The 53764-nt window shown below is 31.1% G+C and overlaps 3 protein-coding genes across 11 annotated transcripts; 2 read left to right on the top strand and 1 right to left on the bottom strand.

The window, feature by feature from the left end:
- The first annotated feature begins 12003 nt into the window (after positions 1-12003).
- On the top strand, positions 12004-25255 carry LOC114173131 (histone-lysine N-methyltransferase SUVR5). Of its 8 annotated transcripts, none has more exons than XM_028057363.1 (13): positions 12006-12279; positions 15249-15345; positions 15577-16103; positions 16367-16669; positions 16818-16928; positions 17565-17675; positions 19331-22126; positions 22332-22493; positions 22914-23030; positions 23109-23212; positions 23297-23434; positions 24037-24124; positions 24473-25255. In XM_028057363.1, exons 3-13 carry the CDS (start codon positions 15657-15659, stop codon positions 24578-24580), a joined length of 4485 nt encoding a protein of 1494 aa, XP_027913164.1. In that variant the 5' UTR covers positions 12006-12279; positions 15249-15345; positions 15577-15656; the 3' UTR covers positions 24581-25255. The 8 variants fall into 8 exon arrangements, with proteins under 8 accessions (XP_027913170.1, XP_027913164.1, XP_027913168.1 ...); XM_028057367.1 differs by having other exon boundaries at positions 15249-15350; XM_028057365.1 differs by lacking the exon at positions 12006-12279 and adding an exon at positions 12365-12577.
- A 4777-nt stretch (positions 25256-30032) lies between these two features.
- Positions 30033-34318, top strand: LOC114173602 (BTB/POZ domain-containing protein At3g50780-like). Its single transcript, XM_028058090.1, has 3 exons — positions 30033-30469; positions 30769-31592; positions 33135-34318. The coding sequence occupies exons 2-3, from the start codon at positions 30960-30962 to the stop codon at positions 34080-34082; spliced, it is 1581 nt and encodes a 526-aa protein (XP_027913891.1). The 5' UTR covers positions 30033-30469; positions 30769-30959; the 3' UTR covers positions 34083-34318.
- Positions 34319-39553: 5235 nt separating this feature from the next.
- On the bottom strand, positions 39554-46656 carry LOC114171016 (BEL1-like homeodomain protein 4). Of its 2 annotated transcripts, none has more exons than XM_028056326.1 (5): positions 46289-46655; positions 44776-46104; positions 43229-43614; positions 42384-42444; positions 39554-40545 (listed from the first exon to the last, which is right to left on the bottom strand). In XM_028056326.1, exons 2-5 carry the CDS (start codon positions 45919-45921, stop codon positions 39919-39921), a joined length of 2220 nt encoding a protein of 739 aa, XP_027912127.1. In that variant the 5' UTR covers positions 45922-46104; positions 46289-46655; the 3' UTR covers positions 39554-39918. The 2 variants fall into 2 exon arrangements, with proteins under 2 accessions (XP_027912127.1, XP_027912128.1); XM_028056327.1 differs by lacking the exon at positions 39554-40545 and adding an exon at positions 40562-40831 and having other exon boundaries at positions 46289-46656.
- Positions 46657-53764: the final 7108 nt, after the last annotated feature.

The raw sequence follows: 53764 nt of genomic DNA, 5'->3' as shown, positions 1-53764 counted from the left end.
CCAAATAGGTTTGGACAAACTAGAGAATGCCAATCATATATATGTATCCATCAAAGGCCATATTCTCCTTCCCTCCCTAACTTGCTAGAAAACAAAAATAACAATAAATGTTTTGTAATAATACTTTTTTTCCAGATAACACTTTCTTTTATAGGATCTGCATAAGACATCTAGTTCAAACATTCTAGCATTAATTGATCAACATCTTTAGTTCAATTGTAGTTTTTCCTGTCATATGTCAGCTCGTTTCTATAATCAACTTATAAAAAAACAATTAGATTAAGAAATAGACTTTAAGTCTAACTCGACTCAGCACAACTGATTTATAAAATAAGATTTACACTAATTTATATAATATAAACTCGTCTTATCTACAGTCACGTGTAATTATAATAGTGATCAAACCAATCTTTGACCAATTCTATGAGTAAAAATGACAATTAAAAATACACAATATTCGGTATCTGACTTCATGGGTGTGGATGAAGAAAGTGCTCAAAAACATGGAGTTGGTATGTGCAAATGAAATTTTGGGCATGAAATCACATGTGAAGGAAGAGCAATTTGGCAGAAAGGGATTTTTGCATATGGGGATTTTGACAAAAGGGACTGACATCATTGTGGTTCTACAGGCTTTATCTTTAGTCTAATCTTGGTGATGGAATAAGATAGCTTGTAACATGTATCATTCAGGAAGCGCCTCATTGTCTTCATGTTCTTTTTCCTTTTCCTCTTTACTTTTCTGAATTTCCATAACACTTCTCTCCAAAATTTCCGGCCATAACTGTTGTTCTTACATTGACACATGATGGTGAATTTATTAATCTGTGCACTCATCATTCTTCACATTAACATTATTAGGCTCGTGTAACACTAAAACATAGAGATACGACATGTTTCAGGTCTGTACCTCCAATCATATGCAAAAACAATTGCTTTTAAGTGATGAAAAAGGAGAAGCAAAAGTCATTCGATCATCTTCTCCAGTATTAATTTCAGTTACACCGGCTTCTATGTCAACGGATAGTATGCGTATAGTTCTTATTGGCTATCCGTTTGTCTACAAAAATTGTTTTATTATTCATTACTCTTAAAGAGAATATTTGTGAGTTTTTTATTTATGCGTCGGAAATATTTTTATATTTTATATTTTAAAATTTTAAAATGAAACTAGGAGACTGACCCGTGCGCACGGGTTGTATTTTTTTTATTTTGTATATTAAGTAGTAAAATATTATATAATAAAATATCATAAAAATTATGTTATATTGTTGTAAATGTTGTTATTAAAGTAATGAAGTAGTAAATAGTAAATCTAAATGATGTAATAATAATTTCAGTTTTAAGTATAATAAATAAAATTGATATTAAATATAGTGTAATTAATTAATTTTACGAAATAATTATAAAATTGATATTGTACATATTTGTCCCGTCCTCGTCTTCATACCCGTCAAAATACTACGTAATATAAAAAATTTATCTCTTTTACTCTATTATTATTATTATTATTATTATTATTATTATTTCATTTGAATAACTATTTTGTTTCGCTAAAATAATTTTCGTTATTTCCGAAGCATTGGTTATGTTCATATTTAAAAAGTTTTTTTAGATATCTAAAGTATTTTTCATTTTATCATATCCTTGATTATATAGTTGTTTTCCTTCGTGTGATTTCATTCAATGGTCTCTCAAAACACACATTTGATAATTTTTTAATATTTTTATTTTCATAATGTAAAATATTATTTTGATATATTTTATATAATTATCTTTTATATTTTAACTCATTATCATACTTTGATTTTGTCACTATAATTGTATAAATAAATTTTATTTACTATAATATAAAATTTTAATGTAATTGTCATGAATTTTCTTTTACCACCCCCAACATATATTCAAGTTCAAAAGATACAATATTTATCTTAAAAATTTATTATTATTAGTTTGATATTTATTCTTTACGTTATTCGGGTCAAGTGATTTATTATATCTTTTATTAGTATATAAAAAAGAGAATCATTAGAATTTTAAAAATAAAATTGAAGTAAAGATACATTTAACATATATTTTAATCTGAATATTTGTTTTCGTTTTATAGTTTTTTACAAATTAAATTTTATTAGCTACAATTCTCTAATGTTTGCAAATTTAACATAAGTTCTGGTTCTCGTGAAATTTTATTTTGTTTTCTAATTTAAAATATATACAATTATAACATAATTTCTTTATAAATATTTGATATTGGAGAAACAATCCTCCTCTTAGTATTGAATATTTGATAATATTATGTTTTCTTTGTCATAATTTTTTATTATTTTATAATAATTAATTAATATTAAAACAGTAAGAAAGTTGATATGGGGATGAGTACAAGTAAATACCCGTTATCGAGGATGGGGATGAGACAAAAGTTTGATACCCGTTGGGTTGGGTATGGGGATGATGATGAATTTGTTCCATGGGGATCAATATGGGATAGTGAAATTTGTCTCTCGCCTATGATCTGTGCGTATATATTTTTTATTGTAATTTTTTAAAAATAATAATATAATTGTTATTATATTTATTTAACCATTAGAAATACTAACAATAATATTATATAAATTATAAATTATAAAAATTTTAAAAGATTAAAATTCTATTTAACAAAAGTATTCAGTATAACAACGTTTTCTATAATTAAAAAAAAACACACTTATAATAATAACACAATAATGAATAGTAATAATAATAATAAAAATAATAATGATACTAATAATAATAATAATATTTATGCTATAAATGTTAATATTAATGCTAACACTAAGACTAATGTCAACTATAATAATCTACAATTATATATAAAGATATACATTAACAACAAAACAAATAAAAATGACAAGTAATTGAAATACGATCTCGTAGTAAATTAATTTAAAATGTGTGTGTAATTATAATAATAATAATAATAATAATAATAATAATAATAATATCATTATAATAATATATCGTAGTGATAAAATAATAATAATACAATAACTACATATGTAAAGAGATATACATTTGTTGTGTCATCTTTTGTTTATACAATTTTATCCTCTTAATTATTATTTGTAAAATTAAAATAATTATTCATAATAAAAATTATTTGTCCATTTTCTCATTTTAATAATTTTAGTAACTATATTTTTAATACAAATAATTACATAGATATAAAAATAAAATGAACAACAAAACAAAGAAAGAGTGCAAGCAATTGAGATATGATCCCGTAGTAAATAAATGTAAAATGTTTGTTTAACTATAATAATAAAAATAATAGTAATAATAATAATAACAATAATAATAATAATACTAAAATAATATCTTGTAGTGATAAAAATAATAATAATAATACTAATAATAATAATAATAATACAATTACATATATAAAGAGATAAACAACTTTGATCTCTTTTTTTGTTTTCTCAATTTTATCCTCTTAATTGTTATATTTTAAACTTAAATAATTATTTAAAATAAAAAAAATTATTTTTCAGTTTTATTATTTCACTAATTTTAGTAACTATTTTTTTGAATTGAAATAATTATTCAAATGTAAAGATGAATAAACAACAAAACAAATAAAAGGGTAAAGTAATTGAAACATGATTCATAGATAGTAAGTAAAAGTAAAATGTGTATGTAACCATAATAATAAAAACAATAATAATAATAATAACTATAACACCCCCGGATCCTTTTGGGCTTACTAGGCATCCCACCTACCACCCTCAAACAACCCATCACCTTTAGCACCAACTAGCAGGTGGGTTGTTCCTCCAATATCAATGAACCCTATTATTGAAATTGCTCAGGATACCCTTTTTTAGCTTCTAGAATCTATTTCCCTTTTTTAGCTTCTAGAATCTATTTCTTAGTTCAACTCTTACCTTACTAACTGAAATCAAAGAATTAGTAGATATGCTACGCCCAAAATGGGAATGGGCTAGGGTTATGAACTTAGAATCGAAAATCTGATGATCGAGTCGATTCCATGATTCTAAGTTCATTCTATACCGGACCCAACCGAAATGGGGTTATATACATTCTCATTATGAGAATGGTTCATTCGAGTGTATCTAAATAGATACTATGTTTACATATAGATCTCTGCGTCCATTCTATTTAGGATTAGGAATAGGCGTAATCGGACCTGTTTTTCACATATCTCTCATTATTTAGGACCCTATTCAATTCATCTCTTTGACACCAGACCTGAACTTTAACACCTCTGGCTCACCAGCAGATGCTACCAGTTATTTTTGATGTCCTTTGATGTCCTTTGATGAGCTTTAACTCTTCAAACAATTACATATATAAGAGATAAACATCTTTGATGTCCTTTTTATTTTATTAATTTTATCCTCTTAAGTATTAAATTTTAAATTTAAATAATTATTTATAATAAAAAATTATTTTTTCAGTTTTATTATTTTACTAATTTTAGTATCTATTTTTTTTAATTGAAATAATTGTTCAAATGAAAAGATAAATGAACAACAAAACAAATAAAAATGACAAGTAAACGAAACATGATTCCTACATAGTAAGTAAAAGTAAGATGTGTATCTAACAATAATAATAATAATAATAACTATTATAATAATTTTAGTTTTATTAATAATAATAATAATAGTAATATAATAATAGAAATAATTATAATTAATAATAATGATAATAATATTTATAGTTGATAGTAATAATGATTATCAATTATAGTTAATAATAATAACCCGTGACGGATCTTGACCAATAATTTTGGAGGAACCAAAATAATTTATAGTAAAAAATTTTGAACTCATCAATCATTTATTCGGAATAAAAATCTTCAGTTATTCCTTTTTGAATGTAAATAACCCTATTGTGTTCAAGAAATTCATCTTTCATCTCATTCCAAATTTTGTTTTGATAATCTTCGTTGTAGAAAATGAAACATTAAGAGTTAAATAAAATGAATTAGACAATCAATCAAGTAAAATATCTTTAATTTGTTTGTTTTTGTCAAAGATTGACATAATTCAATAATGGTGGATAAATCCTTCAAATTTGAATGGGTATGAACATCAACAATGACATGGAGTGAAATTTTAAACTAATCATATATTTATCAATATACCTATTTTTTTTAAGTTTAAGACAAAAAAATAATTTATCATAACCTAATAAAAATTGAGACGTAATTACTAACAAGAATATATAATAATAATAATAATATTATATATTACAAATAAGAGTAATAACTTTACCACTAATAATGTTAATAATACTAATAGTAATAATATATAATAGTAACATATAATAATAATAACAATTATTATTATTATAATAATATTAATATTTGTTATAATTTACTACTATCACTATAAATAATATTTATAATAATAATATTATTAATAATTAGAAATACTAATACTTATAAAAATATTATAAATAATAATATTATTTATAATTAATATTATAGCTGAAATCTTAAATAAATGAAAAAATAAAAACAAATTGACTTATGTAGGACTTGAACCCAGGTCCTTTTGTATCAGAGTTTTAAAATGACGAAAAAACTAAATTTTTTGACACTTGTCAATAAAAGAAAATGGGTAATGTAGTAATTTTGGTGGTATCTTATTTTCTTAATATATAATATAACTAAATTTTTTGACACTTGTCAATAAAAGAAAATGGGTAATGTAGTAATTTTGGTGGTATCTTCTTTTCTTAATATATAATATAATTAGAATAAATTATTTAAAATATAAACTTAGATAAAAAATTATTTTTTAAGTATAATTTAAATGAGACTATTCAATAAAATATTAATACAAATAAACATATTATTTAAAAAATAAATTCAAATAAATTGCTTCAAATATAAAATTTTAAAAATTAATATTTCATAAAATAACTTCAATTTTATATTTCTAAGTAAAAAATATATGAAATCAAATTTTAAGCTATTATATCATGATTAATATTTCTTTTATTAATAATTCTCTTTTGATGATTTAAAACTCAAATAAAATCAAGTAATAAATTTTAGCAGAGATAGAGAGAGTATCGAATCAGACACTTTGATGTCCATGCTCACTCCATTTGCAAGCAGGTAATTAAATATTGTATTCATTAACTATCCATGAATGATATTTGTTCACAAATTTTATCCCGAACAACCATTTTGGAATATATTTCTAGATTCATAATTATCTTCCAAATGACTATTCCAAAATACATTTTGAAATACTTTATGAAATGGTGATTCTAGAAGATATTTTTGTAATGATGACTTTGAAAAGTATTTTTGGATTGTTGGTTTTCTTTCGGATTCAGACTGTGTTTTTATGTGGACGATTACTGTGTAGAGGTGATAAGAAGCGATGAACCTGAAGAATATTTGTGTTCTTTTCATTAGATTTGAAAGCGAAACACAAGGATGATTTGAGGGATATGTGGTTTCATCCCATCCCTTTGACATACAGAGATTAGAGAGTGATTGAGCTGATTTTACAATATTGCCCTTGTTATTGATGATGTTGCGGAGTCGAGTCTTGCGTAGTGGATTCACATCTGTTTTTTTTTTGGAATCAAATCTATTTTTGTGGGTAACCAACCACATATGTTTCCGCATTGCTTCAATGGAACCTATTAACTTTTTGTTGGATCAGATTTCAACTCTTTCAAGCCTTCCTTTTAACCCGGTTGTATTTTTTATGGAATCTATTCCATTCCATTCACTTTTTTTAGTGCCATTCCAACTCTGTCAAGCCATGCATTCCAACTTTGTTTTCAATTAATAAATATTTATAATATTTTTGTTATGATAATAATATATGTAAAACTAATTTCAACTTATTTAAATATTATTTTATTATACTTTTTTAATAGCAAGGACAATTAGGTCATTCTACATTTTTATCTATTAAATTTATTTTTTTTAGCCATATCAATTAAATCTTTTACAAACTTTCACCAAAATTACTCTCAAATCCACTCCACTATCATCCCCAAATCCATAAAAAAGAACAACATAAATATCACCTTCTAATCAACTCAAATCAATCATCTCTCTCCCTCAAATCATCATCTATGTAAGAACACACCCTTAGTATCCACCCCCACATTCTCTTTTCTTCCCATGCTTCTTCTTCTCATCTTACCTCCCATATGCGATGGATTCTACCTCACGCTTATGGTGGATCGTGCCTTCGCTAGGGGACACAATGACAATGGATTGATAATGAAGTGTGCACCGTGGTTGGGGGGTTCTCCTTGCACCTCCAACCCCTTTTTTTGCACTCCCAAATATTTCTTAAAACACCATTTTACCCTTTGACTTTCGACGGTAACAAATTAATTAACCTTTTCTCTCATCTTCCCTATATTTAATATCTGATACCTACCACACCCCACACCTTCTATTTTTCATCTCGCTTACTTTCATGTTTCTATGTATTTTGAATGTCGATATCCGATATACTTGACCACTGCTTTCGAGATCCATGGTAAGAAATAAACTAATATAAAAAAAATCACTAAATGTAAACATCTGGTAGAAATGTTAACCAAATTAAGACTAGCAGCAATGACCAAATTGAATAACTTTTTAAAAAGTCATAACGAAATTGAATCAAATTAAAAGTCACAATCAAGTGGAGATAACAAAATTGGAAAACCAACTCGATACTTTTCAACCAAAATAAGAATCAAAAGAATAATTTAACTAAAAAAAATTTTGGTCAAAAGCTAACGTAATGAGACAAACTTATTATATAAAATGTTTGTTGTCAATTAACTACTAACTCATGGCTTCACTAAAAGAAATGGGAGATACTATCAGTCAAACAATTTTAAATGGAAGGATGAAATTTCACTTTAAAAAGAAATTGTGGTTTATAAAAATAAAAAGCGAAGATATTTTAGTTTTTATGTGCAACCTTTTAAACTTAAAATTCATGTTTCTTCCTTTTTTTTTGTTTTTATCGGCGAATAAGAGAAAAACAAATAGAATTTATAAGGATATGAAGATAATATGAGAAAAAATAAAATAAATGTTCAAAAAATGAGAAAATAGTTTAATGAAGAAAAAATGTCAAGTATATTTTTAGTGTACGAATTTTGATGTAAGATTGAAATTTGTTTTTATATGAAACTTTGACAAATTTTTGTCCATAAACTTTAAAAAAGGAATAGATATAATTATTTTAGTCTAATTACATTATTTTATTTACGTGTCAAACATTTCACATATATTAAAGCGTGAATGTGTGAAATAATATAAATAATTCAAATATTAACCTCGTGATTGACACGTCACAAAATAGTAACGTAATAGGATTAAGATTACTATATCCATTATTTTTAAAATTTGAGGACCAAAATTTATCAAAGTTTCATATAGGAAAGTTGAAGAACTAAAACATACTTAACCAAAAAATAAACAATATAAAAATATAAGTTGTCTTATTTGCTAATTTTAGGATTTATATGATTTAGTTTGCAAGAAGATTTTAGTTCTAAAGAGTATTTATTTCTATGAACGATTTATTGTAATTGTCAACTTAATGGTTGATTATTTGATTAAAAGTTTAATTAAATCTTACGTCCTTTCTAAATTGTATTATAAAATTGTATTTTTTAATTAAATTTCTATTATCTTTTGTTAAAAAATTTATATTTTTTAATTGAGTTTCTGTTGTTTAATTTTTTCATTAATTAAGTGATATAATTATTATTTCATTTTCTTATCATGATAAGGAGGTAAGGTTCTTGTGATTAATATAAAATTACACTAATAAAAGCCATTAATTGTTTTATAATAATTGCAATGTTATTTTATTAATTATAAGTCACACTTATTAACACTTGGAGGGATGAGAGTAAGATAAATAACGTATTACTCAATTAATAAAAAAAATTAAAAGATTAAAAATATAAAATTTTGAATATTAATATACATAAAAAATTTATTAAGAATTCAATTAAAAATATTTAAATTTGTAAAAAATTTAAAATTTAATTAATTAATTAATTAATATTAAGGAAACAACTAGATAATGTGGGAAGAGAATGAGTTAGAGAGGCAAGACATTAAATTAGGTTTTGGATTATTTATGACGGGCCTTTAACAATATCATTTATCCTGTGTAAAGCCGCAACATTTTTTTTTTCTCTCATTATTCAACTTTTTTTCTCACCTTTTTATTTATTTTTCTGTCTTGGCTTCTGCATTCTCTCCTTTATCCGTGTTTCTCTCAATTCCATTATTGACAACAGATCTTAAGCCTTCAGTTAGCACAGACAAAAACATTAAAACTGAAGAATTTGAGTTTCAGTGAGTTATTTTTATGACTTTCTGCTTATGATTGCATGCAATTTATATGCACGAGAAGAAAATTCAAATCAAAACCTAAGTTTGATCCTTTGAATTATATGATCAGGGTTTTGTTTAAGGACTTACTCATCTTGGTCAAGAGATATATTTCAGCAGACGGAACATTGAGGTAACAATCAATGAAATCTCTCCCTGTTTTTCATCTTCTGTTATTTATATAATAATGTTTTCTCATTCACTTAATAAATAAAATTTCATATAAATTGCATAACATATGTCCTTTTTATTTGCTGGTGTATAGAAAAAAAAGTCACTCACTGCATCGAAAAAAAAATACAAACATAGACGAACTTATTTATGAATATTTATCAAATTTAAATATTTACTAATATATTAACGTGCCTTTCAATCTAGTTTAGTTATTCGTTTTAGTTTCTTTAAAATGTGGATTTTATATTTATAAAAAGATTTGAAAATATAAATGATAACTTTTTAGATTAATAATTAATGTACACAATAAAAATAAAATAATGATATATATATATATATATATATATGTAATTTTTTAATTTTAAGAATATGTTTTCTAGTTTAATAGATATGCATCGCATGAATTTTGTACAGATAATTATTAATACCTCAGAACAACTGTATTATAAAAATTGTCAAATTGTGGAATGGTCATCGAATAATATTAAAGAACTTTTTTTTATAATAATGAAAATCATGAGCAGGGTTAAGACCACGACTCCTATACTTTTATATTATATATATATATATATATAATATAAATTAATATTATATGTATATTTATATATTACTTATAATTAATTTAAAATATTATTTTAATTTATTTTATATTAGATTATTTTATCATATGACAGTGAATAATATATATATATATATATATATATATATATATATATATATTTATTTATTTATTACCGTCATAGTCTGTTTTTTAGTAATGAAGTAAAAAAATTATTAATTAAGAAAGAACAATTTATGTATGAAACATCTAATTTGTCACTTTTAAATTTTTTTGTCAAAATTCTGTCACTGTATTTATCTTATATTATGACATTAAATTATTTTAATTACTAATTAATTATATATAAAGTTATAATTTTATTGTAAATAACTTTTATTTAATTTATAAGTAATTTTTTAATTAAAGAAATAGTCCATTTTAAAAGAATGATTAAATCGAAAAAATTATTAAATTTAAATATAATTTAAAAAATAATATTGTTAATTATTTTAATTTAAAAATATTATTTAAAAAAAATTATAAACAAATGTGACACCAATAAAAGAATTTTTCTTTATATATATTATTTATTTTTGCGTTTAAAATCTTATTTGAACAAAAAATTATTTACCATTACTCTTTAGATTTATTTCAATATTTTATTTTCTCTCAAATAAAAATGAATTTTAATAATAATTTTTAAAAATAGTTATTACCCTTTACAATATATGCAAGATTTTTATACGCTTTTTTTAATTCATTATTTCAAGTGTTAAAAAGTTAATTTAATTCGTCTTGATTTATAAAATATGCAGTAAATTTCAAAACATTTAAATTTATTGTGTATAGTTAATAAATTTTAACTCACTATATTATAAGCAGAAATAAAAGTGAAATATGATCAGAACAAATTAGTTGTTAATATATATATATATATATATATATATATATATATATATATATATATATATATATATAAATTCAAACAATGTTAAAATCACATTTTAGTATGTATTTTAATCCGTTACTTTAAAATGATTATGAAAAACAATAACTTAAAATGAAGAATTAATTATCTATAATTTTCTAGTAATATTGTATTATCATTATTTACGTTAAGTGTATTTTACTTTTTATATATATATATATATATATATATTTATATCATATTAATATATTAATTAATGTATACAAAATGATGTGGAAGTGGACCACTGATCCATCGTGAGTCGATGCCCTCAACTAATCAAAATAAATGTAACCGCAGACATACAATATACGACATCGTTTGGTTTGACATGGCCATAGTTATAGACAAAGTCAAAGTACATTCTATTTTTTATTTTTTATTTTTGCAAATTGCATTGTTTTGGCGTGACCTTTCTCTGTAACTGAAAACTCAGGCAATTACTATTCGCATCTCGATGCCCACCATGCTCAACCTTACCCTTCCGCATTCAAATCTTCTTTTTTATTTTTCAAATATTATTATTATTACTGTTATTATTTTTTAAACAGTTTTTAGGGTAAAGGATATATATGTAAATTAAAAAATACATTAATAAGTTGCTGAATCCGTACATAAATAAATGATAAAATCTAAAAACAGAAGTTTCTTTAGATCGTATACACACTCGCGTGAGCGTTGGATGCAGAAACATCGCTCGTAAAACCCAGCCCCTATTCCTATTCCAATTCCAATTCCCGTAGGACCCCATTTTTTGTAACCCCACTCGCAAATGTCTTTTTTCTCCAATTTTTGAATTTCTTCCCAATTGTGCCATTTGATTTGAACCCCAAAAGAAAAAAAAGAAATATTTTCCGTATTTAAAAAAAGAAAATAAAAAATGGTTTTGGTTGTGATTTAATTTGGGCACGGGAGCTGACCTGACCCTGACCCCATCTCTTCTCAAACCTAGAGCCGCACTTGGTATACAGAAATATATAATTATGAAATATGCATAGCAATAGCATCTATCTATCTATGAATCACTAAGCAGTAGCCCCAGTGAGTGTGGGAGACATCGATTAGGGAAAAAGAGGCACAACATTTTTCACATAAAAAAACGAAAGCCATTTTCACCCACCCATCCAACCACCATCACCTCTCTAATAGACCCAGCAAAATACTGACCCTGACCTTCGTGCGTAAACTTCCCCCACTCTTATTTTTAAGGTACATTACCACTACCCCTTTTCATACCTTCATTTTTATTTTCTCAATTTTGTCTTAGCCAATGTTATTTCTATTCTTTTTAATGTCACATATTTTGCAGTCAATTTGGTTATGGTGTCTGACCTAGCTCATCATCCCTTATATGCATATATTTTGTGTCTACCTTATATATTATATAGCAAAAAAAATTATAAAATTTCTCTATAGGTAACAGAAAAAGACGTACTAGTAATGGCAGGAGGCAAGATCTTACCCCTTTTCGTTCAACGTTTTAAGCAGCACCTCTAATTAGTCGAGGGTATAATTGATTGATGCCCGGTTTTTCTTTTACGATTCTGCACATCTTATTCGTTCTTCAGGCATGCAGTTACATTACATGCTCATCATCTTAATAGAGTATAGACTATGGATTTTTATTAGGGTTTATCATTATGTTACTAGCGTGCCCACAATAATAATGCGGGGATTTACGCCAATTTCACTATTGGGTCTTCGTCATTAAGGGTTTTGTGGGTGAATGTGATTTGATAGAGATCTTTACCTTAATCGGGTTTTGTGCCTGTTAAACCTGAGAAGTTTAAAAGCTTTGTTCGCACAATTTTTTTTTTGCTGGTGCGATTTACACCTTTGATCATTTCATTCCTACCCTAACCGGTGGAATAAAATTTTAAAAGTAAAATAAAATTTTGGGTGGGGGTTTAAGGGTTGATCTTGGAGAGATGAATTGACGTTGTCAGATATAAATGATGCTAGGCATAGCTCTCTGTTTTGATTATCGTAAATGGCATCACAAAATCCCTCTCTTTGCTTGGATTTGTTTTGGGAATCTTACTTTCCTCCAATTAATTTTGGGCTTGAAGATTAATTATTTCGTTCAGCCTGAAATTCCATTAAGGAAGAATTAATTTCTCTAATGCTAATAAAGTACGAATCTACCTGAATTCAACATATTAACTTGGAAACATGCAGTATTTTTGCAGTTCGAGTATTAATTCAAATTTCCTTAAGAAAAAAATTCGCTAAGGAGTTTGTTGTCTTTTCTAAATTCATTCATAAATAATACTAATTTTTAAATTATGCTCAACTTATTAAATCCTCTTATTTATTAGAGGAATTTTGTTATCGGGGGGCTTAATCAAGAAATTGTGGATTCTCTTCTGGTTTACATTGAACAGATTGAAGCAGGGGTTGGATATGCCGAATCAGAAAGTTGGGTTGCCAACCCCTACAACCCCGAGAGTCGGGGAGGATAGTGGACCATATTATGTTATTCACAGAGTTTATGCTGTTATTCTTATTATGATCCATTGCATTTAAGTTTTTTGGGTGATGATAAAACTTATTTTTGAATCATCCTGCATAAGGTTCTGTGTAACTGATTTGAACTTGTTCACCTTTTGTTTTATGAACTCCTTAATGCAATTACCCTATGCAGTCATAGAAAGAATCCATAATCTTCAATGTACGTACTAATTGATGAACTAATAAATTTTAAATGTACGTACTACTAGTTACATGAAACTCGGTCAAGAAATTTAAATAATCTTCAATGATATTTAATTGAATATTTGAATTAAGTGCTGACCAAATTGAGATGCATTTATTAAGCTCAATTTATAAGTTTTGAGCTTCATATTTTTAACATCAATGAAATTCTTAGAAAGTAATTATTAACAATTAAAAATGTTATGACTAGAGATGTTTTTCTTTTCTAGAGTTTAAGCATGTTTTAGTTAAAAATGTTATTTATGGTCGGGTATTTATTTAGTCATGGTTCACTATGCATGCTGTTGTCTCAGTCCTGTGTCTGAGAATAGTTGACAGTTATATTAGATGCACTATTTACTTTATCTATTGACTGATTTGTCTTGAGGTCATGCTCTGTTGTTACTGGTTATTCAGGAATACAATGAAGTGCCTTAATTTTCTTTGTAAGTTCAAATAATCATGATACTCTTCGCTAGAACATGAGCACTGGAGATTCAATTCCTTAATGCACTATTAGGACTACAAAAATTTGATTCTTCTTCAAACCTACGAATCATTTGAGATGGCCCCTGATTTTAGTACGAGGTAACAAGGTTGTCTGAACTCTGATAAAAAAACAAGGCTTATTTATTTATTTATTCCTGAATAGACATCAGCAACAGAAAGTAACATGTAGAAACATTCAGCAATGGGTTAAACTAATAATTGAAGATTAATATGGTTTTAAACTTGCATTATTGGCAAGGTCATTATGTCCCTGATTCTAGTATGGACTACAATGGAGTAGCAAGGCTATCATGGAGGTAAATGGCATTTTAATTAACCTCTAGAAATATGTCAACAGGTGAAACTAATAATTACGGATTTAATATAAATCTTGTTGAATTTAAAGGGAATGGGCGCTACTACCAAAATTCTAATTCCTAAGAAAACTAAATGCGTTCTTGCCAAGGTAATCATGGTTCTTGTCTCCCTGATTCTTCTGTGTTGTTGCAAGGTTATTTGAACTTCGATAGGAAATAAGGCATTTTGATTTATGCTCTCCTTAATAGACCTCAGAAACATATAGACCTCAGAAGCATATATTAACATCCAGATTCCAAACATATACCTGTCAATAGGTTAAATTAATAATTGAGTCTAAGAAATAAGCATTAACATTCTGGTCTGTAGTCAACATTTTCCTTGAAATGTTTATACTAACACGGATTCAATAATTTATTAATATAAAAATTTAAGAGGGAAACTTGATATGGTAATCATGTTTATATCTCATTATTTGTATTTAGAAATCATTGAAACTCGTAAAATGGATCTTCATAAACTCTTACTGTTTGTTAATTACTTTCTGTTTCTTGGAATTTTTGTCTAATCCATGAGTTTTAGTTTTGTTTCCATCTTGTCAAAGGACATATATGGTGTTTTTATAAATTCTACAACATATTGTCTGAACACATAAATTTTCTGTGATATCCTTCAAGGTGTGAGGGCGCTCCTTGGTGCAACTAGATTACTGTATTCTCAGAAGTAGAGTCTAGTTGTTGAAAGTAGTACCATTTTCTGTGCGTGCAGTGCTGGGTAAGGTTGTGTACTTCTATCAGTCTTAGATAACATAGTGGTGGGAGCTTTGTGAATTGAGCTACCATGTGCTTTTTTTTTTTTCTTTTTTTTTTTTTTTAAATTTGGCCTGCTTCTGCCATGAAGTTTCTATATAATTTATTCCTCTTATTTTGAACTTTTTTTGTAAATTACCATATGGTTAAAACTTCATTGTCTGACTTTTTCACTGAATCTTCTTTGCTTTAACAGAGTGGTAAGATACAGATACAGAATCATCAGGCATAGCATGCGCAATATCTTATACAAAACTCTTCTCTAGAAATAGTCTCATGGAAGTGCTTTGTTCTGGTGTTCAATATGCTGGGGAATCTGATTGCACTCAGCAGAGTTCAGGAACTGCTTTTGTATATCAGGAAGAACCTAATTGTGCCGAAAATGGTGAACAAGACAAATTGGTAGCTGCTAGACTGAATGAATCATCACATAAAATGCAAGGGCCTCAAATAGAAAGGCAAGGTGGTTTGTCAACTAATTCAGATTGCCAATGCATTGGAGCTTCATGTTGTGACTGTCAAGTGGATGATCAAAATGAATACTGTGGTTTCCATGATTTTGAAGAAGACATTATAAATGAACCTTGTTTAACATCTGACAACTCTATCTCTGTTGTTGATACAATTGAAAGTGAATCACCAAATAACAGTCGGGAAGGAGACTTGTCATGTTCTGAACCCAAGTGGCTTGAGGGGGATGGATCAGTGGCATTGTGGGTCAAGGTAAGCTTAATTCTTTTTCTGATGAATGATACAATTATTTCTATGTTTAAGAAACTATTAATTCACTACTCTAACTGATCTTGAATGCTGGATCATGAGACATTATTCATGAATATCTTAGGTCACATTGTGTTTTTGTCTGAAACCTTCTCAGGCGTGTTTCATAATTCTTTTAGAAAATTGTAGGATTTACACTGTTAAAAGATGGAAAATGAGAAATGCAAGCATTGCTGATTACTTTGTGACTTCTCCATCTTTTTTAGTGGAGGGGGAAGTGGCAGGCTGGTATCCGGTGTGCAAGGGCTGACTGGCCGTTATCAACGTTGAAAGCAAAACCAACACATGAAAGAAAGAAATATTTTGTTATATTCTTTCCACACACAAGGATTTATTCTTGGGCAGACATGCTACTCGTTAGATCAATTAATGAGTTTCCCCATCCCATTGCATATAAGACTCATCAGGTGGGACTGAAAATGGTTAAAGACTTAACTGTTGCACGGCGGTTTATTATGCGAAAGCTAGTTGTTGGCATGCTGAACATGGTCGACCAGTTTCCTTTTAATGTATGTGATAATGGTGACACGGTTTCCTCTTTTCCGCTTCTTTTCTTGCACTCTGTTTCTCTCTCTCTCTCTCTCTCTCTCATATGTATATATATCTATATATTTGTATGTATATATTTTAACTGGAGGTTTGTTTCAATGCATACAGGCTTTGACAGAAACTGCTCGTGATATGAAGGTCTGGAAGGAGTTTGCCATGGAGGCTTCTCGTTGTAATGATTATTCTGATTTTGGAAGAATGCTTCTAAAGCTGCATAGTGTAAATTCCAATTCTTGATGATAGTTTTGGAGTAGGCTTGAACTTTGTGACTGCTCATTGTTTGTTTTATTAAATGTATTACAGTTGTTAAGAATAGTTGTCTGTGTAGATGTTAACTAGATTCGGCAATCAATACTGTTTTCTGACCCTAGGCATTGTTTTGCTAAAACTGTAAGGATTTGTATAATTACTAGGAAACTTAAATTTCTAAAATTTGTTTTGTCATAATGTTTGAACTCCCTCTAGCTATCTTTCTCTGCTGGGTTTATACACTGAGTGTCAGAATAAACAAAAAATTGAGTGTAAGATTTCAACTAGCATGATCAAGTGATGATATGATTTGAAATAAGTTTGCCCATTATTATATATTTCAAGTCTATTAAAAAGTGAAAATTGGTAATATTTTGATCTTGAAGTTTATACACAAAAAATTTAGTGTTGAACATTAATTAATAGGGTTGCAATGCATTGAAGGATGATTTAGTGGTTAAGATTTGGAGATATGTTGGACATTGAAAGAATGAGAACCAAGCATTAATCATTCTTATGCATGTGAAGTTTGGGCATTCATATCTGCTTTATTAATTCTGTATTCGTGTGACTGATGAAGTTCAATGCATTTTTTTTTTCTTACAGAGCATACTACAGCACCATATAAATGTTGACTGGTTACGGTATTCTTATCCCTCTTGGACTGAAAGATGTCAGAGTGCAAATAGTGCTGACTCAGTGGAGCTACTGAAGGAGGTATTTTGTGATTCTTTCTGACTACCAATTCATATATTAGAATCCATAAAAGATGGATTATGTTCTTACTTGCATGATCACTGTTGCAACTAGCATACTTTTGCTCATAAAAGATGACACAGTAAAAAAGAATGAAATACTGCAATGCATATAATTTCCGAGTAGCTATAGGATGTCTCGGGACTTTGCTCACATTTTATCTTACTTTTTTTCTTTCGTTAAGTGTATCTGATTAAATGGCATTCAAGCTCAGCTGCTTGATCAGTCTATAACCCATATAATCAATGGAATAAGCAGAAGTTGATCTAAAATGTTGTTGACATCTTGAATTTATTAATATTTTGACCTCCTCTTGCTGCTATCATAAATCAAAGTGAATTTAGTGGAATTTAGACCTCTTACTATCATTGAATAATAGGATATGGTCGTGTTTAAGAGAGAAACATTTTTTTTTTATCAAATAAGGACCCACCATGATTGGTTATAGCTTCTAACTCGTAACAAATAAAGAAAATAAATTAGTCTCTTCATCCCAACGAACCCAATAGACTATGCCCTATAAAAGAAGTGATTAGATCATGACAAATACAATTTTGATAATGTTCTGCTCTTTTGGTTTCAACAAAACTCCATAAATATTGTTTGATTTTATCTCTTTGAATAGAAGCTGAAAAAGAATAAATATTTTATTCCAATTTTATCCTACCCTCTTGTTATCTACTAGAAGGAATCAGAGTGAACATTAATGAAGTGATAATGTTATGTTGGGTATTTCGATAGAGGTTAATTTTGTTAGATACAAATATATTTTCCTCCAGTTAGGATTATTTAAGAATTTTCTCATTAAGTATAACCTTGAATGACAGATATCATGAAATAGAGGTAGTATCATGTTAGCAAAAATATGTAAATAAGGCATAGGATTTGAAGGGAGTGAAGTAGTAGTTTGTTTCATTTAGTAGTAGAAAACCAAAAATTGACTTGTAATTTAGTGATATCTAATATGTACTGACCAAGTGATTGCATATTGTCTATGTTCCTGTATGAATTCATTAGTACCGGTAACATATGTGTGCCTAGTACAGGTAAGAACCGCTTAGGATTACCTCTGCATCACAGCTACTAGTCAAGCTATTTTCAGCACTTATTGCAAAGGCTTGTTTCTTATAGTTTCACTTTCTATTCTAGTTTATTAATAAGATCATTGAAAGAATCATAAAATGCTTTGTCAGAACTTAGTAGAGACAAATGCAAACATGGCCAAAAAAACAGAGGTTCGTAACCGATAAAAGAGATTGTTGGTCATCACTCGCAATTTTAGAAAGAAATAGAACAATTAATTGATTCTGTTAGCATTTTTTTTAATGTCTTTAATTACATTTCCTCAGTTTTTAAAATACTTAATGCTTTTTCAGGTTCCTTATTTTTGGAATAATACTGTCTACATGTATACCTTGTCAGTAACCAAAATATATCTAGATATATAACTACAGTAAAAATAGATCCATGTAGTTTTGTTACTGTAAAAATATATACCTTGTCAGTAACCAAATTTCGATGACAAGCAACAATTAATGCTCTTGCCCTGTTTAAAGAGTTGCCAAATCTTTTTTTCACAATATGTTTGGTTGATTTTATTCCTTATTCTTTTTCAGGAATTGTTTGATTCTATTTTGTGGAATGGGATCAATACTCTCTCTGATACACCAGTGCAATCGACATTAAGTTCTGAATGGAAAACCTGGAAGCATGATGTAATGAAATGGTTTACGACGCCACCTTCCTTATCGATCAGCAAAGACACACAGCAACAGAGTTCTGATGATTTGTTTCGAGCAAACCTTCAGGTTTGTAGAAAAAGGGCCAAACTTGAAGTTCGTCGTGCAGATACACATGCTTCACAAGTGGAAATCAAGGCTCAAACTGTTGCTCTTCAGGCTGACCCTGGCTTTTTCACGAATCAGGGCATATTGAGCACATTAGCAGCCGAGTCTTGCAAACAGGTAGGTGTTAGGGAGGTGTCTATGGCAGTTGATTCACCTGGTCATTTGGTCGATAAATGGAATGAAATTGTAGTTGAGAATACTGATCCCCATTTTTTGCATACCAAACATATGGAATCAACACCTACGAAGGAAATGACTATTGCGAAATCTGTAGAATCTGGTAGTAAGAATCGACAATGTATAGCTTATATTGAAGCAAAGGGTAGACAGTGTGTGAGATGGGCAAATGATGGTGATGTGTACTGTTGTGTACATTTATCTTCCCGATTTTTGGGCAGCTCAACGAAATCTGAAAAGCCTGTTCCACTTGATACTCCTATGTGTGAAGGCACTACTGTTCTGGGTACTAGATGTAAGCATCGTGCCCTACCTGGCTCTTTATTCTGTAAGAAACACCGGCCACATGCTGAAACAGAGCAGATCTCAAATATACCGCAGAATACATTAAAGAGAAAACATGAAGAAAATTATACTGGTTCAGAGGGCATTCTCTCCAGAGACTTGGTATTAGTCAATGTTGAAAGTCCACTGCAAATGGATCCATTGTCATCCATTGGTGGTGATTCCAAACATGGAGAAAACAACTCTAATGAGAAGCCCATGCATTCTGAACATGAACATAATGCAATGGAGTCACTGCAGTGTATAGGTTCCCCTCCCTATGATAAGATGAATCCTTGTAAGGAAGGTACTAAACGGTATTGCTTGTACTGCGAAAGTCACCTTCCTAGTTGGCTTAAGCGTGCAAGAAATGGGAAGAGTAGAATAGTATCGAAAGAAGTGTTCACAGAACTTTTGAGGGACTGCAACTCATGGGAGCAAAAGGTACATCTGCATAAAGCATGTGAACTTTTTTACAGGCTTCTTAAAAGCATTTTATCATTAAGAAACCCTGTTCCTAAGGATGTCCAGTTTCAGTGGGCTCTGACTGAAGCCTCTAAAGATTCTAGTGTAGGAGAGTTTTTTAAAAAGTTAGTTCACAGTGAAAAGGCCAGAATCAAATCATTATGGGGATTCAATGATGACATGGATATATCTTCTGTCATGGAAGAACCACCTCTCTTGCCATCCCCACACAATGATCACTATGATAAGGAAAATGCCATTAAGTGTAAGCTATGCTCTGCAGAATTTCCTGATGACCAAGAGCTTGGTAACCATTGGATGGACAGTCATAAAAAGGAGGCACAGTGGCTGTTTAGAGGCTATGCATGTGCCATTTGTCTGGATTCATTTACTAACAAGAAACTGTTGGAAACGCATGTTCAGGAGAGACACCATGTGCAATTTGTTGAACAATGCATGCTTCTCCAATGCATCCCTTGTGGGAGTCATTTTGGAAATACCGAACAATTATGGCAGCATGTTTTATCAGTTCATCCTATTGATTTTAAACCATCAAAAGCTCTTGAGCAGCAAACTTTATCAACTGGTGAAGATTCTCCAGTAAAACGTGATCAGGGTAATTCAGCCCCTTTGGAAAATAATTCTGAGAATACAAGCGGTTTTCGGAAATTTGTTTGCAGGTTTTGTGGGTTGAAATTTGATTTACTACCTGACCTAGGTCGACATCACCAAGCTGCTCATATGGGGCCTAATCTGGCCAGTAGTCGCCCTGCAAAGAGGGGAGTTCGATATTATGCTTACAGATTAAAATCAGGCAGACTTAGCCGCCCCAGATTTAAAAAAAGTTTGGCAGCAGCATCATACAGGCTTAGAAATAAGGCTAATGCTAATTTAAAGCGAAGCATTCAGGAAACAAATTCACATGGCACAGGGGGAATAACCATACAACCTCATGTTACTGAATCAACAAACATTGGTAGATTGGCGGAACATCAATGCTCAGCTGTTTCAAAGATTTTGTTTTCAGAGATTCAAAAGACAAAACCCCGTCCAAACCATCTTGATATTTTATCAATTGCTCGCTCTGCTTGCTGCAAAGTTAGTCTTGTAGCATCATTGGAGGAGAAATATGGAATTCTTCCTGAAAAGCTCTATTTGAAGGCAGCAAAACTTTGCAGTGAGCATAATATTTTGGTAAGTTGGCATCAGGAGGGTTTTATTTGTCCTAGTGGGTGTAATGTATCAAAGGCTCAAGTTTTGCTCTCTCCTATAGAGTCTCTTCCTAATAGTTCTGTAATGCCCAAAGCGGGTAATTTATCTGATCCTACAAGTGATGAGTGGGATGTGGATGAATTTCACTGCATCATCAATTCACGAACTTTAAAGTTAGGTTCACTGCAAAAAGCTGTGGTCTTGTGTGATGACATTAGCTTTGGGAAGGAATCAATTCCAGTGATTTGTGTAGTAGATCAAGAACTTGTGCATTCACTTCATATCAATGGCTGCAATGGACAAAATATAAACCCTTCTAGACCTTGGGAGAGCTTTACCTATGTTACAAAGCCAATGCTCGATCAATCCCTCATTCTTGATTCAGAGGTATTCACTGAGATTTAATTTGTTCTTTGATCAAATCGTATGCTACTAAGTTTTTGTAAAATCCTTTTGTAAAAGCTATCTACAGTCTGGCCTGGCATACATAATGCCTTTTCTCTTTTTTAGAATTTAAGAAATAAATAGCGTACATTACCCCTTTTCTTTTAATTTATTTTTAATATTCTTTAGCTTATCTGTTTATTGGCAGAGTCTGCAACTGGGATGTGCCTGTTCATACACCACCTGCTGTCCTGAAACATGTGATCATGTATACCTTTTTGGCAATGACTATGATGATGCAAAAGACATATTTGGGAAACCAATGCGTGGCAGGTTCCCATATGATGAGAATGGTCGAATCATCCTGGAGGTAATTTATTTTCATTTATTAAACTGTTCTATATGAAATCTGAAAGGATTAATTTTGCATCTGTTATGCTTTACTTAGTGATGATATATCTAGTAATCGCTAAAATACTGAATAATTTTATCCCTTTAATTATTTCTTGAATGGTTATGTTTTCTAATAGTATTATGGCTGTTTTGACTGTGTTGACTTAGCTCTATTAGCAATACCATGATGTATGATCTTCCCATATTTTTGAGAGTTACGTACATGATATTTTTAAACATCGTTATTACAGTTATTACATGATTTTGCCTCAAGTTTCCTTCATAGATCAGTGGCATATACAGAAAATTTCTGCCTTTTATTTCTTTTCTATTTCTATTATTTATTAATAAATTTTCATTTCGTTCCACTATGGTGATTGTCCTAAAATAACTGCAGGAAGGTTATCTTGTCTATGAGTGTAATCACATGTGCAGATGCAATAAATCCTGTCCAAATAGAGTATTGCAGAATGGTGTACGAGTCAAATTGGAAGTCTTTAAAACAGAGAAAAAGGTTACTCTTTTTTTATTGACCCAAACACTTCTCAAATCACAAGGCTTGCTAAATTGACTTTTATGCTGTGATTTGTAGGGATGGGCAGTAAGGGCTGGTGAAGCTATTCTACGTGGCACATTTGTGTGTGAATACATTGGAGAAGTTTTAGATGTGAAAGAGGCACATGATAGGCGTAGAAGGTTTACGTTTTTTCAAGATATATTCTCTTTTAAATTAGTTGATGTTCCCAAACTTTATACTGACTCGGTCTATATCAACACCAGTTATGGCACAGAGCACTGCAGTTATTTCTATGACATCGATGCTCGTGTTAATGATATGAGCAGATTGATTGAAGGACAGGCTCAGTATGTAATTGATGCTACTAAATTTGGAAATGTTTCAAGATTCATCAATCATAGGTGAAACATTTTGCTTCTTAACATTCTGTTTGACGTGGTTTTGCTAGCAAAATGGTTCGTTAATGGATTTTTTTTTGCTATACTAGCTGATTTCAAATGGTAGCCAGTAAACTTTTATGATTTCCTTCCAGGGAATTTTCTTCAATCTAACTTGAATTACTTAACAGAAATTGATCTTGAATTAGTTTTCGGCGAGACATGTTGTTTATTTCTGTGCATGAACCCATGCTACCTTCTATTATTTATCATGCTCTTAATGAGCTGTTAAGAATGTCCTGGATAGTCACTTTGTCATCATTATCATCATAATATTATGATGACTGTATTTCTGCTCCTTACAAATAGATGCATTGTAGGGGGACTAGTGCTCTTTTTGGCTAGTTGATTTTAACATGGTGCTATTTGGACCCACGTTATTTCCTGGCAACAATTAACCACAGTAATGCGTTAAAAATTTAACTATTATATTTTTTTTATCAACAATGATTCTGTTTAATTCAACAAAAGCCTAAACTTTCTGTGATTAGCAACTATACTACATTCTGATCTTTATGTACATTATATTGGTTTTCTCTTACAATTTGTTGTTGTTGATGTTGTAGTTGCACCCCAAATTTGGTCAATCACCAAGTTCTTGTAGAGAGCATGGATTCTGAACGTGCACATATCGGTTTTTATGCTAATCGGGATGTAAGTACTCTCCTATGTAGGACTATTTCCTTTAAAAGAATCCAATGTATATGATGTTTTGACTATTTCTACTTGCAAACTCTTTTCTTGATTTGGTATGTTATAAGAAACATTATATGTGGACTGCATCACAGATATTGATGGTCGCATTTCTAATAAAACGTTACCCTACTCTGCTGATGAAAAGAAAAGAGCGGCTTATTGACAAATATGTTACAAGAAATTTGCTTTCTATATTTGTGAAGAACATTCGGTCCTGCATGTTTGTTATCTTGTTAACAGTGGACACACTTTTAGTAGCTTCTTTTGTATGCAATGGATTACATTTCGCTTTGTTCTTTTTGACAGATTGCTTTGGGTGAAGAGCTAACATATGACTATCAGTACGAGCATGTGCTTAGTGAAGGATCTCCCTGTCTTTGCGAATCCTTGAAGTGTAGGGGGCGCCTTTATTAGAGCCTGAATCTGTGTGTTATTGCAACAATATTTTTAGATTGTCAATTTGGCAGACAAATGATATGCTCAACATAAAAGATTCCATTTTGGAACGGCCCAACCCTGAAGTATTAGTTTTGATTTGATGTCTTCCAACAAATGAGGAAAAATCAATCACCTGGGGCAGCAACGTGTGAGGAATCATCTATATTTTACTTTGGCCGTTCTCTGGTAATTTTACAGGATTCAAGTGATTTGCATTGATTGTCATGTACAAATCGATCTGTATCCCCCTCTGAAAGAGTAGGCACGTTTTTGCAGCTTAGTGCACAATTGTTCCCTTTTCTCTTGCTTTATTTTCCGACATTTCACTCTAGTGCCTGATTTCATGAAATAATTTGGCAATTCCTCATATTCCTTTTCTCCCTTCGTCACCCTTCCACATCACCAAGAAAGAAAATCTCCAAAAGAAGTTCAGTGGAAAAAAAATGTCTGTGGTCAAAGCTGTCTGGATTGGCAATTGTATTTTCTCCATTTTTATGACATGGTTCTTAATTTCTTTAGCAGTTTCAGGATTGTAAATATTTTAGCGTTTAACTTATTCTCTTCTCCTTTTCATTGCTAAGTAACTTATTCATAGAAATAGATTCCTTGTAATTTGTGTCATTTAAATATAAATGTCTTATTTGATATGAATTTAATTATTGATGTAATTTGTTTGTCTACAAATTAAAAACAAAAAATATCAGTCAATTTCAAAAGTTCTTACAAAATTAAAACTATAATAATTTTACTTTATAATAGATGGAATACCTTTTATAGCCTGAACGCCTGAACAAACCAGCATGTGCTAAAATATAAGTCTATTGTAAACGTTCTAACTTAATTCATATTATTGATAAAAAATAAAGTGGACACTCTGGTAAATCAAATTTATTTATTTCCCTACTTACATGTTAGATAATTCAAAAAATTAATGTGTACTAAAATCTACGGGAGATTGACTTATGATTAACATACTAAAACCACTTTTTCCCAGCAACAGTTGCGGTGACAATATTTAAGGGAGAATGTGTTTTAACAAAAATGGTGCTTCTATAATGAATTTCTATGTAATTGCTTCTAGTTTTCTCCCTTCCAAGTTACCACTGTCTCTTGGATTCAGTATCCATTATTCTGCTACATCATGTGCCAAGTCTTCGATGACAACTTTGAAATACAAAAGTAACATATATCTCACCCACCCATACACCAATTATGCCAATCTTTCTGTTCTGTTTGGATGAGCTGATGCAGTTCGTGAGATTAATGATGAAAGGCACGTGAAGTTGTGAAGTTGTGAAAAGCAAAAACACCAATCCATGCAGCCTAGAAAAAAGTTACTAACACCAAGAAAGTTAGCTGGAAAAATTCTTAAGAGGGAGAAACCGATATATCTTATCAGTATAAGGGTCACTCCACTGAGCAGAGGCTTTGTGCGCGAAATGGGAAGGCCATTAATGGGGACAGAAACTGAATAACCATGTGGTTCATTCTGCCATTATCTATTCCTTGACAGTGAGAAACAACAGGACTGAAGCATAAACTATAATATTCAACTGCTACTCAAACAAAGTAATGATGATTGTATTCTCTCTACATAACTAAAATATAGTATTATACTTCAACTAGAGATGTATTTTACGTGAGTGTTTCATGACATGTCCATTAGGTTAAGTAGTAACTAGATTCTTCATGGATACCAAGGTTCCTTTACTGAATTTTCTTTTAAAATACACAAAGACAAATGTAACAAAAAATAAATATTGAATTTAGTTTTGATCAGAACGTTTTTCTGGTAGAAAGAGGGGGTCAACTTCATGTCATGGAGCTTCCTGAGGTGTTGCTTTCAAAGGTGCAGCATATGTAGGGGAAAGGAACCTGTCCCAAATGGATATGTATCGTTAGAATTAGAAATATTACATGAGTCTAAGTTTTATATTGGATAAAAATGATAAAATTAAACTTCGTATAAAGACTCATAAATTTGAGATCTTTGGTTAAAAGAAGTATCAATAGTTATGTCCGGAGATTTTTAGTTAAAAGTAATGTAATTTTTATGTAGGCTAAGATGTCACATATATAATCTTTCCATAACGAGTCCCTTCAGAGAAGAAAAAAACATCATGTTTGGATCCTCTGCAGTCAAAAAAATGAATTGCAACCTGCACACCTTGGATCTAGTGGCCTTCATCAACAGCACACAATTATTTATATTGTTTTTACAAAACAAAGTTACGGGTGAAGATCCAAAGAGTTTTAAAAGCAATTGTAGAGGATCAGAATCCTCCAAAATGGACACACAATAGGTCAGGGTTAGGGACCCCCATGGACCTCTTGTTCACAGACAAAACTGAGAGATTGCAGGCAACAGTGCATACCAATGCCAAACCAATATGTCGGTCACTCTTCTTTCATTCATTCATGTACTAAAACAAAAATGATAACCTTCAACCAATACCTTGTCTCCTTAGGCCTTAGCTCCATGTTTCCCCAGTTGTTTCTGTTGGTAGAGAGCTTACATAAATTATCATGGTTGATAAATGACCTAGATTCTCACCTATCTTTGTTGGACATAATTCACTGACATTTTTTAATCACAAAAACATGATTAATGGTATACCCTAATTAGCTACTGAGTTGTGCTTAACCTAACATAGTGTGTTATGGTTTGGTACTAATAATTGGTTAGGTGCATAGGACATAGTTAACTGTGATCTCTATAATAAAATAGGATGTTATTAAGCTAAAAAGTTTAGAGCACATGGAAGAAGGTTGATTAGTAACATCAAAATTTGGGAGCAGTGAATCTTTGTGGGCCAAAAAGGCAACAATTCCAGGGCAGCAGAGGGCAGTTATCATGTGATTGGAATTTGTGATTCCTGATGACTGATGACGAAAACACGTTTCTATCTTTCTATCTTTCTATCCTCTCTTTGTTTAGAAGTTGGATGGAATCGCTGCAAATCTCTATGATTGCACTGAAGTCACGGCACACACAGCTATGCCTAATTGCATAAAAGATGTCATCAAAAGAACCAAAAAATTGTTGAATATCTACTCTCTGTCCAGGCCTTTTCCTAATCAGAAATTGCTACAGCTGTGACTTTCTCACTTTTTCCCCAAAAGTAAACACCATCTTCAAAATGCAATGTTTCACCCTCCACCACCATGGCAAAATTTAAATAAACACTTTCTATCATACCTTCAATTATGTCATGTCAATAATGCTTTAGGATAATCTCTACAGGGAATAATTTAAGAGTGTCTAATAAAAATAACGAAATTAAACTTCACATAAAATCACTGAAAAAGCTGAACAAAAGAATTGTTAGAGGTAGGGAATCTAGCAAGGTTTACACAAAGAGACATTTTTCAAGCATCAACTTAGATAAGAAATGCCAAAATAATCAAATCAGGAAAACAAAAATGTAAATATCAAATGTACAATTTAGTAATTATTATAAATATCAGTAAATCTGTCATATGATAGAAAAATTGAATTTTGATGGATAGATTATATATTCATCTATAAAGACATGAATCAAATTATATTTTTATTAAATGGATTGTAATATACTAGTAAAAAAATATATTTCATCCATCATGATCCAAAATAAAATTTATTTAACACGTTCAATTTATAATTATTGTGAGAAAGTAACTATCATCTTGTTGAAATCGAAGTCAGCAATGAAGAACAAAAAATTACAAGAAATAACGAAGAAATAATCTTGTAAGGAACATAAGGAAACTCTACGTCCATTTCATGATCCGACCAAGAAAAGTAGTAATAGATGAAAGAAAAAGATAATCACAAATGAAAATAGCCAAGAGCAAAAGAAAGTAATAAAGACAAGTAGTCAATTAGAGAAGCATTGCATGTGATGATGTGATTATATGAATCACTTCTGTATTTGCATCTTAGCATTTGATTTTTATTCCAACTCTCTAACTTCCCACAAAATAAATTCTGTTTTAGAGTTTATAAAATAAGACCTATTTATTGTGGTTTATATAATTTTGTTTCATTTTTCCAATTTTTTTTTCTTTGTATAATCTTTTTACCAAATTACTCCATTAAAATCCATATCACTGTTTTTAGTTTATTTACAGAACTGAAATAACATTCATTTTTGGTTCTATAACTATTTCACAAGTGTTATACAAGAAAAATATTGTGGGCAACAAATGTTAAAATTTAAGGGACTTAAAAAATGATTTTTACACATACTAGTGTACTTTTTTTACTATATCAACTAATTAAAGATTCTCCTACATATAATTTTTGAAAGTAAAAGAAAAAATATTTTTTCTAATATATGCAAGTTTCTTGTGACCAGTCTTATGTTTTGTTTTCTATCCTCATTTGAGAAAAGTTTTGAAATTGAAATAGCTGAATGGTTATTTGAATTAGGGGATGTTGTATTATCATAGGTCTTATTTTATTAACTACAATATTTTCAGATAATGGTTAAAATACTAACTCATGGGTAAAGGTCTTAAAAAGTGTAAAAAAAAAAAACCACTCATCTAATGTTTAATCTCTTTAAAATTATAAATTCAAGACAAATACATGACTCAATCAAAAAGTGGAAGGATAACACAGTCTTTTCAGAAAGACAAATATGGTTAAAACACAGTATCAAAAGAATATGACTTAAAACCAAAATGGTACAAAGTTACATCGTAATATAATTACTTGATTACACCGTAAAAGGAAGTAGAAAATGCTATTTTGATTTAGGACTTGTCTTTTGGAAATTTATTTATTCTTTGTTGAGGAAACATGAAAGAGTGCATCACAGAAAACCAAACTCAACCTGTATTTGTTCTTGTTAGCTAGGTTAATTCACCTTTAAAGCGAGTTAATTTGTTGCAAAAAGATAAAGTGATGGTAAAATCCTTTAAACTTATCATCGGTTCATGTATTATTATTGAAACAATTGATGGATAGAATAGAAGTAACGTGATAGGTTGAATACATGGCATCAACGTTGTCTATTCTTAGAAGATTCATATTTTTGGGTTTGGATTTTAGGACAATCCATCGCTTTCATGTTTATTATATCCATCCTACTACAATTCCATAGCTAACTGCTTCTTTCAAAATAAAAACAACCAAAAGGGTGAGAAACTACTCTCATCAACACCTTTCTGACACAGATCTGCTTCGATATCAAGATTCTCCTCTTCTTTCTTTAATTTTCCATTAAACATTCCCAACATGCACTGTTACAACTCAGCTACACCTTCAGGGCATAACGGTAATTGCACTATCCAACAAGGAAGCAAGCTTACTTTAACTTTACTCTACTCCACATGAGAGTGCATCATGACAAAAGCAACAGTGTCATATATAAAGAATCCAGAATATGACACCAATAATAATAAATAAATATACCAAACCATAAAATGAGAGGCATGCTGAGTTGTGCATAGAGGGAACTCCAGCAAGGAAAAACCGGATTAGAGGAAAAGTTTTCATTTTTATTTATTTCATTTTAAAAGATTGTTTTTTTAATTAGAGAGAAGATGAATGGTCGAGTCTGAGGGGCCAAGTGATGCGAATTCTGAGACCCAAATCATGAAAAGCATGGAACTGGCAAAGTGGAAAGTAGAAAACATAGCCCATAAACCATCATCGTCCATTTCGCTTCGTTTCATTTGGGTGCCCTCTTTTTTCTTCTCTCCTTCACGAACTAGAGAGTGACCAAACTCGTTATTCCTCCTTGCAGCTCTTTGTTCTTCGGTTTCCTTCATGGTCAACACTGCAGCTCCTGTTCAATCATTTTTAAAGCTCTGAGCTTAAACGAAGTTGTGTTAGATATGACATGAGGTTTCCTAGGTTTCTTATATGACCAATGTTTGGTAAGTTTTCTGCTTCTGCCATTTACCTGTGACTAGTGTCCAGAGAGAGAAAAAGGGTCATTTTCTGTGTGCTGATCTGTAATTACCGGTTCACTTTGATGGGGTCAGATATAGAATTTCATGGTTATATTGTACTTTTGGAAACGCTCCAACCATTTTATTTGTTAAAATATAGAAAAGAAATTACATGCTTCTGCTTTGGTTTCAGTTCATATCCCTTTTCCCATTAGAGAAAAATATAAAATTTTTCAGTCCATTGAACATTCCTCATGTTTCATGTACTTTGTGTTAAAATGCAGTGGCGCCGGTTCTTTTAGGGGAAGTAGATCAGCTTCAAAGATTGCAGCTTTTCATTTTGCTTATTTTCCATATTTTATGAGGGGAAAGATATTAGTTGCTTAGTAGGGATACAAAGACTTGTCTCCACTGCATCATTTTCACTGTGATGCTATATCTTGTTTCATATAATTAGTGTGAATCCTTGTCACTTATGGGGGATATTAGGATTACCCGGGTAGAGCAAGGTCAAACAAAGATTAAAAATGTCCCAATTGCTGTCACCCCTGAAGGATTTTGGTGTTGCCCTACTCCTGTTGGGTTCCAGAAAAGCCTGAAGCCTCAAAACCCTTTGAATAAACTCAAACCCTCTCCACCACCTCCAAAGACCAGTTCCCAGAAGAAGGAAGTCTCGGTGAGTGAGAGAAAAGCAGGGCCTGCCCCATCAAGGTTGGTGGTTTCTGATGTTCAACAATGTAATGATGATCCAGAAAGACCTCCACCCAGCCCTTCTGTGCCTGCACAGAGAGCACCTAGACCCAAACTTGAATCTATGCCAAAAAAGGTGGCTATTGAGTTTGGTGAACCCGGAACTTGTGATATCAAGCTTCTTCTCCTTGGAAAGCAGGGATTTTGTGTGAAGTTAAGTGTTCACAGGGATGTTTTAAAGGAGAAGAGTAGTTTCTTTGCTGATAAACTTTCTGAACAATCTGGTTTGTCATGTCTCCAAGTTGATGATTGTGAGGATGTTGAAATATATGTTGAAACTGTTGGGCTTATGTACTGCAAAGAAATGAAGCAACGGCTAATGAAGCAAAGCGTTTCTCGCATTCTTAGAATTCTTAAGGTAATTTGCTAACTCTGTCATCACAGCCTGCTTTGCTGCTAATACTTTTGGGGGTGAAGAAGTATGTTCTATGCTATTAATCTTTTGGTAATATAATTTTCGGATTATTTTTTGGTCTTGTTTAGTAGTATTCCTCGTGAGTTAATTCACCCTCCTATATGATAAATATTTTCACTATGGTTTTTTCTTCCCCAGTACATACACACATGTGTGTGTAATATATATGATATAATATAACTTCAATTTACACAATGATATTTCATTCTTAATGCTACAACCAGCTGCATTTTCCTTGTTACATAATCAACCACTTTTTTTATCCTTGATGGAATAATATAAACTTAATAAAGGTAGAGTAATGCTATATTATTGTCTTAATACTTATGAATAAAATATTAAATAAAAAAGGAAATGCATTCAATATTTTGAAAACATAAAAGGCATTCAATACCTTTTTTCATTTAATAATTAGGAGGATGACGTGATAGTATTTAGAATTATGGGTTTTGTTAACTTATAGCCATCACCATTCAGTACACTCTGTTAGATGCTTTCAATTGCTTTAAAAAGCAAGTAGGAAATTAATTTTGTGTTTTCAATGTTTCCTTATTTGCTGCTTTAAACTTTTGGTTCCTTAACTAATACCTTAAGGTCATTCATTAACATTTTACTAGAATTATTCATGAGAAAAAAATGTATTTTAGGCTGCTTTATGATATTGTAAACTAGCATGCTAGCATCATCATTATCTTTTATTTTGGATTTGCTGTAGTGTAATGAAAACCGGTGCATAAGATTGTTATTTTTAAAATGTTATCAAGGTTATGTTAAAAAGACTGTTTTACAGATGATTTGTTCTTGAGAAGTCTTAATTCACTTGAAAGCATAATACTTTCTCTACCCTCATCTTAAAGGTATAAGCGAACTAGGAATTTCTTTTGTCGTGCCATTTTTTTATACATGCTCAATTACCTCTTTTGCTAACTACCGTTGATGCAAATCAGTAGTTAAAATGTGCTATATACGTGAACCATAACGATGATGATAAGTCATCAATGTGTTACATGTATTTATAAAATTATTGTTGTTAAATGTATAGATACATTGTAACTCTTCACAAGTACACAAATAGGTAGCTTGAAATGCTTATGTGTTTCTAATATACAATTCCCACGGCAAGATTAAAAGTTGAGTTGAATAGTGGAATGTGCTATTGCTGAGAATTGTGGTGATGGTCAAGATATAACCTTTGTGTCTCGGTTTTTTCATCTTTTAAAATTAGGAAGATCACCTATAGTATAAGGTAATCCTTATCCCCTGTTGATCATAGTGTTTTGTTAAAATATTTTTTATCTGTTCTCTACAAGGCTTCATGAAAAGGTAGAGCCTGAGACCTGAGTCATAAGTTCTTGCTAAACATTGTTTTCATGTTAAATCTTTCTCATCCTTGTTTCGCAATTTATCCTTTGCTAGAAAATGAGCCATTGGATAGTGCTTGACGAAACACCATTGCTAGGCTTGTAATAAGAAACTATGCTGCAGGTTGCAGAATTCCTTGGTTTCAGCTCGTGTATCCAATCATGTTTGGAGTACTTGGAAGCAGTCCCTTGGAATGGAGAGGAAGAAGAAGAAAAGGTGATTTCAACAGTTCTACGACTCCAAGGAGATGGAATCGGGGTCAATCCGGTGCTAAAACGAGTTTCTCCGGATACTTCCAATGTCCCAAAAGATACTCTCTCCCACATTGTTGAACTTGTTCTGAAAAGCAATGAGGAGAGAGGTCGCCGAGAGATGAAATCCATTGTTCTAAAGCTGCTTAGGGAGAACAATAGTCTTCCAAGTTCTGCAGGTTCAGTGGAGATCTGTAATGACATGATTTACAAGTCATGCAGAAGGTGTTTGGATTCATTATTGTGTGTGTTCAACCAAGCTGCAGAACCAGAGTTCAAAGACATGCCTAGCGATAACAAAGAACCTGTAATAAAACATATAGCTCTTGAAGCCGATAACTTGTCATGGTTGCTGGAGATTTTAATCGATAAACAAGCTGCTGAAGATTTTGCAGTGATGTGGGCAAATCATCAGGAATTGGCAGCACTACATGGAAAGCTTCCAATTGCGTTTCGCTATCATGTCAGCTGCATTTCTGGAAGATTATATGTGAGCATAGGAAGAGGGGAGGTTCTGCCATCGAAGAACACACGCCAATTGTTGTTGCAGACATGGCTGCAGCCTCTAATCAATGACTACAACTGGTTGCAGCACGGGTGCAGGACATTTGATAGGAAACTTGTGGAGGAAGGAATTGGAAGAACAATTCTGACCTTGCCTTTGGAGGATCAACAGAGTATTTTGCTTTCTTGGGTTGGAAGCTTCTTGAAAACTGGTGATGGTTGTCCCAATCTTCAGAGAGCTTTTGAGGTGTGGTGGCGAAGGACTTTCATAAGACCCTATGTGGAAGGCCAAGGTACTGCCATGCCAGATGGTTGAATGCTGCTGTCAAAGCACCATTTGATGTGTTCATGAATAGATCTTAAAATGGTTTTGGATTTTGAGTTTCTCTTTTAAGGTGACTATTCCAAGGAATTATAAATGATGTGTTGATTTGCCATTCTGGTTTACCTCCACCTGCTAACCTAACCAGTTTCATGTATACAATCACTCATGGAATTGTAACTTTTAGTAATTATACAAATACTAAAGATTTTTAGTTCTTTTTTCTAAAATGAAAGATTTAATTTATCATACAAGTACATACATTCAAATATAAATTTACTGGTTATTTTTTTAATTAATAGTTATGGTGGAAGTAAATCCCACTTTTCTGAACAAGGTATGGAGATACTTCAATCCTAAACTAGACAGTAAAATAAAGAAGTGAATATTTTTCAACCATCAAATAAATAATAAGGTTACTCTGCATAAATGGTGGTATATTCTAGCTATTTCTACTCATGAAATTTATATTTTCCCTATTAGATTGTTTTTCTAACATTATTAACTACGTGGTATGGTCATGCTCATTATATAGAATATAAATAGGCTAGTTTAATTTACACTCTGTTACATACCTAGCCAAGGGATATTTTCATTCATTCATTCTTTCTTAGAGTCCTTTTCTGTGTCTGCAGGGGTTGTGAATTTCAAGTTCAAAAGCCTGTCTTTCATTTCTTTGTATTTTAGATTTGAAGTCTCACATCAAATACAATTTAGCAAAACATATAAAAGGAAATAAAAATCTCCCAACAGAATGGCCCAACAATACACTAAGGAAAGAAAATCTTGGTCATTTCTCCTTGCATTCCGACAAATTTTTATATTCCGATGATATAATTTGAAATACAATTAATTATATTTTAAATATAATTTTATATATTACATTAAACATACATTTTTAATTATATATTTTTAAAAACAAAATTTACAAGAATTTATGAAGATACAAGTTGAAATGATAGAGATGCAAAAAGAAACTGCGAAAAATCTGTGTCCATCTCCTATGTCACCGGGCTGCAACCTTTTTACCCAAAATCATCAAAGGCGGAAAAGCAAAGGCCTAGACAGTAAATTAGAATTATGTAAAATAAGTATTATTTACATAATATTGTGGATAATATATTTAAAAAAATCAAGAATGTGTATTATTTAATCACACTTTCAATCTTCTATATGTCTTAGAAAAAGAGAAGGGCCGAATTGAAAACTTCGAAAATATGGGGGTGTAGGGAACAAATCATGGGGTGCAAAGAAGAAACAGCTAGCCCTGCAAATCTTTGCTTATATTCTTTCCCCAATGGGCTTTAGGCCTTTTTAACACATTCTTTCGCATATGAACAGCCGTAGTGCAAGCCTTCTGCACTAGTATCATAATAATTACTCTTTGTAGCACTTTCTTTTAGATAATAAAAGCGTTTCTAACTTGAATGATCATTTCAAAATTATTCTTATTTAAATAAGAATATTTCTTATGTTTCCAATCACGCCTACTTTCATAGGTTATACATGATTTATCCGTTTTTGAAAGTATGATGATAGTCCAACATGCCGATAAAAAAAAAGAGTTATTTTGTTGAGGGAAGTAGTTGAATGTCTCAGTGGTCTTCAACTGACTTTGAGAAGTGATGATTTCTATAAGCCTGGCCCAATACCGAATGAACCCAATAATCTCTCCATTTCCTGAATGAAACATTCAATCGATCAACTTACTAACTCAACATAAATATAATAATAACAACTCGTTTAATCATTATTACAAGAATTTGCCAAATTATCTTCCCGATTTTAGGAATTGAAAATATTAAAAATAAAATTAAAGCATCGATATTTTAGAAAATAATATTTGAGATGTGAAAATGAAAATATTGTTATCTCTTTGTTGAGACGAATCGATGGGGTTATAAGAAGGTTGACGGGTCACATTGCACAATGGTGGGCCAGCCCAATTTGTTGTGATGTGGCAAGAGTGGGCTCCTTCATTAAATGGAACAACCCAATTCAAAGCCCTGGTATCAAATTTTCGTCACCTTCTTTCCCTGTTCAATACTCAAGTTATGTTGCAGCAATACAAGACAAACAAACAATTCTAGGGTAGGGATTCCCTCCATAATCCACACTTCTTTTCTCTATCCTTTTCTTCAATCTTCATCATACGTCTCTTTACAGGACCCTCCTTAATGTTAATGTATCACCAAATTTATGTTCACACCACATAAATATACTTTCTACTCATATTAATTAACTTAACCACCTTAATGCTCAAAGACATTAATATTCCAGGGTGAAACAATTATAAATTTTACTTTATAAACCAATTTTATTATAAAGTTTACTTGTTAAAATTATATGAGATGAGATTTTTAGTGAAGCCAAATGTGTAACTATCTATCTAACCACTCCCACACATTTAACGTAAATCCCAAAACTTTAGTTATATCATATAAAGAAAAATTCATGTGAAATCACATATGGTTGAATACTGAAAAAGCTTAATTGATGGTTGCTGCAGAACAACCTTTGGTTAGTAATATGCGGTGTTTCTGAAAGAACAAGAAAGATATTAGGTAAGACGTGATTGTTGCTTTGCAAGTTCTTATTTTGATTTTTACGGAAGAAACGTGTGGCTTTTTGTTTTACATACCATACCATAACGAACTCCGGTTCATCTGTTCTATCCACACCAATTACATAACAGAAACGAAATTGAGGTGTGCACAAATATTATCCAAACACGTACAAATCTGGTTAGTAACCAATTGCCTTCCTTTTTATTTTCTACTATTCATTTTTAATAGTATCTTTAAAATACACTAATTTTAATATTTTAAGAAGTTTTTTTTAATCTATCATGAAATAAAATTAACTGAGAATCTTCACTTCATGCTTATGTTTTAGTCTGACGTAATTGGAAAATATATAATTCTAAATTTGATTGATCATATGTTCAGTGTTTCCTCGTAGACGCATTAAAAACTATTTTTACAAGACATAGTTGTGCATTGTTTGTGACTCACTCTTTTGCATGAATTTATGACTTTCTTTATAGCTAATGAAAATCAGCCATTATAGAGCACACTTTTTTGGTTATATATATACACATTTTTTGTGTAGCCAATAACTCTAATTATTAGAACACCTACCATTCGGATAAGCCGTCAATTTTCTCTTTCAATCCCCTCCCGTTACACGCAGTCATAAATTGAAATTATGCTCTTAATGAGATTTGAAGTACTTTAATTGGAAAATTAATTGATGACAATAAAATTTTAGAAAAGGTTATGGAGGTCTTTTTCTTCTATTCTATCTATCGCAATCGAAATTAAGTCCAATTCTACATTCATATACCTTTTACAAAGGACACATGGAGAATAGTTCTATTCAATATATGGTAGAACTCATTTTTATGACCACTTAAAGTTTCAAGAAGTTTACCAAAACTTTAGTTTTTCTATTATTTTAATCAACCTTATATTTCATATGGGTCGGTTTTTCTTGTGATGTTTGCAAGATCTTCTGTACACCCTAATATTGAACATCTGAACACCGATTTTTCTTAGCGGGAAGAGAAGAGTTTGGTCGCTATGAGTGAGAAATTTGATTTTGAAAGAGTGGATAAGTTGCGTTGGAGTTTAAATTCCCTTATTGGTAGATGAGGAGTGGTCCCGGTGTGAATTTAAGGGTGATACACAATATGTATGTTTTTCTGACTTGCATGATTGAGGTAACATGTCCTGCATTACATCAATAATGTAGTAAGATTCATTACAATAATTAGAGAGGTACATAAGTGGACAATGTGTAATTCATTCCACTCTATTATAAATATCATCACTCACGTTCCTCTCAATAGTCTACAAAGGTGTCTCTTGTGAGCACTCACAGAACTCGTATCCAGATACTTTTTATATATCTTCAACTGGAAATTTGCATTTTGGAAAGCCAAATATATACATTTCTTTTAGTAACGATCATATTAGGAATCTAAAAGGAACAAGTGAGTCTTTCAAGGCAATCTGACTAAGAACATAATTGGAAATTAATTTTATCAAATTAGTGTAAATTTTGTTGTAAATAAGTCACGTTTTACAAAGATCACTTCAAGGTCAACATTCAAATTGTACAAAAATCATGGTTTTCAATCATAAATTTGCTCTTGTTGCCAAAGTTGCATGGAACGAATATATCTTTAATTAGTTTAAGCAAATATTAAACTTATAGAAGTTATTGACACAGTTTTTGAATTTCTTTAAGTTAAGTCGTGTGTATGGTTTGTACGAGTTGGATGTAATTTTTTTAAAAGAGATGTGTTTCATATATATGTATGATTTTTCATTTTTTTTTGTTACAAATGAGTCACGCATGACTTCTACTTGATAACGAAAAACAAAGAAGTTGTGCAACATAAAGGCCGATTTCAGTTTACGAAAAGGATAATGATACAAAAGTGGATTAAAATAGATAATTTAAGAGTGATGAGAGTAGTAAATTAAAAATGGGTCAAAAGATGTGAATTAAAATATTATTTTTCTTATAAAAAAAAGAAACCGAAACTCATACTTCATATATACAACTATCACAGGATTAACTCATGATTAAAGTTGTGTTTAGAAACAACGACTTTTTTTTTGTCTAAATTGAACTCTAGTTTTGAAATTATTTTTGTGAAATATAACTTGTTTAGAAGAAGGTTGTGCTCTGCATGATTTAGTAGGAATAACAAAGGTTATTATCAAAGTAAAACTTAATCCTTATATCTATCTTTTAAGTAAAAATTGATGTAAGAACTTTTGCTTCATATATTTATGTCCATCGGAAAGTAGGTATATTCGTATTTATATTTATCCATACTGATACAATATTACTTAAATATTTTTATACAAAATTTAAAAATTATAGTAAAAAAAACATGATATTAACAAATATTTAACGTGTGAAGAGTATACATTTTATATCAAATATCAAGAAACGAATTATAATTCTATAAATATCAAATAATACAATTAAATAAATGTTAAATAATTATAAAAAAATAGTAAGAATGATTGCCTTGTATAACTATAAGGACCAAAGTAAAAGAAAATTAACATAAATTTATTAGATTACACAATCAAGACAAAACCACTTTTGAAAAGATATATACTTCTTTCCATCTTCACATGCAAAATAAAAAATCAAATATTGGTCATTGTTATACTAAATGAATTTAATTTTTTTTTTTTGAAAATCTAAACTGTGGCAATATCCACTATGACTTCTCCACTAACATAACTTTTTTTAAAAACATTCATCAAACAGTTATCAGTGATTTGGTCATTCGACTTTTACCTTTTTCATGTATGAAAGACAGCCAAGTTTTAGTCCAAGGAATAAAACTAAAATGAACAATTGTAGAAGGACAACGGGTAGGTTTGACATTTCATGATCTTAAAGTGAAAAACAAAAAGAAAAAGGAACTAGATCAAGTCTTGTCAAACTAAGCTAGAAACCTTAAATAATTTAGTACATACACGGGGAAAAAATCATGCAAAACAATATGCTGTACAGTTATACAATAGATACCATATTAAGATTACACCTAATTAATTGCTAACTTCAGTTGAGACTACCTTTCTCATATCGTATTATCTTTTTCTTTTCTGTCCTTCTCCCACAATGCAAATAAGACCGATGGAGGAATAACTGAAAATTTAAAAGTGGAAAAATGTTTTCTTTTGATGATATATATATAATATAATGTGATAAAGCATCTTCCTATATATTATTTTTATTATTATTATAATGTTATTATTATTATTATTATGTGATGAAGTAGTACTATATGGATGGAAGTTTAAATTGCTCCAAAGTCTCTAACAGAGAAAGGAGTTTTCTCCGGCATGTTCCCGGCGTGGCGAAGCCCTAGGGTGAGTGACACGTCACCAACTGTGGTCCCAAATCTAATGAGAGTAGATCCAATGTCAGCAGCTGCAGACGTGGTCCCAAAATCTGGTGTGACCAAGCGACACGTGTCATCAGTAGGCATTAATCTCTGTGGGGGCAGATCTGAGTCGAAGCACTGCGAGGCGGGTGGTGCAATCTCAGAGGTGGTGGCGCTGACGGAGGCCATGAGAGTGGTGGAGGTGGTGGTGGTGGTGGAGTGCTTTCCTTGGTTTTCCGAGAAGCCTTGTCTATTGATTGCAACAAGTGACGAGTCGCTTTCGGTGGCATTGATATCGGATTTTTTCCCTGTTGGTTTTGTTGTTGTGATTGTTGGTGGTGCAGCTGTTGTTGCTGTTGACGTCGTAGCTGCTCCTGGTGTGCTTGGAGTTTGTGCTTGGTTCCCACTCATATTGCTGTTGTTGCTTTGGTTATTTTCTCTCTCTTCTGTACTCTCTGTTTCTTTAAGTTCTTGTTGGTACATCTCTTCCACCATGGGTTTCCACAACCGAACCCTGGCATTAATGAACCAGTTTGATACCTGAAACAATCACCTTCCACCCATCAATCTACGTATATATATAAACACATCAACCTCTCCTCCAAGAACAAGAACTACTTCAAGAATGCATGAATGCCTTCAGATTTTTATTGTTGACCTTCACTGTGTGTTTGACCCTACGAGTATATAATTTCAGTTCTATTATTTTAATTGATAATACTATGAGTACAAAAAGAAAAAAGGACACACAAGACCTTCCTTTCTGCTGGCTCATTGTGGTTTGTCTTTTTGTGCTAAAGTGTGATTAGACTTCGAGGTATCTTCTCTGTGGTGTAACACAAAGGACATCAAAGATGACAGATTTAAAATGATTATATGTGATTAGTTACACAACAGATGAAACTATTCATCACCAGTTTCATATAAGAAGGGACAGTGTTTTTAGTTGAATGAGTCTAACTCTCCCCATTTTCACTGACCACTATGGGTATAGGTGCATATAGGGTGTAGTTGGATGGAAGATAGGCACAGCAAATTAACAGTTTTCTTCTTCTTTTTTTTCTCTCCAGCCCCTCACCTCTTCGGAAGATGAAATAAAAACAAAATAGAAGAAAAATAATGGGATATTCTTGCTTTACTGATAAAAAAGTTGAAGCTAAAAGTAGAAGTAAATGTGTTAAAAACTCCTGATATCCTTGTAATAAAATGATGATTAAATAAATGAATAAATTTGTTCTTTCAATAAAAAAAAAATCATTTCCTATGTCAAGTTTCTCTCGACCGCTCACTTTTCATAAACCGAACAAGGTTAATTACAAGTTCTCATACTATGTTTTGTATATGACATAAACAACACTATTGGATTATGGATTATCATGAAAAACAATAATGTTGATAAAAAAAATCGTGAAAAACAATAATATTCAATGACAAAACATAGATCCTTAAGTGTTTTGATATCATCATCGCATCAAAATTTATAGTTCACATACTATAGATAAAACAAGTTTTCATTATAGATCAATATAGATTATTGAGACTAAACTTCAAAGTTAGGATAAAGTAGGAATAGAAAAAAACCAAATATTGCAAATAATTCATTTTTTTTATTTGCTGTTCTATGTGGTTGAGAATGCAAAACTTATGTGCTAATAAAAAAAAGACATAAATGATAATGCTGAACACACAAAATTTAGAAAAGATTTATATATAACAGTGAAAATAAATGTGTTAACGTAAAATAATGTCTGTACTTTTATATATCAAAAATATAATTTTGAAAACATAAAATATAAATAATATATATAGAAATAGAGGTATTAGGGGACGAAGCTGCATGGACTGGAAACATTAGCAGAGACATTAACATCTGGAAAATACACATTTATTCCCTCATATTTATGGTTCCTACAACGTGTAGTTGGGAGGAGGAGCAGTTTCACATGAGAGAGAAAGGAGTAATTGGAAGAGAGTGAGATGAATTGAAGACAACAAATTTATTTATAACTCTCATTGCTTCTGTACTTACTTCTGTTCATTTCATTTCAGAATTAATTGTGTCTAGTGAGTAAAAGATTCCAATACTAAATTAAAACTAGACAAAAAGATAAGCATGTCTTCAGAGAAGAAAACGAAGTTTTGGACATGAGAACAAAAAGAGAAAAGGTGACATTAAACAAAATAAAACCAGCATTGCCTAGAGAGAGACAGAAAAAAAAAACCAGAGAAACAAAACTCAAAAACATGTAAGTTGCATCTGAACTCAGTGCTGGTCCCTCTTTCTTTTTTTCTTTTTTACTTAGTGTTGTTAATGAGGCCACTTTAACAGTGTTTTTAATGTAGTGTAGAGATTAAAGTTAAGAAAGAAATGAAGGAACCTGATTTCGCGATAGTCCAGTCTGTCGTGCCAACAGATGCTTATCTGCATCGCTTGGATACCTGAGAAAGAGACCAGAAAATGACATCAGAGTCCCTGCCTTAACTGTGTAAAAGGACACGGAGCTTTCTGTACACCTAGCTCAGTTTCAAACCTTTCTTTCTTTCCCTTCGTGGGCGTGAGAATCTAAGAGAAAGAAAGAAAGAAAGATCTATGTCCTAGCTGCCATGCCAGAAGTAAAGCAGATTACTGGACACACTGATCACTGTCTCTACTTTATCCCTTCCCCCACCACCCTTCCGCTTAATCTCTAATCTAATTATCTATTCAACAATTTCAGAAAAAAAAAGATACCCAGAAGAAATTCATCGTAGTTAAAGCAGCGACGTGCTGTATGCATCTTTCCACCTTTTTGCTGCCAAGACAACATCCAAGGACGCTGCAATATTACTGCATTACTGTTCATCTAAACGATCGTTGGGCACATAAATAATGCCTTTTAGATTCTCTCTTTCCTTCTGCCACATCTCCTCCCTTTCTTTGTCTCTTTATTATCTTTTCAAATAAACACAAACCTGCTGCGTTTTCTTCTTCTTAACAATCACACCATTTTCTGTATACCCTCTCTTACCTTTAACTCTCAAGTCAAGAACCGTTATTTACACATTACTTCTACTGGAAAATAGTACTATTCTATATTCAACAAAGTGCTGGAACAAATGTTACTTTCATTTTATAAATTGCTAAAAATATATTTTACCCGTTCGTTTGCTAAATATGATCCTCGTGTGATAACAAGTAACGAGAAGGGAGAGAGAAAAGAGAGGAAAAGGAAGGAAAACTCACGGATGGAGAAAATGTTCGAAAAGCCAGGCTCTCAAAATGTTGACAGAACGTTCAGGCAAGCCTCTCTGGGGTCTCCAAGCTTCTTGTTCCATCATCCCCATCTGGTGAAAGGCTCTCTGCTGTCTTAGGCTTTGTTCTAGAACCTTAAGCCTTGGGGTCTCACCCTTGGTCAAACCTGAGGTCCCCGCCCCCTCTTTCTCTCCTAGTAGCTCGCAACTTTGCTTCAGCTGTGCTGTTATTGCGTCCTTCAGACACCGGAAATGCCGAGACATTGCTTTCTGCGCCAGTGCTGTGTATGGAACCGCCGCACCAAAACCCATCATCAGGTCGAATGAGTTCACCACCATTTGCATCTGCTCGCAGTAATGGTTGTATCTCCTGTCCACCTGAAAAAACAAAAAATTACCACGTCAAAATACTCACAACGTTGCATTTTAAAGAATGAGAGAACAGATCAAATGTTGAAGATAAAAATGAGAAAGTAAAGGCTACAAGATGTGTTCTTGCATGCTCTCGTTTACTCATTAATTGTGCGGTTTGTGAAAAGCTAGATGAACCGACTTTAGCATTAATAAGGGAAAGCAACTCATGTGAAATAAATGTGGATAGTTATTAGTTTAGAAAAAAAGAGCACCAACCCATGCAAATAGTGAAAGACCACCGGGCAAATTAAATATATATTGATAAGTTTATGATTGTTAAATGAATGGATTAGACAGGAGAAAGAAATTTTGCAACTAAGTATTTAATTTGGTTGATTGTGTGGGAGAAAGAGGAAAATAAAAAAACAAAATCCAAGCCAAGGAAAAATAGGGATGCAGTGAAGTATTCATTGATTGTTAAGGAGCAGGAATAATAATATCTCTTTGGTTTTGGTTTCTTTTAGGAAGCAACCTTCTCCAACTGATAGTCTTGTGCACACAGATAAATAAAATTAGAAATAGTAAAGGATGAATTTGATTTATAAGAAAAACCCCTGTGAATATGAATGTGTTCCGATGAACTTAGATATGATAAAAATGGGTTTGAATTCAATATTTCCATGATAGGTGAGTGAGTGCTTTCTTCCTTGTGTTGGGGTCTATCTTACTGATGAGAAGGGACGTCGCTTCTTGATGGACGTATTCTCCTAATAGTTAGTCTCATGGTTTGCACCAAACCAAGAAACCCAAATAAAATAACATAAAGTCATCCCACCAATCAAATCCAAGGATTAAAAAAAAAACAATTTTGTATTAATTAAAATAAGGAACACTTACCTACCAACTGATCCTATGAAATGGAACCCTATTATACCAGCCGGCCTTTTCCCTTTTTCCTACTTTCTTTTTTAAAAAGGTGGAAATTAATTAAAGATACCGGCCGGAGAGGAGAAGCGTGTCCTTTATAATCCTCTTGTTAATTTGGAAGACAAATAATGCAGTATTAATTAATGGATTAAATTAAGGAAATAATTTAGAAGGAAAAGATATTGGGGGACCTTGACTCTTGATGGGGAGAGAAGGCGAGAGGAGAACAGAAAGAAAGAGAGAGATTACAATACATGCCTCGTCCAGCATTGATAGAAGTTTGACCTTCCTTCTCTGATGCTCAATCCTATCACCGGCTGACAAAGGAGGAGGCGGAGGAGGAGGAATACCAGCATCTTTTGACGAAGGCGAAGAACCACCGCCACCACCACCACCGTCGGGATTTGAATTAGGGTTTGAATTCTGCCTATTCAACTTGCTCTTCTTAAACTGACCCCTTCCAACACTGCAAAACTCTTCAAGCAACTCCTGTGCAGCCTTCACATACTTTGTGTTTCTCAGAACATTAACTACACCTAACGAGGATGACCCGAACCCAACATGTCCCTGCTGGTTGTTGTCGTGTCCTATCACCCCTTGCAAATGCAATGCTTGGTGATGACTGTTGTTCTTGTACGGAAATTGAACTGTGGAAGAAGAAGAAGAACCGGCAGCTCCCACACCACCCCCTTGTTGATGATTGTAATATAGAAAACCAGTGTCCCCCATCCTCAATTCCTCAGCTTTCGCTGCTTCCAGCGAAGAAGACAACGATAGCGAAAGACCTTGCCCTTCCATCACGCCTCCTTGCTGATGATGAGCACTCTCGGGAACCCATGTGAATTGCCCAAAAGACCCTCCCACGCCCGAACCGGTGAAACCTTGGAGGGAATTGGAAGAAGGATTGGGAAGCAACATGTGGAGTGTTGAAGAAGGAGTGGCGTGGCTTTGAGGAGGGGAAGGCGACCTCGTTTGAGGGTTCATCAGAAAAAGCTGCATGGCAGCTGCTGAGTCAGCATTAATGCTTGAAATCTGGTGGTGATGTGGTTGATGCTGGTTGTTATTCACACCGTTTTGGTTCTTCGAATCCCCCAATCCACCCATCATCATATTCACCCCTTGTTGTTGTCTGTTTCCGTACCACTCTCCACCCTGCCTCGCCGCCCTAAACGTTGCCGTCACCGGCTGCTGCTCCATCAATTCCGCCGCAGCCGCAGGCGGAAAATTGAACATCTCCGACAACATCCCGGCACTCTCGTACACCGGTTCCTCTTCCTCTATCCCTACCAATGGCGCTGCCTCGAACCTTACTTTCTCCCTCCGGATCTGCTGCTGCGGACTCGCCCTTCCTCTCTCCAACCCATTCGGGAAGCTGAAGATTCCTGGTTGAAAATCTTGGGACATAGAATTGCAACAATTAATCCAAGATCGAAAAGAAAAGCAATGGTGTGCAGTACTAGTCTTCTGGATGAATGTAACGGTGTTCTTATTCCCATGCTAAAACCATCATCTTTATCTCTTTTCTCTGCCCACCAAGTCCCAACAAAAACAACTAAACCCTCCTCAGTAGCTTTATCCTGGTTACTTCTGTCCAATGGTTGAATTATTGATCAGTAATAAGAAGAATAATTAAAGAAATCCAGCACATCAAGAAATACTATTCACACAGACAAATGAAAAAGAGAAAGAGAGAGCTAAATTCTCCTCTCTATCATTTTCAGCTTTGCTGGTATATATCTCACGGCGTGTGTGTATGCAGACATATGTGTACCTCTTAGAGTTGCAGGGTATGAAAAGATGGAAAGCACTCAGACATCCTCTCCTCGGTGGTTTCGATAGCTTCTACAGTTCCTTCTTTCTCTCTCAGATACAAACACAGTCACTCAATTTTCTCTCTCTCTATGTTGTGGTCTCTGGGTAGTAAGATGTTTCTGCAATCACTTCTCTAAAAAGAAAGTGCGGGCTTCACAACGATATAAAATTAAAGATGGAGGGTTTGGGGGACTGATATCATACTTGTCTCAGATAAACAGAGAGAGAGAAAGAAAGAGAGAGTGAAGAAGAGAGAGGAAAGGGAAGCTGTCGCTCTCACCCTTCTTTGGTCTTCACCTCTTCCTTTAGTTTTTTTTCCCCACCAATAATGTCCTTTTATATATACTTTTTTTTAATCTTCTTATTCTTCTATTTAACACCATTTTTCATATTTATATAAATCGGTAACCAATTGCACACACAACAAATATTCATCCACTCCAATGACCATAATAACCCTATCTTGTATATATACTCAACAACAAAAAAATAGGAACAATAAGCCTTGGATTTAAGGATTGTGATTTAAGAGACTAACGATTTATATTTATCACTTTTTTCTCTTTCAAAATATGAATGGATGCTTGTGAAAAACTAACTATTTGATTTGTACAATGTTATATAGAAAAAAAAATTGTGGTATTTTTAACGAGGATGATGATTAATTTTTTAATTATTTGTTGTGATGGTAGCTTAGTTTTATATAGGGAGTTAATTTCATTAACGCAATGTCATCAGAAGTATTGGCTTTTATTGTCATCTGAATACGTCCTTTGGAAACAAACGCAAACTACGGAATAAAATAAAGATAAGGTGAGTAGAAAGTCATCTCAATGATCCAAACTACCACCATCTTTTTTTTTTATGTTGGAATGACGGTTGTGCCCTACATAATCATTGCCGATTGAGATGAGCCCCCTTAGTTGGTAAGGTCATGTTGGTCATATTAAGCGCTGCAAATTCATAAATAGCCCTAGCGAAGTAAGACAGGAAAAATAGAAGAGATTTTAGAAAGAAGGAGTGCTAGACGAAGTGGATGGATGGCACGTGCGAGTGGATGGGCAAAACAGACAAGTTAGGTTTGTGTGGGATAAATAGGGTCTGAAAAGTACTCATAACCGCTTTAAGGTTTGCCACTGTCACAGTGACCATGTTCATTTGCCCTTTTCGTGTATCCTTATTTTTTTACAGGTGTTTTTCATGTTTCACCTTCTTTTACTTATGATTAAGGTTTAAATATATTTGTATATTATAGTTAGTTTAAATGCTATTTTTCTTTTTTAAGTCTAATCATTTTTATCACATCTTTATTATTGTGTCCTACAAGTCCTGTAGAGTTATTATCACATACACTAACTTCATTGAAACACATACGTCTAAAATTAAAAACTTTTTATATACAAACAGAACATTGTTGATTTACTATCCAAATTTTTATTAGGTTATGTCGTTTTTATAGAAAGTATCATAATAAAAATTAATTAAAAAATATTTGTATAAAATCTTTTATATATATATATATATATATATATATATATGTATAATAGTTGAAACTAATGTTCGTCTTATAATTACACAATATTTAAGTTCCATTTTTCTTGAAGGATTTAATAGACTTTTAGTCATCATTCGTCATATATAATATTGATTTAATTTAACTTGTAATTTAACATGATGTAACCACAGCATAATTGGATTTTAGTTCCAAAATTTTACAATCTAAAGCTTTGTTTGCTTTTTGTATTTTATTTATTTTTTAATTCGACAACTAAACTCCTTCTAACATTTTATAACAATATATATTTGAGTTTTTAAATTTTCGAAATAAAGGAAGCAGAGTCTAATTTTGCATTTTGTTATGAGATTAACAGAAGGAAGTAGAAGGAGAAAAGGTGAGAAAATACGACAAAAAGCAAATATCTATTTTAAAATTATTGTCACCTTTTCCAAGATCTTGATTCATATAAAACTGTTGGACATCCAAGATTTTCTTTCTCTTTTTTATATTTCTTGATTGTGTTTTGTGTCGGATTTTATCAACACGTGAGACTCAACCTTAATTAGTATCAATGTCAAGGTAACTCTTTGAGAAAAAAAATCATTTTCTTTGAGTTCAAATGTAGTAAAGCAAACAACATGACAAAAATCTTGTTTCTCAAATTTCATGTCCCTGTGTGTTTCTTCTGAGCATTCTCACAGTAAATATTCATGGCAGGACGTCAACCACACAAACTTGACTGAGTATTGACAAATTTTAACCATTGGAGTTAAAAACAAATTGGACAATATTGTATCCACATGAATATGAGTTCAAAAGTTAGCATTTTTTAAAAGACAGATATTGATCGACTCCTTATTGAAACTACTCAAGGCATAAACAACAGGAAAATCCTTAATGAATAATAATGTTATTTGCATGTGCATATCATAATTTTCAAATGCATTTTAAATATCATTTAAATTTTTTATGGCTATAAATTCTCTAACCAATGTCCTAAAATATTAAATTATAGCATATTTTGGATGACTCCTTTAAACAGCACATGTATAAAAATGATAATTGAAGATATCTTCGATTTGTCATCCCAAATATAAGAATTAAAACTATATATCAAAACCAAGTTTGCTACCTGAAGAAATCTTATGATGCTTGATAAAAGAAATGTAAAATGTCTAGTATGATATCTTATGTTATAATAATATTAGTTTTTTATAACGACAGACAGGAGAGAGAGAATGAATTAACTAGTTTAGCATACAGTGTATTAAATTATAAAAACATAATTTCTATCTAAAAATAAGTGAACCACATAAAATTGATAAACAAAACTAGCTTAAAAGAGTTGGTAGTTTTAGTTTTGAATATTATTTAAATTTTTCCCTTAAAAGAAAGAAAAATAATTATCACTTTTTTCTAGAAATTTATTTATTTTATAAAAATTATTAGGTATATTAAAATTAAATATTATTATATGTTTTGATTTTTTATTTTATATTCTGAATGTTAAAACTTATTAAAATAGATTATTTTTATGTTTTTAATCATATTAAAGTTATGATATTACTTTTTAAATGGTTATATTTATTAATCAACTATTATGTTATTAATACCAGTGAATCATGATTATTATCTGCTTGATTAACAAATTTTGTAAAAACACAATATGTTATGATGTATAAAGTAGTATTATTTTAACACTGAAAGCATTAGTGACGGTTTGATTTCCTGTTAAACAACTAATTGTAATGATGTGTGTAAATTGTACATACCTAAGCATGTACACGTTTTAATTATTTGTGAAAAGATAACCATAAATATATCATTTAGGGTTCAGAAGTGAACATGTCACTTTAATTTTATATGTCTAATTTAGAGTAACATAGCATATGGCCCCCTCGTATATCATTTTTGGCAAGCATGCATCAGAGTCTCTACAATCACAAGTTTGACTTTTGCAATCGTTATTCGATATATTACACACGTCTTTTGATGTTCATAAAAGCCCCACCTATGAAACAAAGGAAAAAAAAAAAACCACTCTCGTCATTTATTTTATCAAAGAAACGTCCACTTGAAACTATTTTAATTTAAAAAATATATAAATTATTCAGGTTAATTTGGTTGAAAGTGCGAAGAGATAAAGATTGTGTAATGGTTTGATTAAGTAAGTCTTTAAATATAAAAAAAAAAAAATAGAGAAACTTTCCCCACTAGAATACGTTAAAAAAACAATAATAACCAATCATCTATATTATATTATCGGATATGCTACCTAATTTTTTTTCAATTACATGTTTTGGATATATATACAATTATGTTTTTTTTTTACTTTTGTTATAATAATGGTAATTTTTTTTTAAAGTTAGATATTAATAAATAGAAATAAAGAAAGTATTTCTTCTTCTTTTTTTACTTTAATGAAATAGCACCTTTTTCTACTCGTTTCTTATTTGTTGTATTTATTTTGTGTGTTGTAGATATTATGAGAGAATAATCGTGCATTAAATTGGTGGGTAGCTAAAAAGGAACACACTTGGGGTGAGTTCAAGAAATAAACTAAAACATAGTTTTGTTGTGGTTGCAGATCCGAGGAGGAGGCTATGGATGGTCCCGTAAAGTCACCATCTACACTTGCAAGTTGCCAGCTATACACAACATTTTTCTTTCCAACAAATAATGACACATCTTTGTGACGAGCATGCACACAGAGATAGTACAATCGGTTTAAATTAAACTGCACAGTAACATCATGTAAAGGTGAAAAAGCATGTTACTAAAATAAAACATGTTAATACATTGTTTAATTTAATCTCGTACGTGTTGTTGCTCTTGTTATACATTGCATTGAATAGTACATGTATATACTGATAAGTGATTAAGTATGTATAACTAAACTTGCACTCTTAAATATAATAAATATGAAGAAGATGTAGGATCTAGAAAGAAGAAGAAGAAAAAGGCGATGAGAAACACAGTATCCGATTGCAATAAAGGAGTAGTGGCCCGACAGGTACCACACTAAGTATAGGTAGCTAGTTAAGTCTTAAACTTGACACAACTTCATCACTGTCATTTTTGGTTAAATGCATGCACTTCAATGTTTTTCTTGTTTCTCGAAATTCGAGATTCAGTTTGCCATCACATTTTGCTGCAACCCTAACCACGAGACTTGTTATCTCGGTGATGTTGACTAGTATTGTAGCAAAACATGCATGGAGATGAGGTGCAGCTAAACTGTAAATTTATGTGAAGACAGAAATTGAAGGAAAACTGTGTCGCATCTTTTGTTTAACTACAAGAAAGGTGGAACATGTATGTGTAGGTAGTAGTGATATGTGAAACACCCCCAACTACTTTATGCTTTCCTTTTACAAACATAATTTCACTTATATTTATTATTCCCTTTTCATTTCGTTCTTTTTAAAAGGAATTTTTTGTTTCTGTTTAATTATTTGTCAGCTTAAATTTTTTTTTTTAAAAATTATTGTAAAATTTTTAATTATTTTCGTAGAAAAATTTAAGATTAAACCACATAGATTAAGAACAATATATATACTGATCTTGTCATTTGTATTTGTAGTTTTTTTTTCACCATTTGTATACAATTGTTTAACCTCGTTTTTATAAAGATATTATTGAGAAATAGTAATTAGTTATTTTGAAATTGAACAATAAAAAAAAGTATTATAAACCATATGGAACAAAAATAATATGTTCTTATCTACACTCACTTCTAAAATACTTTATACACATCAAAGATGAAAGGCAAATAACTATAAACGTCAAATTATAAGATTAAAATAAGCAAAGATACTTTTTTTTTTAATTTGTTCTTTGTTTCAAACTAAAATATATAAAATATATATATCAATTAAGCATGGCTACAAATAATAGTTGAGTGATTTTCTTTGAAGCTTATAATTTTGGGATGGAAATTTATATTTAGGGTTGTCCAACAATAAAATGCCCTTGTTAATAATAAATTCATCAGGAATTAAATTTATTTTAATTACTATTATAGTTAGAATTACTATTTAAAAAATAATTTTTAGCTTAAAAAATATATTAGTAGTATTAAATTTTCTGATTTAGAAATTTCATTAATGTGAAAATTACATTTGAAATATATTTAGATAAATAATCATATTATCTATAATAGACTACTCAATTGAAGTTGATTTATCTTTCGTGAAAGACATGTGGCAACTAGTATAGAAACGCAAAATTGTTTTAAATTAATCAAAGTGATAGATAAATTAATTAAAATATCATTATCAGGTAAGTTGGATGTAAAAATATAATACGGGTAACGGGTATGATAAATGTTGCCAAGCAAATTAGCGACATGATCTTAACGTACTACGGCGCTACAACTGCACACGTAAGCATGGGATTATGACCATTACCTTATATATATATATATTAATCAATAATCCTACATCATACTTTCATGTAAAATCAAGTCTGCAAATTCTGACAGTTAACCTTTTGCGGCATTTCCTATTAATAAAACAACAAACTAGCTTTTGGAAATAATTATCTGATTTAGTACTATTCCTCAACAAATGTTAATGATCTTATGAAACATGTTTTTCTTAGTTTTTTTCCCAAAAAGAAGCTCGAAAGAAAACCCCACCTACATATCGTAACCTGGATATGTTTCGATGACACTTTTCATAAATTCCATTTAAAATAAATCAAAATCAGTATTTTTATCGACTAAAATTAAGTTATGCTAATTTATAAAAAATATTTTAGTTTTTCGATTTTTAATTTTAAATGACACAGAAATTAGTTTTGCAATTTTTTTAAAGAATTTAGTGGAAAAAAATCGTCTAAACATATTCTGATTAATACAGCTAACTTTTACATTACAAACATAAATATCAAGAATAATGCACCACGTGTTGATGCTTTAAATTAAACGAATTTTCCTCTTTTGCGTGTGTAACTTGTCTACTTTTGAATGCCTTAGTTTGTGTTTGAGTTGAATGATTGAAAAGTAGAGAAGGAAAAGAAAAGGGGAAAAAATATAACGGCTTATATCAAAGAAAAAATAATAAAATTTAAATAAAAGTTCGTGAATGATTTATTAATATGATAAATTAAAAAAAATATATGAAATAATGAAATTGTCTTTATAACTTTTAATTAACTATTAAATTTTGCTTATTTAAGTAGAGATGGCAAATAAACCCGTCCCCGTGGGTATTGCCCGAACCCGTCCCCGTTTTGACGGGGAATCCCCGCATTGATTGGGTATGGGTATGGGTATGGGGAATCCCTGACTTTTTCAGTTGGGTATGGGGATGGGTATGGGGATGTACATATACCCGCCATAATACCCGTCCCCGCCATATCTCCATTCTCGTTTAAATTATTAAAATATTCACAATTAATCAAGTAACCCCTATATATATATTTTTTTTTTCTATTTTTTATTTCTTTTAATTATTTCATTTGTCATGAAACTCATTCTCATCTCCAATATATTTTTTATCTTATCATAACCTTTATGTAATTATGTTAAAATGATGTATGTTAATTAAAAAAAAATTATGCCTCACATTTGAATATTTATATTATTTTTTAATATTTTTATTTATTATAAATTTTTCTTTCACATGAGAATGTTTATACTCTCAATTTAAGATAATATAAAAAAAATTCTTTACTTATTATTATTATTAATTTTTGTTTAATTTGAAGAACTCTTTTGTTTTATTAAAATAATTTTCGTTATTTTTCAACCATTAATTATATGTTAATATTTGAAAAGTTTTTTTAATTCTCTAAGATATTTTTCGTCTTATCATACCTTAGTTATACATTTGATTTCCTTTGTGTGATTTTTTTCGATAGTCTCTCAAATTATTTCTAAAACACACATTTGTTAGTTTTTTAATATTTTTATTTATTTTTTTTATTTTCATC

The sequence above is a fragment of the Vigna unguiculata genome, chromosome 2 (genome assembly GCF_004118075.2).
Source record: "Vigna unguiculata cultivar IT97K-499-35 chromosome 2, ASM411807v1, whole genome shotgun sequence".
Lineage (NCBI taxonomy): Eukaryota > Viridiplantae > Streptophyta > Magnoliopsida > Fabales > Fabaceae > Vigna > Vigna unguiculata.
Note: the sequence above shows the minus strand (reverse complement) of the source record. Positions and strands in the feature narration are given on the sequence as shown.

Bases quoted from the DNA above. Each gene is read 5' to 3' on its own strand.
- LOC114173131 (XM_028057363.1), top strand. From the start codon at position 15,657: ATGGAAGTGCTTTGTTCTGGTGTTCAATATGCTGGGGAATCTGATTGC. The intron at 16,670-16,817 runs GTATGTGATAAT...CAATGCATACAG, and splicing joins TCGACCAGTTTCCTTTTAAT to GCTTTGACAGAAACTGCTCG. The intron at 17,676-19,330 runs GTATTTTGTGAT...ATTCTTTTTCAG, and splicing joins CAGTGGAGCTACTGAAGGAG to GAATTGTTTGATTCTATTTT.
- LOC114171016 (XM_028056326.1), bottom strand. From the start codon at position 45,921: ATGTCCCAAGATTTTCAACCAGGAATCTTCAGCTTCCCGAATGGGTTG. The intron at 43,615-44,775 runs GCATGTATTGTA...TTGTTTTTTCAG, and splicing joins TTCTATCAATGCTGGACGAG to GTGGACAGGAGATACAACCA. The intron at 42,445-43,228 runs GTGAGTTTTCCT...TCTCTTTCTCAG, and splicing joins TTCGAACATTTTCTCCATCC to GTATCCAAGCGATGCAGATA.
- LOC114173602 (XM_028058090.1), top strand. From the start codon at position 30,960: ATGGGGGATATTAGGATTACCCGGGTAGAGCAAGGTCAAACAAAGATT. The intron at 31,593-33,134 runs GTAATTTGCTAA...ACTATGCTGCAG, and splicing joins GCATTCTTAGAATTCTTAAG to GTTGCAGAATTCCTTGGTTT.